General features: G+C 32.9%; 1 protein-coding gene across 2 annotated transcripts in view; it reads left to right on the plus strand.

Moving 5' to 3' along the window:
• The window catches only part of LOC110649844 (26S proteasome non-ATPase regulatory subunit 2 homolog A), a 19,083-nt gene extending 17,886 nt beyond the window's left edge, over positions 1–1,197 (plus strand). For both annotated transcript variants that reach the window (XM_021804570.2, XM_058150119.1), the window contains 3 exons: positions 158–266; positions 365–543; positions 624–1,197. In XM_021804570.2, coding sequence (XP_021660262.2) covers positions 158–266; positions 365–543; positions 624–699 — 364 coding nt within the window. In that variant the 3' untranslated portion in view covers positions 700–1,197. The remainder of the gene's footprint in view (positions 1–157; positions 267–364; positions 544–623) is intronic.
• The last annotated feature ends 70,892 nt before the right edge of the window (positions 1,198–72,089 follow it).

Consider the following 72,089-nt stretch of genomic DNA (forward strand, 5'->3'; position numbering starts at 1 on the left):
AAGTAATCTCTTATATAGGAAACTAGCTCCTTAAAGTCTCCTGGTGATAATGGTTGAGTTGTTAACATGCAAAAAACCTGAGGTTAACTTGATTATTCACTTGTGTGCTTGCATGTTACAATCACTAACTGGATCTATATCTTTTCTTTTCCTTTAGGACGGCTCTTGCTGGTTTAGTAACCATGCTTCATGCATGTCTAGATATGAAAGCTATCATCTTGGGAAAATATCATTATGTTCTTTATTTCCTTGTTTTAGCAATGCAGGTTTGTTTCCTTTTGACTCTTTAATCTGTTTCATAGGTACCTTTATCTAAAGTTGAATCAATCATATTCTCACTGCCATGTTATTTTTTGGATGACAGCCACGAATGTTGTTGACTGTGGATGAGAATCTCAAACCTTTATCTGTACCTGTTCGAGTGGGACAAGCTGTTGATGTTGTTGGTCAGGCAGGTCGACCCAAGACTATTACTGGTTTCCAGACCCACTCAACGCCAGTGCTTCTGGCTGCAGGAGATAGAGCTGAGCTGGCCACTGAGAAGTGAGATTTATCATCCCTCTATAGTTATTAGGATTTCAACTGTTGGGACAGTACATTTAACAGTCAAGCTTCTTATGCAGGTATATTCCTCTTTCACCCATTCTTGAAGGCTTTGTCATCTTGAAGGAGAACCCTGAGTACAGGGAAGGTCACTAATTATTAATCGGGGCATGAAATGGAGCTTGTTTGGTATCAGATAGGTCCTTGCCTAAAAGCATCAAGATCGGGAAATCAAAATTTGTTCGGGATTTTGGGCAAGGTTGTAATGGATGCAGGTCAGCTCTATCGATTCTTTCCCCTCCAGTTTTTCGGAGCACAGCAGAACATTGTGAAACTAGGCATCCAGTTGAGAGGGGAAAAACACACCCAAACTGATTTTTTACACTTGCTTTCTAGTTTTATAATGAATGTATATTGGACAGGGAGGCCCTTTGATCGCTTGTTTCATTAAAATAGAAAGCAGCATATGTTAGGTTAGTGCTGCGTCAGGGAGGAAGTGATTTATTTTTATTTATTTATTTTTGCAGTTCTGTTTAATTTATTTTTATTTTTTTCCATTTCCCCTGGAGCCTAAGCTGCCTTCTTATTTGGATTGATAATTATCAGTTTGAGCTTGGTGGATATAAAATTAACTTGTGCCGTAACTCGGAACTATTGTCTTGATTTTTGCCCCTTCTAATGATTTGGCATTCATAATGACAAAAAGAACTCATTTATTGTATTGAAAAGAGGGACTTGAACATTCTTAATTTGCACGTGGTGTACGTTGGGCTGTTTGAATTGTGTACCTGCTGGATTGGTTTGTTTTGCCTTGGACTTGGGCTTCAGCCCATGTCTAAACCGCATTGAACATCGATCTTTGGGGAAAATGTAGATCGGTATGTGTGATATGCAAGAATTGGCTTTTCTTTCTAATCTCTTTGCTTCTTTATCTCTGTTTTCTCTCAATTTCTTATGCTTTCGCTTGATTTAAGTTCAAAGCTTAGAGTCAGTTCTAATAATGTAAGGTTTCTTGAAGGATTAGGAATTCTCTACGAATTCTATTCAAATTATTTTATATTTTCGCCAGTCTTATCAGCGCAATTGCCCAATTAACAATAGGCTTAAACACTCATTGTCTGGTTGCTCTCTCAGCCTAGACCGTTTCCTTTTCCTTTCCTTCAAAAAACTTGCATCAAGGCCTCCTTAACAGTTCGATGCTGTCAAGCCAACAAAAAATCAATCTTGTGTAAATATGCTGATATGGTGGCGAAGGCTCTGTGGGATGCTGGAGACTACAATATCATGTTGATGATTCTTCATAAACAACTGTAGTGCCATGATGTTTCTTGTTTTAAAACGCTAGAAGACAGCGAAAACACGGTCGCCATACTCAACAACAGCATACTCCTTAATTTGATCAGCATGCTTTCTCTGTCTAATACCGTTGACATAGAAAGGAAAAATGAATTATTGCCCCCTTCATCAACTTTTTAACTTTTATCCATGGTATAAGTTTTTTTTAAAGTAATTAAATCACCTAAATTATATATATATATATATATATATATATAAAACTCCTTAATGTGACTAAATTACTATTTATCTTAAATTTCAAATAATCAAGAAAAAGGGCATGTGTTTTAGAAAATTGTACAAATAATTATTAAATTTGATAGAAATAATGGTAAAATTATATAAAAAAAAATTAATACTTCTTAACTTCTAAAAATGATAGATAAAAATAGACGATAGTGTAAAAAGTAAATGATTATATATATATATATATATAAACTTACAAATAGCTTGTACCTTTCTATGTTTTATTTTATTTATTTATTTATTTTTATGTTATTTTTTTAAAAATTATTTTATTTAAAATTATTTATTATTTTGATAAGATTAAGGAGTATTAATTTTTTTTTTTTCAAATTTTACTATTATCTCTACTAAATACAATAACTATTTCTACAATTTCTTAAAACCATCTTATCACTTCTCTTTTTTTGTCATTAGGTGAGATAAATAATAATTTAGTTAAATTAAAATTAATAGCTTGTACCTTTCTATGTTTTATTTTATTTATTTATTTATTTTTATGTCATTTTTTAAAAAATTATTTTATTTAAAATTATTTATTATTTTGATAAGATTAAGAGTATTAATTAATTTTTTTTTCAAATTTTACTATTATCTCTACTAAATACGGTAACTATTTCTACAATTTCTTAAAACCATCTTATCACTTCTCTTTTTTTGTCATTAGGTGAGATAAATAATAATTTAGTTAAATTAAATATTATTTTATTATATTTCATATTATTTAATTATTTTTATAAGTACTGTAAAAAAACTTTAAATGACATATAGAGTAGCTGAAAGGAGTAATTATTTATAATTATTATATTAAATTTAGTGAATTTCTTATTGAAATAAGTGGAAATAAATAATCTTTAAATTTAAACTCTGTCTAATAATTAGGTATCCATTGCCATTGACATAAAAAGGAAAAAAAAATTATTAATTATTCAATTATTATATATTATATAAATATAAAGTAAATGATCATTAACTCTATATCTGTAATATGTATACTTTAACTTACAGATAGTTTTTACCCTTTTATGTTCTACTTTAATTATTTATAATTATTATCTTAAATTTCTATTTTAATTATTTATAAGCATAGGTAAATTAAAAAAAAAATTACTTTGTGGTTTTCTTCACTTTTCAAGTAGATTCTAAGATTAACTTTTTGACAAAAAAATATCTTGAATTTATGTACTATTAACAGAGAGGGAAAATTATTTAGACACGATAAGAAAAAAAAATTATAATTTAGTCCTTCAGATTTAGTAAAACATCCATGTTAATCCTTATTTTTTTAAAACCAACCTAATTAGTCTTTGATATTTTAATAAAACTACATATTAGTCAATTCATCTAATTCTCCATCCAATTTGCCATTAATTATATAAAAAATAAAAAAAAATACCCTTAACTTTATTTTCAATAAGAAACAATTTAATTCTTAAAGTTTTGTTTTATTAACAAAATATTCAATTAGATTTAATTTACTAGTAAAATAATATTATAATACAAATATTATTACAAAACAGGCCTTTCTATAATATTTATTTTATTGTTATATTATACTTTTTACAATTGATAAAAAATAAAAAAGTAATTTAAACATTTTCGTCGTTTAAGTAAGGACTAGTTTATAGATTTATTAAAATATCAATAATTAAATATATATTTTAAAACATACAAGAACTAATATAAAGGTGGATTTACTTGAAAGAAAGTCGAGATAATTTTTTTTTTTTTTTTTTTTTTAAGGAAGTGAGATCAATTGATTCACTAAGTTTATATATATATATAGAGAGAATATCACCCAAAAATTACTAATACCTCCACTAAAAATTAATTAATAATAAAAAATAACGATTCATTCAATTTTTTTTATTTTTAAAAACTAATTATATAAAGATTGAAGTACCATCAAATAAAAAAATAAATTAAAATTTTTTTCCTATATTTGCATGGAAGTTTAAGTCAATTGATAGAAAAAAAAATAAATATTTTTAATATTATATTCTAAAAAAGCTTTAAACCTATTGTAATCGTTAATGTTGAAAGAGTATTTTTTGCAATTAAAATTTGGTAAATTTAACTAGAGGATCAATTATTCAATAATTATTTGATTATATATATTAAAAAAGACATTCTTAATTGCATTGATAATGAAGAGATTGTGCGACACTTTTAGAAAATGAAATTCATTAGGAATAATAATAGATATTTAAGATTATAGAGAATTTGTTATTTTATAAAATTATTTTCCTTTAATTTTTACTATTCTTGCTACATAAAAAAAAAAATTATATGCATTCTTTTTTCTCATTAGATATTTTATTAATTTATACAATATTTTTTTATTCAAATTGAGTAAATAATACTTGTTGACCTACTGACTCAAATTTCTAACTTTGCTTTTGAACTAATATATAAATTTTATTAAATTTTAAAAATTAACTTATAATTTATCCAAACGATAAAAAAAAGTAATTCAGATATCTGTTAATTATTTGTTTAGGACTCTCTCACATGACCAATCAATAATTTATAACATTAATGGTTAGATTTATTTGTCATATATAAAGAGCATTGATTTTTTTTTTTAATTTTATAAATTGCAATATTAACTCATTTGCGATGTACGAATGCAACTCAACACTTGAAGTTGAAAACGGCCAATTCACCACACGAGTGGTATATAGGGATTTCAATTTTTTTTTTTTAAATTTTCTTTATTACGAAAGTAAGGGAAGGGTCAAATCAGAGTCTCTCAAATTCGATATATATAAAATCACCACTGAAGTATAGTAGAATTTTAAAGAATTTTAATCTCATTAAGGCTCTTTTTCATCTTAATTAGTTGATGCTAACGTTGTCTATTATTTTGATTTATAGTTGTTCAATTACTTAGCTATGTAGAGAATGCAAGCTTCCTTTGAAGAAGGTTTCGTATACTTTTTGTTTTTATTTTTGGTCAAAGGGACAAAAAGGATTAATATTGGGAGACTCGAGTTTGATACTTATTAGATTTGCGTTATGCCAATAAATGAAACTAACATAATTAGACTTATTTGATTTAATTGTTGGACACGACTGACAGCTGATAATTAATTATAGTTGATATATTTTAAGAATTTAATAAAATTATGTCTAATTATTATTATTGATATGTAAAAATGACTAATAAAAATATATATTATCATTACAAGAAATTAAAAAAAAATAGCTACGAATATTACCGACCAAATATACTTAAATTTCATTGTTAATCAGTGATTACAAATGAATTACCGACAAAATTTTTTTGTCCACAAATACTAACGTTGGTAATTTTTACCGATGAAAAAAATATTGTCTCTAAATTTATGGACAAATTATTTCATAGGTAAATTTAAATTTTTTTGTAGGTAATTTTGTGAAAGATTTTACTCTTATAAATTACTGACTATTTACCGATAAAATTTTTCGTACAAAAACAAATTTTTGTAGCTAATTTTTATTTAATATTTTTTAATTTAGTCTTTCACTTTTTAATTTATTTTAATTTTTTAATTTAATTTTAATTTAAATTAACTTTTAAATTCAATTTAATTTAAAATTTTATTTAATATTTTCAAATTAATTTTTTAATTAATTTTTAATTTTATTTTTTTAATTTTTAAATTAAATATTAAACATTAATCATTTTAATTTAAATGCAAAATTAATTTATAATTTTTTAAGATTTAATTGACTTCAAAAAAAATTACTAGTGGGGCCCAAAGTAGGCCCCACATAGTGGCTATGCCACAATTGCCCTGTGTTGGGGAGTGATTTTTCTTTTATAGACAAACTCACTCCCCTCCAATTTATTCACAAATGATGTGAAAATTTCACATTTTTTGTGATTTATCGATGAATTAATGACTAAATATATTTCATTGGTAATTATAGACGAAAAAAATTTTTGCAGGTATTTTTTTTAAATTTTATGTTCTATTTTCTCCTTAATATTATCTACAAAAAGAGTTTCATTGGTAATTATCGACTAAAAAAATTCATAGGTTTTTTTTTTTAAATTTTCTTCTCTATTTTCTCCTTAATATTACCTACGAAAAGCGTTTTGTTAGTAATTACCAACGAAAATAATTCATAGGTAAAATTTTTTGAAATGTTTAGAAATTTTCTTCTCTATTTTTTCTTTAATATTACCTACAAAAACCGTTTCGTTGGTAATTACTGACGAAAACAATTCATAGGTAAAATCTTTTGACCTGTTTAGAAATTTTCTTTTCTATTTTCTCTTTAATATTACCTACAAAAATCATTTCGTTGGTAATTACAGACAAAAACTTTTCATAGGTAAAATATTTTGAGCTTTTTAATTTTTTTTTTATATTCTTCTTAATATTATCTATGAAAAGTTTTTCGTTAGTAATTACCGACGAAAAAGTTTTTATATGTAAAATTTTTTGACTTTTTTAGAATTTTTCTTCTCTATTTTCTGCTTAATATTACCTATGAAAAGTTTTTTTGTTAGTAATTACCGATGAAAAAATTTTCGTAGGTAAAATTTTTTAAGCTTTTTAAAATTTTTCTTCTCTATTTTCTTCTTAATATTACCTACGAAAAGTTTTTCGTTGGTAACTACCAACGAAAATGTTTTCGTAGGTAAAATTTTTTTAGCTTTTTATAATTTTTCTTCTTTATTTTCTTCTTAATATTATTTACGAAAAGTTTTTCGTTGGCCATTAACTATAAAAATGTTTTCATAGGTATTTTTTTTTTAATTTTATTTTCTATTTTCTCTTTAATATTACCTACGAAAAGCGTTTTGTTAGTAATTATTGACGAAAACAATTTGTAGGTAAAATTTTTTGACCTGTTTAGAAATTTTTTTCTCTATTTTCTCTTTAATATTACCTACAAAAACTGTTTTGTTGGTAATTAACGATGAAAATAATTCGTAGGTAAAATCTTTTGACCTGTTTAGAAATTTTCTTATTTATTTTCTCTTTAATATTACCTACAAAAACTGTTTCGTTGGTAATTACCAACGAAAATTTTTCGTAGGTAAAATTTTTTAAGCTTTTTAACATTTTTCTTCTCTATTTTCTTCTTGATATTATCTACGAAAAGTTTTTCGTTGGTAATTACAAACGAAAAAGTTTTTGTAGGTAAAATCTTTTGAATTTTTTAGAATTTTTCTTTTCTACTTTCTGCTTAATATTACCTATGAAAAACTTTTTGTTAGTAATTACCGATAAAAAAATTTCATAGTTAAAATTTTTTAGGCTTTTAAAAATTTTTTTTCTCTATTTTCTTCTTAATATTACCTACGAAAAGCTTTTCGTTGGTAATTACCGACGAAAATGTTTTCGTAGGTACCTAAGAAAATGTTTTCGTAGGTACCTACAAAAATGTTTTCATAGGTAAAATTTTTTTAGTTTTTTATAATTTTTCTTCTTTATTTTCTTCTTAATATTACCTACGAAAAGCTATTCGTTAGTAATTATCGAAAAAAAAATATTTTCATAGGTATTTTTTTAATTTTATTTTCTATTTTCTCTTTAATATTACCTAATAAAAGCGTTTCATTAGTAATTACCTAAGAAAAGTGTTTCGTTGGTAATTACCTAAGAAAAGCGTTTCGTTGGTAATTACCTAAGAAAAAAATTCGTAGGTAAAATTTTTTGTACTATTTAGAATTTTTCTTCTCTATTTTTTCCTTAATATTACCTACGAAAAGCGTTTCGTTGGTAATTACAGATGAAAAAATTTATAAGTATTTTTTTTAAATTTTATTTTCTATTTTCTCCTTAATATTACCTACGAAAAACATTTCATTGGTAATTACCGACAAAATATTTGATTAGTATTTTTTTTATTTGGTCACTAATTTTTGCCACCAATATTAAGCACTACTTTTTCTTACTAAATTGCATCGTCGGTAAAGCGTTCGTCGGTAATTAGTCAGTAATTTCGTAGGTACATCGTCGGTAATTGTAATTGTTCGTCAATAAAACGTCGATAAATCGTCAGTAAATTACTAATGAAATTTTATGATCGGTAATTTTTATAGTTATTTTTAACATTTCTTGTAGTGTATATTATTTATTTTATTATTAAAATAGAAATATAATTATTAATTTATTATATAATATAAAAGAATAAAATATATAATTATTCTAAGTGTATATAAGAATTATCATTATAAATTATAATTGTTATTTAGAATATTTTCATACTTATTATAATTTTAAATAACTTGTTGATATAAAAAAATTAATTTAAAACAAAAAAATTTTGTAATTAATAAATTTTAAAAAAAATAATGTAGTCTAAAAAAAATAAAAGCAAATAAATTACCAACTGATGAGAAATGATTTTAAAAATAGAGTTGATACAAATTACAACTAGTAGAAGGTCTATAAGTCATCAATTACAGTTTGGATAAGCTTACTAAATACATTAGTCCATCAGCTACAATTTGGATAAGCTTACTAAATACATTGGTTCACTTATTTGGGTGTGTATTTAGAGATAATAACGGGTAAAATACCCACAAAAATTATCCTAATCGAATTTGAATCCAATTAATTTTCTCAATACCTAAACCCGTACTAAACCCGATTAAAATTTATCCTCAACAACCTGAACCTATCTCAAAACCCAAAAAATACTCAAATTTGTTTAATTTTATATATTTAATGAATAATTTATATAATTTTTTTATTAATAATTTATATTTTAAAAAATTTAATAATTCTATAAAATATTAAATTATATTTATTTAAAAAAAGTATATAAAAATTAACTATAAAGTTTAAGTTGTGATTCCTCTAGGATAGATTAAGACACACCAAGAGAAAATTTGTTCTAACCATCTCCAAAATAAGAAACCAAACCCAAAAGGCTAAGAAGAACCAAAAAGAAGCAAAGGGAACATCCAAGAACAAGAATGAAATTCCAAGATGGAAGAATAACCTTGAACATGTAATGAAATTTAACAAACTAGGCTAAATTTGATAAGAGTTGGATTAAGTTTTAAGAAGAATTAAGATTATAAGAATATTTGTAAAGCTCTCCAATGAGAGAAAATTATATTCTGAACTTCAAAATTATTGCAAAATGAAGGAGAAATCTCCTTTTAATGAAGGCAATCCAAACAACAAACATGGTAATGACCAATGTGTCTTCCTATGCTTGGATATTATACTTAAGCAAAAATGGATAAGTTCAAACATAAATAATATGGGTATAATAAGATATAATCAGATTGAAAAGGCCTCTATTAATATAATTCAGCCTTCAAAAGCGTACAAAACAGGTGCCAAATTAGGCAGCTAGTGTATCCCAAAAATAGAGTTGATCCTTTTTCCTTATTTGGCATGTACGTGTACAAACTATTCTCCAATAATTGGGTGGCAATGGGACAGGTATGGACAAGATTAAAACACACATTTGGAGCATGTGGAGTGTGAAATGGTGCATGAATGGACAGCCTAGACCTTGGCCCCATGTAGTTGAACCGATTCCTCTCTATGGTACACCAATGGTTTGGCTAACATACCAACCACCATGAAATTGATGTCCTTGAGTGCTCCCTCTTCTGAGCCAAATTCTTCCATCATGTTAAGCTTGTTAATGTGTTTGGACACCATGCCTTGAAACTTCTTTTCTATGGACCTTATAATTGGACCTTGGTGTGGCAATAGTGTAACCGGTTTCTCATCAGTATATATTTTATATTTAATTAATTATTTATATAGATGACTTTTGTAATACTATTATACAAAATTCAAACCCGACCCAAACTTATCATAAATATTATTTTTTAAATTCGAATTCGTCTCAAATTCGATTATATAGACCTAAGCCTATCGAATTGGGTACCGCAAATACCCATCGTATTGACATCTCTATGTATTTCAGTTATTAACTAAATAAAAAAAAAAGTTAATGTAAACACCCACTTAAGAGTTAGTTAAATATATATAATTTTAATCAATTATAATACTTTTAATAATAATGATTTTGTCTTTATGATGAGGACAACTAAATTATCAAAAGGACGTTTGCATCCTAACCTTATTTGAATTTTACCAAATTACTAATTAAATTAGTCATATTTATTGGGATTGGCTAATTATATGTCAAATTCTCTTCTATAAAAGTTATGCAGACTATATATAATTATATCCAACTTCACTATCGGTTGTTAATTTCTTTATTTGTTTTCAAGGTATACACATTGAATTTTTTTTTAGGAGTAAATATGGATATTTAAAATATTAAATTGTATAGTTGTTATAGTTTCATTGTTAAATTTAAAATTTTAATTATGAAATTTGATATTCACACACTTATCAATCTATTTTTAACTTAACCATATATTTTGAAATTATCCAAATTTTAGAATAACAAGGAATAATAAAATTCTGAAAAGGGATACTCTAGGTTCACGTATTATTAATTTGAAATACAAAATCTGCAAATATATTAATTAAACAAACAAGGAAACCACACCAATGCTATCAATAAAAAATAATAAAAAAAAGCTAAAGTTAAATCCAACGTCAAGAACCTTTGTTTCTAAGACTATATAATTTAGAATTCGAGCATATACCAACAGGAATCTACAGACTTGAAGAAATCATCAACTCCATGAACGAGTAGTTGGCCATCATTGTAAATATCCCAGTGAGTAATTCTAACGTTATTCATCTCAACTGGATTGCTCACAAGAAGTTTACGACACTTGTCTTTTGGATTCAAGTACGCCAATTCAGGGGCTTTTTACCGTATAAGTGCATTAAAAAAATAATTAACCAAAGAAGGGTGAGGTTGAAGAAAATTACAAAAAATAGGGTGAAAATCAGTATAACATTAATCAAATTAACGTTTTGTATTTAATTTACAAATTTTATGTTGAGACGCTATTTATAATAGCGTTTTGAGATAAAGTCAATGTTGGAACGCTAATAAAAATAGCGTTTTGTCAAAACATATTAACTTTTCAAGTAAATATTGCTTGGACGCCATTTATAATTGCGACGAAGCTTAGCTAATTTTTTTTAATATTATTTTAATTTTAAAAATTATTTATTTAAATCTTATATATTATTATTATTATTATTATTATTATTATTATATATTTATTCTATAATTTTTTTATTGTATAGGCTCTTTTATTATATTTTACTATTATAATATGTGAATATTTTTTTATTATATATTATATATTTTTTATTGTTATATCACTTCAAAAATATAAATGAATTGCATACATTGTTTGTGAAAATATTAATTTACTCAATCATCAATTCAGTAAAATATTAACGGATACGATTGAGTAAGTTGGAGAAAATTAGATTAAAAGGTGGTTCATAAGTGACCAAACGAAAACTAGACATTCCTAATAAAAACCTAGCATCTTAGTCACTTATAAACCACTTTTTGATCTAATTTTCTCCGGCTTGCTTTATCGTATCTCTCTTGGCTGTTAATATTTTACTAAATTGGTGATTAAGTACATTAATATTTTGACAAACAATGTATGCAATTCATTTATATTTTTGATGTGATATAACAATAAATAATATATAATAAATAATAAAAAAATATTCACATATTATAATAGTAAAATATAATAAAATAATATATAATAAAATAATCTATATAATAAACAAATTTTATAGAATAAATATATAATGATAATAATATATAATATATAAGATTTAAATAAATAATTTTTAAAATTAAAATTAAAATAATATTAAAAAAATTGGCCAAGCTTGGACGCCATTTATAATGGGTCCAAGCAACATTACTTTGAAAGTTGATATGTGGAGCCAAATTTAACAAAACGCTATAGCGTCTTAACATTAACTTTATATAAAAACGCTATTATAATTTCAATATAAAAATTATAAATTAAATACAAAAAGCTAATTTGATTAACGTTTTACTGATTTTCATCTTGTTTTTGTATTTTTCAGCCTCACCCTTCTTTGGTTAATTATTTTTTTTAATGCACTTATGCGGTAAAAAACCCCCAATTCAGAGCCAATGGAGAGAGACCCAGAATCAAATGCCTTCTTGTCAACCTTGGATGTTACAATTTGGGAGTTGAATGAAAGCCGTCGATCATTATTCATTCTAAAATGTACTTGATCGTCCTTGGGTATGAACATGGTGATTGCGCTGTGATTGAATATTGTGAATGTATTATTGTCGTTGGCGTCGAAGCCATCTGGTGCGATCAGGCGTAGATTTCTGTACATCATCAGTGACATGATTTTGAAACCTGAATCCCATAAAGCTCTTTTGATTTTATCAACTTCTATCACAACTTGTTGCTTTGGCTTTCTTATGAAGGTTCCTAAGTTTTCTAGAAACAAGGCTTCTGAGAGAGAGTGAGAAGAGAATTGCAAGGAGGCAATAAGACTTGAAAGCCATTGTATCAGAAACTTTCGAGAAACCCAAATCATTGATTAATTGTTTATCATATTAATGTTTATTAAAGGTACTACTAGACTCCTAACAATATATGATTTCTATACGGTTTTCAACTCTATTAGCTTAGGATTCAACCCAGCCAATCCTTTATTCATGACACGTTTGTGCATTAATAACATATTATATTAGGTCATAAATGTTTAATTTTTCATTGCAATTTTTTTTATAATATAAGATATATCAGACATGATTAATATTTGATATTAAATTATAATTAATTTTTACCTAAATTGAGCATTAAATATTTTGTTTTATATATATGTGAGGATATATAAATTTAGTAAACCATATATATATATATATATATATAATCCTAAATCTTTTAATTAATTTTTACTTTTTTATACACTAGCATGCATCAAATAATTTATAATACCTAATTATTTTATTTATATATGTAATAACAAAATATTAATTTAATTACTTAATTAAAATTTTTGCAGTAATTAGCATTATAATTCAATTAGTGGAATATAATCTATAGATTTTGAAATATTCCATTTTTATTGTTGTTAGAAAAATTTATATATCTACTACAAAATTGTAAAATAAAAATTTTCAAAATATGGCAATTTCTCTTTTTTAAAATAGCAATTTTTTTCTTCGATAATGTTATATTGTGTGAGTATTAATTTAAATTTGTATGCATATTAATATATTTAGTATTGAATAATTAATGGTGGAATATTTTCATTACTGATTAGCTTTAATTAATTAATAAGTATTAAGATTTAATTTCATTATAAAACAAAATTGTGGTAAATCTTTCATACTCATTAAAAATTATAAAAAAATAAAAAATATGAAAATTAATTGTGTGAGCATAAAAAATATAATAATATTTATATGTATAAGAATATATTTATTAGTTGGAGTTTACAAGGATTTTCTTAAATTATTTTTTATTTTAAAAGTTTAGTAATTGATATTGTGATTATGGATAAATTTTATAGGGAATTATAAATAATGATTTTAATACTATTTGAATTAATCTTTTCAGTATGAATATCTAATAAAAAGTAACCTATATTAGGAAGTAGTAATTCAATTATTTAAGATTATATAGTCTTTAAGTATCATGATTATTTATTTTTTAAATAAATTTTCTTACATAGGATATTATACCTTTAATTAGTATATAAATTTATGTTTATATATTTAAGAAAAGTATAATGGAGAAGTTTTAAATCAGGCAAGTATAGAATTTTATAAATTTTAATAGGAATAACTAATTGTGGAATACAATATCAATATTATATCTATTTAATTCATAATTAAGAAATCTTCAGAATAAAATGATAGTAAAAAGTTTTTCTATTAATAATTATAAATTATTTTCTTTAATTGGATAAAAAAAAATATAATGATTGTGATTATGTGATCAGATTTCTTAAGGGATTGAATGACCAATATAGTGCTGTTAATTCTCAAATCATGTTATTAAATCCATTTCCTTCGATGAATAGGGCTTTTTCTTTAGTCGTTCAAAAAGAAAGGCAATTGTATCCTTTGTGAGAATTGTATTGAATCTAAGCCTTTGGCTTACTGAACCAATAGAACTGATACACCATATTCTCGAGCTAAGCCATTTTTTGCCTAATCTACTGCTGCTTCAAAGCCTTTTTGTTCATCTGGAGGAGATACTAGGTTTTGCACCTACTATGGAAAACCTAGATATACTATAGAGACTTGTGACAAAAAGAATGGTTATCCACCTAGTTATAAATCAAGATTTTATTCTGCAAATGTCAACAGTGTTTCCAACACTGATGATTCCTTTTTTCACCCACAGCAGACTGATTTTGTTTCTTCTCCACAAGGCAATATGGCAATCTTGGTTTTGCTTTAACTCAAGAGCAATATTACTCTGTTAGCTTGGCTTCAAGCATCTCAAATTAACACAACCACTTCATCAATACATCCTCCCACCTCATCTGTTCCCACTTCTAGTCATGTCAGCAACCTTGTTTCTTCATTAACTCCACAAGCAAGTAACGATTCACTTCATCTTGTTTTGCGAAGTCAAATAAGTGGATAATTGATACTGGAGCCATAAATCACATTACTCATTCTATGCATTTTTTTTTAGTTCATTTGATTCTTTTTCACCCTTATCTGTTTCCTTTCCAAATGGTACCAAAGTCACAACTCAAATTTCTGGCACTGTTACAATCTTAGATTTTTTTTAATTCTTGACAATGTTCTTTACATTCCAGAATTTCATTTCAATTTGATTTCAGTGACTAAGCTTACATCCTTTACTAATTACTGTCTGATATTCCATAAAAAAATTCCTGTTTTCTTCAGAATCAGAACGCTTGGAGGATGACTGGTATAGCTGAAGTTCAAGATGGACTCTATGTGATTCATTAAGCTGCAAATTCTCCCTCATCTCATACATCCTTGACTGCCACTTCTTCATTTGATTCTTGGCATTACAGATTTGGACACCCTTTTAATTCATGGCTTTATTAAACTTCTACAGCAACATCTTTCTGATTTTTCTTTTACCAATAATTCTTCTTGTGAAATCTGTCATTTTGCAAAACAAAGAAAGTTTCCATTTCATGTAAGTCAATCACAAACAATTAAAGCATTTTAGCTAATCCATGTTGATATTTAAGGACAATTCTCTATTCCTTTTTTGCACGATCATAGATACTTCATAACTATTGTCGATGACTACCCTAGACGTACTTGGGTGTTTCTTTTATAATCAAAATCTCAAACAAGACAATCTCTTCAATCTTTCTTTTTCATGGTTGAGACACAATTCTCTACTAAAATTCAAATCATAAGAAGTGATAATGGAAGTGAATTCAATATGCCAATCTTTAATGTAGCAAAAGGCATTATTCACCAAACATCTTGTGTTTTAAACCCCTCAACAAAATGGTTTAGTTGAATACAAACATCAACCTTTTCTCAATGTTGCTAGGTTCTTACTTTTTCAATCTCATTTACCTTATCAATACCGGCCTTATACTATTCAGCATGTTGTTTATCTAATCAACAGAGTTCCCATCTCCTTTATTACATAATAAATATCCTTATGAAATGCTTATCTTCCTAATTTAAGTCATTCAAAGGTTTTTAGGTCTCTATGTTTTGCTTCCACCCTTACAGCTAACAGAACTAAATTTGATTCCAGAGCCAACAAGTGCGTCTTTCTTGATTATAAACTAGGCACCAAAGGCTATATCTTTCTGGATTTTAAAAGCCAAAACATTTTTGTCTCTAGAAATTTTGTTTTTCATGAACACTTGTTTCCTTTCAAAGATGAAACTTCTACCTTTCCATCTCTCTCTTCCACAAGATTCCACACTCCATTTCAGCAAATCTTCCCCTTAGGCATTCCACTAGAATCAGAAAACCTCCACATTACTTGTGGGATTATTATTGCAATTTATTATCAGTCGCAGCTCCAATTATACATTCTACTCTAGGTAATCCGCATCCGTTATCTTCTGTTCTTTCATACTCTCATCTGTCTGACACACAAACACTTTACATTATCCATTTCTGTTACTTTTGAACTCAAGACCTATAATCAAGCTATTAAACATGAGAACTAGAAGCAAGCTATGTAGGCAGAGATTGATACTCTTGAGAAAAATAAGATCTAGATTGTTTTGATTTGCCACCTAGAAAGAGCCCTATTGGCTACAAATGGCTTTTAATGATCAAATATAGAGTTGATGGCACAATTGAGAGGTATAAGGCTCGTTTGGTAGCAAAGGGCTACACTCAAACTGAAGGCGTTGACTATTTTGATACCTTTTCTCTAGTTGCCAAGATGACAACTATCAGATTGTTATTATCACTTGCTGCAAGACACAACTAGCACTTGTGGCAACTTGATGTGAATAATGCATTCCTTCATGAGGAATTAAATGAAGAAATTTACATGGTTTTACCAGGTTTCCCTGCTTCGAAACCAAATCAAGTGTGTCACTTGCAAAAGTCCCTTTATGGTCTTAAACAAACTATTTGACTGTGGTTTTTCAAATTGTCCACTACTCTGCTTTCGTTGGGGTACATGAAATCATAGGCAGATCATTCCTTATTTGTCAAATAAATTATACAGGACATCATCATTCTACTTGTATATGTTAATGATCTTATTCTTCCAGGCACAAATATCTTGGAAATTTTTGAAGTCAAATCCTTTCTTGACAATCAATTCAAGATTAAGGATTTGGGGGATCTTTTTATTTTCTTTTGGGTCTAGAAGCTGCTGCTAGAAACTCTGATAGCAATTCTCTCAATCAAAGAAAATAGGCCTTAGACATTTTGTCAGATGCTGGGTTTCTAGACTCTAAACCAGCTAAAACCCCAATGGACTATAAAGTGAAACTCAATAAAGACCAAGGAAACTTTCTGCCTGATACAATGCAGTATAGAAAGCTTGTTGGGAGACTTCTTTATCTCACCTCAACCAAGCCTGACATCTCATTTACTGTGCAACAATCAGTCAATTCATGGATAAACTAACTCATGTCCATTTGCAGGCAGCTCATAAAATTCAAAGGTACATCAAAGGTGCACCTGGAGCTGGTCACTTTTTCCTAGCCTAATCTGATCTCCAATTGAAAGCTTTCAATGATTCAGATTGGGCAGGTTGTGTTAACTCTAGAATATCCATCACAGGCATAGTGAACCAGCGCTTCTCATTTGTGACAATAAATATGCTTTTCAAATAGCTGCTACCTTTTCATGAACGTACAAAATGCATAGAAATTGACAATCATATAGTCAGAGAGAAGCTTCATTCTGGTCTCATCAAGCTATTGGCAGTCTCTTATTCAGCTCAATTAGCTGATATCTATAACAAACCACTTGTTATTCAACCTTTTCAAGATATTTTCACCAAGCTAGGAATGATTAATATATATTCTCCAACTTGCAGGGCCGGGGCGGGAGCCGCGGGGGGAATTTAACGTGGTTCACATAGTATTATAACAAGCACGGGGATTAAACCAAATAAGAAAGGGTGCTAAAGTTAGTTAGTGTTATAATAAGCACGCAAATCTAAAGCGCACGCACAAATTGTACAATTACAAAGTGTTGAAAATAGAAGAAGAATAACACAGGATTTGGTTCAACCGTAAGGTCTACATCTATGGGCAAGACAAGAGAAAAAGTTTCACTATAATGAAAAGAGCAAGATACAATCAATCAAAACTCTCAAACTCTAACTCTAGTGTGTTTTCCCAAATATCTCACAACTCTACCGCAAAGGGTAGAATATTACAATATTTATAATGGTCCATACAGCGGGGCATTGCCCCCTCACCCCCAAGGAGATCAGTGGTAGGTTTCGGGCTCGGGCCTATCGGCCCATGCCCTCAGCTACCACCACAGATCTCACTTTTTATTCCAATCGGGTCGCAACACAAAACTTTAGGGTCGGGTCACAATTCGGGTCCATGAAAAATATATCCAAAATTTAAGCTACAAAAAAATAACAATTCTTCCTCTTGGCTTGAATTACCTTTATCATCAACAAAATAACCACAAAAACTCTCTGTCTTGCCATATGCCTTCGCAAGGGCATTACTAAGCATTACAAACACCAACCAAGTCTAGGCAATGCCTAAACTTGCTGATTGGGACTCTCTTGGTCATCATATCTGCTGAATTATTATGTGTAGAGACTTTTTGCATAACTACAGTCCCCTGAGATACAATGTCCCGAATGAAGTTGTCGACACCATATTTTGGCCGGTCCCCCGAAATTAATAAACTTTGAAGCCGATCCCCAACACAGTCCCCTTTACCAACCGACCACACTTCCGATCTCCCCACAAAAAATTTAATTAATACCAAGTCTCCAGGTCATTTAAAGCCTCACCGATCCCTCAAACCAATTCTCGAGTCCCCCGATCATTTAGTTGTATTTCCGATCTTTCTTGTCAAATAAGATTGAACCAACATAAGGCCTTCGTATCACCAGTCTTATTGCCGATCTCTCATTTAAAAATTTGAGAATGATAAAGGTTTCGACTCAGTTTAAAGATGATCCCGATCTTAAGTGTTCAAAGCCAAATTTTTAATTTTAATTAAGTCCCGTTTCGTAACTGATCTCATGCATATTGTGTTTTCCGATCTCTTATACTTAGATTAATAATCACTTTCAGTTGTCATTCTAATATGTTCAAAAAATCAAGTGCTTATGCAATTTAGAAACTTTCTGATCACAATCAATCATTGAACAAAAAGGGAACTTTCATTTCATTTCAAAATTTATACAAGTCATTCGGCTGGGGGATCGCCCCCAGCCTGAACTACATGTTGTTCATTTTCTCTCTCACCTTCAGCCTCCTCTTCGCTATCCTCACCTTCGTCTTCGGGAGCCAGGTTGGCCATCCAGGAGAAGTTCTCCTTAGGATAACGCTTCTTGAGCTCAGCCAGGAGATCTCTATGAGCATTCACATAAGCGCCGGCCACTCTGGTCACCATTTCTTCTTCTTTCGCCTTGAGCTCCTCAGCAAGATGAGGGAGTTGAGCAGCTTCATCAGCTCGGAGCGGCTGAACTCCCTCGAGAACACGATCTCGCTCGGCCAGAACATGAGCTTGCTCGGCCAGCTTGTCCTCATAGAACTTCATTCGTTCCTCAATTTGAGATATGTAGTCCTGAGCGGACGAAAGTTGGGATCGGAGAGAAGACATCTCATGACTCATCCTCTCGACTTCCTTACCCAGGCGATGAGCCTTCTCCCGGACCATGTGCTGGTTCACCAAATACTCCACGTTCAGGCTCATAGATCTGGTCAAGATATCATCAAGGTTATCCGGAGACAGCCTATCCCGATCTTCTCGAAGACAGATGGAGGACGCTAAGACCTTGGCGAAACCAGGGTTCTCTCGAACCGTGCGGTTTTTCTCCAACGAGTGGATCAGCACTTGGGCACCGCGGGAAAGGGACCTTACAGGAGGTTGGGAAGGACCCCCTTCCGCACTCGGAGCGACTGGAGGAGGTGGAGGCGGCTCTTCTCGGCCAGGAGGAGATCGGACCACTTCTATGACCGGAGGCCCAGAAGGTTGAGACGAGCCTTCTGTATTTCCCTGCTCATGACCAGTGTTTGAAGGCTGGAATGCTTCATCTCCGTACTTCCGAGATCTCTCTTCCGCTTCCGGCTCTCCTTAGAGGCTTCGCCGCTTGCCATACCTGCACAAAGAAGAGGTCAGTGAGATCGCTAAGGTCCAAAGATCTGAGATATAGAAAATACCGATGCCGAGATCAGAGAGCTGAAGCCCGCGATCTTGACCGGTGACCAGCTGCATAGTCCAATGGTGTAGCTCGGCCGTCACTGCATCCAAACAAGAGAACTTCTCTCTGGACGCTTGTTCCTTCAACTCCATCACCATTGCACCCTCTTCCCTATTTAGGGTGATGTGTTTCGTCAGCAAGGGACCCTGATGCAGCCAGCTCCGAGGGAAGCCCTCAAAACCGTTCGGAATTTTGCTCCTCAAGATAAAGAAGCGGTTCTTCCAATTCTTCAAGGAGGAAGGCAGGTCTGTAAAAAGCCCACAATGGGGTTTCACCTGGAAGAACCAATACTCGTCGTCCTTACGACGAGTTAGCGGCATCTGATTCAAATGAACACCTTAGCTGTAGGTCGGAGCCCCTTAGCTCGGCATAGGCCTCGGAAGGCTACTAAGATCCGCCACGAGTTCGAGTGAACTTGGGCGATGCACACTTGGTGATATTTTAAAACTTCTTTAAAGAAGTCGTCAAGAGGGAACCACAGCCCAGCTTTTAACTGTTCTTCATACACCATGATCATATCGTCCCTCTCAAAGAAGTGATCTGCTCGAAGGTCGCCATGACACCGGATAAGTTCGTACGAATCAGGCTGGATGTTGTACTCCTGGCTAAACGACTGCAGGTCGGTTTCTTGCAAGATTGATGGCAGCTCCTCCATGGGAAGATTTTCCCTCCCAGAAGAAGGCACATGCCTTGATGGTGCTGGTTGTCCTCGAGCTGGAACGGAGACCCTAGGAAGTTCAGGCTGCGCGCTTGGTCCGACCACCTCTACCTCATCGGACGACCACGAGAACTGAATGGAAGGGTGGCTTACTGCTCTCTGACCCTCGGCACCGCTAATTTTCAAGGGAAACAGAAAATTTAAACTAAAAGAAAGATCAAAACCCTTACCGGAGCTTGATCGGTGTCGGAGGAACTTGAGAAAACGAGAGAATTTGGAAGTTGTTCGCGAGAGACTGAAAATGACATAAAGGAGCAACTGGCTAACCCCACCCCTATTTATACTCGTCCGAGCATTTAATGCTCACGATGTTCCAGGTAGTGCATCGGATAGTGGGACTCGCCAGTTGTTCTGACACGTCTCATGAATATTCTGGAGATTCCATAAAGAGATCGGTTAACTATAGAGCGGCAGATTAAGGTGTTTTGAATTACGGATCAGATAAGTGTCATTCAAATTAAGAGTCGGATCGGATAAATACTTCAGAGATCGAAAAATAATCAATGCAATAATAATAAAACAACAGTTGTCAAAATAAATTTTATTTCCGAAAAGATCTGATTACATCATTTGGGCGATCTTTGGAGATCGGATTACATTAAAAAGTCTAATTACATCATAAGGGCGATCTTTAGAGATCGGTGGAACATCCTATCGAAAAGGCCTATGTCAAAGCCTAGTCTCGTGGCTGAGTCAAAAGATGTGTTTGACCAGGAGACCGGCTGGGGGGACTATGACTCTCATGAGAATGTGAGAGATCGTCATCAAAGTTACCGCTCGAAATCGAGCCGCTGTCGGAACACCCAGTGTGGAGAGGAGCCAGATGAACGCCAAAGCGATCACCGGTGTTGAGGAATATTAGCGATCTTCGCCGAAACGATTCGCGATTATATCGGGCGAACGATTCGAGATCGGCACGATCGAGGTCCTCGATCGGTCGGTGAATTAGTCGATTCTCACTGTCATCAGATAAGGTCATCATGATTTTTCGATCACCGGGATCGTAAATTTTCAGGCAAGGAACAAAGAGGACAACCGGAAAAGATTAAAAGCGGTCATTTTGTCCGGAATTGTTGCCGGAACAGCTAGAACAAGGAAAATGAGGAGAATAGGGGAGAAAGTCAAGTGAGGTAGGGCTTCCCGGTTGAAGGTATATATATAGACAAATTTGAGCATTTATTGCAAGCAGAAAACGAAGCGGACGCCTCGAGAATTGAGGGAAATAAATGCTTTGACTGGACCGAACCTAATAAAAAGGAAGACTGGTGTGGTAAAGATTGGTAGAAGGGAGGAGAGAGCGTGTCAGGAGAGATCGGAAGAGAGGAACCTGGTATGAGAGATCGGAAAAGGATCACGTTAAAAAGATCGGAAAGGAGGGGTGGTCGGAAGACAAAGAGAATGAAACAGCTCCTGCCGATTATCGTCATAATCAGAGCCGAGGTAGTTAAAGCGTTGCAGGTGAAATCTCAACCGCACGCCCCAGAATCGCCCGCACTACTGACATATGTCAGAGTACGTCAGGACAGCGCTGTACATCCTAATCTCCACCGTTGATCTTACTTGTAAGGACGAGCTCGGAGCCCTCAGATCGAAGAAGAAAAACGACAAGATCAGCGCCTTTCACTCCTAGCCCTCAGATCGCTCTTGACAAGAAATTTTGGGCCATCAGATTAGAAGAGAGAAAAGGACAAATACTCCGAAAGGGATCCCAGTCGTCCGTTCTGATTCTCTTTAATTCCTGAGCCCTTAGATCATGTCCTTTAAAATCTTAACCCTCCATCTCCCCCAAAACAGATCCTGACCCTTCATGGGGAGCACCTAGTTCTTATAAATACCTGCATGAAAAACTATTCAAGGAGGACGAAAGAAAGAGGGCAGTGACTATAGTGGAAGAACTCTGAAACTTAATTCAGTTCGTTACTCTGCTTTTTTTTAGCGTTCATAAGAAAAACTTTTGAAACCAGTTTTCTAAAGTGTTTTCTTGCAAAAGGGATTCTTGAATACTGAAACTCTCTATTTTCAGTTCATTCATTATCCTGTGGTGCTCTCATTTTTAGCTCTTTGTTTTATTTAGTTCCACTCCCATTATCCAGGCTCAACCTCATTTAAACTCGGGTATTATTTCGACCCGATTGCATTTTAGCGAAGCATCCTTCGTTTCAAGGCGGACCTTAACCTTCCGGTTACCAAACCTGCAGTTCTATTAAGCTTTGTGATTCAATACTTAGTTTAATAGATTTGGCTCCCTACAGGTGAGTGCTCGTATTGCCATTTTATTGAGTGCTCATTTTCATTTTTTTTGCATTTCCTTTGTTCTTTTATGTACGTAGTTTTTTTTTTAAAGTTTATATTGCGCTAAAGAATACCAAAAGGTTACTCTTGGGTTTACTCCTTTGTTGATCAGTCCATTCTTTTCATTAATCTTTGTTATTTCTGAATGCAAGTCTTCTAGTTTCGGGTAATGTATAAGGGGTCGAGTAAAATGTAGGTAACCGTATCTAAAGGGTCTCTTTAAAAATAATAAAAGGTCTAAACAATGAGTCGGGAAAATAGTAAGGCCGAATCACTAGAATAATGCAAAAGATAATTGAGTAAAACAACACAAGGCAGAGTAAAACCGAACTTTAAGATAGATAAATGGGATAGATCGGGTATCAAAAGGTACTGGTAAGGCGACCACATAGGAAGGTCGGAAAATTCGGTTTGGTATCTCCTGACTGGATACAAGGTACCAATGAATTAAAAGAAGCCTTATTCCGAGCCCCTGCATCTTTAAATGCCCAAACCTTTAGTTCTAGGATTTCGTGACGGGTAGCTGTAATCAAGTTTCGAGAGATCGGAAAAGTCCTTATCCTATCCCTATTAAAATAAAGGAGATCGGAGGAGAGTTCTTATCCGATTTTCACTTAAAATTTTTTAATAAATACTTAAAAGGAGATCGGAGGAGAGTTCTTATCCGGTTTCCACTTAAAATTTTAATAAATATTTAAAAGGAGATCGGAGGAGAGTTCTTATCCGGTTTCCCCTTAAAAGTTTTAATAAATATTTAAAAAGGAGATCGGAGGAGAGTTCTTATCCGATTCTCAAGCTTAAATTTTTTTAATAAACATTTAAAAAGAGATCGGAGGAGAGTTCTTATCCGATTCTCAAGCTTAAAAATTTTTAATAAATATTTAAAAAGGAGATCGGAGGAGAGTTCTTATCCGATTCTCAAGCTTAAAATTTTTTTAATAAACATTTAAAAAGAGATCGGAGGAGAGTTCTTATCCGATTCTCAAGCTTAAAATTTTTTAATAAACATTTAAAAAAGAGATCGGAGGAGAGTTCTTATCCGATTCTCAAACTTAAAAAAATTAATAAATATTTAAAGGAGATCGGAGGAGAGTTCTTATCCGATTCCCAAATTAAATTTTAACAAATACGTATGATAATCCCCCCCTAAAATAAAACGAATACGCAATAGCAAGTCACTAAGGTTGTCTCATTTACTTATGTATCTGGGTAATCCGGATTAGTGAAAAATCAAATATTCCTTTTTGTTAAAAGGATTAACATTTCCATTCAAACCCTCATAACTATAAAGAACGTGAAGTTAAATCTGCTTACCCTCGTTGAGGGACGAGGTGGGGTGCCTAACACCTTCCCCGCCCGTTTACGGACCCCGAACCTAGAATCTCTGTTTTTGAAGTGGTTTCATTTTAATTTACTTTCACAAATGGTTTTCGTTAATTTCCCTCAAAATTAAAGTGGCGACTCCTCACTTTTCCCACTTCGGTGAGTGTTCGTCCAGGTGACCGCAAAACACCTTGCGACAGAAGTGATATCTGACATCAATGTGCTTAGTTCGCTCATGTACATCTGATTCTTTGTGAGATGTATTACACTCTAGCTGTCACAAAACATTGTTGCCTTATTCTGTACCAACGCAAGATCACCTACCAAATCTTGTAACCACAAAACTTTCTTTACTGCCTCTGTTAAGGCCATATATTCAGCCTTTGCGGTAGACAAAGCAACTGTAGCTTGCAATGTTACCTTCCAACTGATAGCACTTCCAGAAAGAGTAAACAAATAACTTGTCAAAGATCTCCTCTTATCTAAGTCCCCTGCAAAATTTGAATCCACATAGCCAACAACTGAATCACTCATTTTGGCCCTGTCAAATGTCAGACCAATATCTGTAGTACCCTTCAAATACCTCAAAATCCATTTCACTGCCTGCCAATGCTCTTTCCCTGGACACGCCATGTATCTACTCACAACACTAACTGCATGTGAAATGTCAGGATGGGTGCATACCATAGCATACATGATACTACCAATAGCACTCGAATAAGGAACACTGGACATGTGCTCCATCTCCTCATTTGTTTTGGTTGACATGTTTGTAGATAACTTGAAAAGGCCAGCAAATGGAACAGTCACAGGCTTAGCATTATTCATGTCGAAACACTTAAGCACTTTCTCAACATAGGCCTGTTAATGTTAGTTATGTGTGTCCTAGAGTATGCACTAATCTTATAACTTGTAAATAACATTGTAAATATTATAATGGCAATGAACATTTCATTTAAATGTTATGTGTGTTTAATACCATATTTGTTTGAAATTGTCCATTAGCAATATGTTATGTGTTCTATTCTTATGAGATAAGAATATGAGTGGCATAATATATGGGACATTTGTTATAAATCAGAGTTTGCAGCTAAAGGATATTTTGGTGGGCACATTATATCCAAAGAGCTGTCACCTCTTTTTATCTCCATTGATCAGTATGAGATACTGATGAATATGGAATGGTGGGCCTCATGCCATCTGATATAAGATATCGGGATAAATACAGTGGACACTTATGAGATAAGTAGGTCGAACTTGTGACGTTCAGATAACATGAACATGGCATTTACTCGAGTCAATAAAATGTTATCTGTGTCATATTAGTGCATATAATTCTTAGGCCTGAGATGATACGGTTGTCTCTTATATGGATAGTTTGAGTTTGATACTATTTACATATCCGTACTGTGTATGGATACTTTGGTGTGTATTGGCTCAGATTAGTCATATGTTGGGACAGGTGTTCAGTCAAGAGGGGATTTGTAGCCTTGAGTAAACAGGTTAAAAGTCCTATGCGGATTTGAGCTGGTCTTGACAAGATTAAGTTCCTGACCAGGACGGATGACTTTGTCAGGAAAGGTGTTTCCTAATGGTAAAGTCGTATATGTCAAGAATCAGATTTCAAATGAGTGCATAAGATTCCACAATAAGGGGTTTGACTCAATCATGACCTTTAATGGAATTGGGATATAATACAGAAGGATTTTAGTGCATGATGATGTATGATTAAAGGTTCATTTTAAGAAATTTCTTATTGCTGATTGGGTGGCCATGGCATGCTATGCTAGGTGTCAACTATGATCTATGATATGCCTAAAATGATTTGAGAAAATCATTTATGGGTTGGAAGAATTCTAATGATATTAAGAGTTAATATCATTTCTCATTACCGATTAGTAATGAGCCTAGTAAGTCACACACCTGCACAAGTTAACCACCAAGTTAATTATAATTTAATTAATTAATTAAAGAGTTTAATTAATTAATTAATTAAATAGATTCAGTTTGCAATAAGATTGCAAAATCTCTAGCATGACTTGAAACCAAATCTTGAATATTGGATGTATGATGAAAGTTGAATTTATATTTAAAGAGTTTAAATATGAAATCAATAGTGAGATTAATTAATGGAGATTAATTAATTAATTAATTTATATGTGATATAAATTAATTTGAGGGAGAAATTACAATTTTGAATTGAGAATTCAAAATTCATTGCAAGGGCAAAACGGTCATTTTACAAGGTGACATGTGGCACCATGAGATGTGACATGTGTCACTCATGGATGTATGCCATTTGTCTTCCATGTGATGGAAGATGATTGTTGATGATTTAATTTTGTCTTGATAGGTGTCATAATGAGATTAAGACACATAAAAAGCTAGATTAAATTGGAGCTTGACATGTGGCACTCCATTAATGGGTTTTGTCTCTTGTATATAAATACAAGATAAGAAGAATTGACTCCTTTTTCCTCCTTGAGACCTTCGATGGCAACCTCTTTCTCTCTCCTTCTTGTTTTTTTTCTCCATTGATGATAGAAAGAAAGCTTGTTTTTTTTTCTTGAATCAAAGACACTAGAAAAGGTTTCTAGCTCAAATACATCCATAGAAATCACCTAAAGTAAATACCCTAATTGTTAATGGTTGGTAAGCATCAAAGAGAGAACTTGGGCTGCCTAAGGTGATCTTGGTGGAAGCTTGTGGTGGACAAGCTAGAGGTGAAGGAGCGGAAGCATGAAAAATACAAGTTTATACGATTGAATTCAAAAATTTTCACCTAGGGTCACATACATCATGCAAGATTTATTTTTATCTATTTGATTTCAATGATAAACAACATATTAAAACTCTTTTAATATGTTTTTGGATATGTATTTTCCATTTAAGATTTTAAAATTAATCAGATTAATTTTAGAACCCTAGATTAGATTAAGAACAAATACACTAACCTCTTGATGCACTGCAGTGTATTTGCGCCTTTCGGATGCATCTTTAGGACACCAGATGTTGTCCCTCTAGCTTGTCCACACCAAGAACACCTATGGAAGCCCTTGAAAAGCTTTTAAAGCTTTTTCTATTAATTAGAAAATCAAGTTTTGTCTTTTAAGAGATTAAATATGTAAACAGGACACTAGAAACAATTTCAAGTATTTTTAATTCAAGAGATTGTTTGCTGATCTCTTGGAAATGATGAGAGATGAAGAAGAGAGGGACAGGAGCCTTTGGGTGGCGGCACAAAGAGGATAGCTGCTGGTTGTTATTTTTTCTTTTCATAACAACACTTATATAGCTAGGTCACCACTTAAAACCCTTGCCACATGTCACCTTCTGATTGGCTCTAGGTTTAATTTACCCAATCATATTGTGCCAAGTGTCAAACCTATATTCAATCTTAATTTTAATAATCTTACATGATTAAAAGACATTTGACAAGCTTATATGTAATGCCATGTGTCACCATCTCATGGTGCCACATGTCACCCTGTGAAATGACCAAAATGCCCCTGTGTCTTAATTTTGAGTTCTCAACCCAAAATAATTATTTCTCTTCTTCTAATCAATTTATATCAAATATAAATTAATTAATTAATCTCTATTAATTAATTTTTCATTAATTAAATTCATATTTAAACACTTTAAATATAAATTTAACTTATACTATACATCCAATAACCTATATTTGGTTTCAAGTCATGCTAGGGACTTTGCAATCTAATTGCAAATCAAACCTAATTAATTAATTAATTAAACTCTTTAATTAATTAATTAAATCATATTTAATTTGGTGATTACTTGTGTATGTGTGTGACTTACTAGACTCATCACTAATTGGCAATGAGACATGATATCAACTCTTAATATCATCAGAACTCTTTCTTACCATAAATGATTTCTCTAAATCATTTTATGCAACTCATAGACCATGGTTAACACCTAGCATAGCATGGCATGGCCACCCAATCAGTAATAAGGTTTACCTTAAATGAACCTATAATTATATGTTACCATGCACTAGAATCTCTCTTTTACAAAATCCCAATTCAAGCTAGAGTCATGGCTTATGTCAAACCCCATTTGTTATGAATATTATGTTCTCTTTTAATTCTAGCTCTTGATTAAAAAGATTTTCTTATCAGAAACTCTTTTCTGATTAAATTTATCTGTCCTGGCCAGGAACTTGAAACATCAAGAACAATTAAATGAACATAGGATTTTATCTCTATTTACTTAGAGGAACAGATTCCATCTTGATCAACACCTATCTCCATATAACTAGTAGGAGCCAATACATGCCCATATACCCATACACAGTACAAGTATGAAAGCAGTATCAAACTCAAACCACCTATATACAAGATAATTGTGCTATCTTAGGTCTAAAGATTATATACACTGATATGATTTATGACAATACATTGACAAGAGTAAACTCCATGTGCTTGTCATAAGTGTCACTGGTTCGGCCTACTTATCATGTATAAGTGCCTATCATGTTTGTTATATGGCATGAGACTCACCATTCCATCTTATTTATATCTCATATAAATAACTTAGAAACAAACATGAATACAATCTTTTTGGATAAGTCATGTCCTTATTATGAAGTATCCTCGATTGTGAACCTATTTATGATACTTTGTGCTAGAGATACTGTCACTCATATTCTTAACAACTTAAGAATAGAATTTCTAACAAAATATCTATGGACCTTTTCTATTACACATAAATATATTATATAAATGGAAAAGTGGAAATGGCTTTTATTAATAAAAATATGTACAAGATATATACTAAATGATATGCTTTATGGCATACTACTAACAATCTCCCACTAGCATTAGAGCCATTCATTATAATAACTTAGACCCATTTTCTCAAGATGTCGGTCTAGCTGAGTCTGTGACATAGGCTTAGTGAATGGATCAGTTGGATTTTCAGTTGATGTTATTTTCTGCATGGCTACATCGCGTCGCCCAACTATTTCTCTGATAATGTGATAGCACCTTTCTATGTGTTTGGATTTTTGGTGAGACCTTGGTTCCTTAGCCTGTATGACTGCTCCATTGTTGTCATAGTGTAGTGGAACTGTTGACTCAATGGAAGGAACTACTGCAAGTTTTGTCACGAACTTCTTTATCCAAACAGCTTCCTTTGCAGCATCTGATGCAGCAATATACTCAGCCTCGGTAGTGGAATCTGCAGTCGTGCTCTGTTTGGAACTCTTCCAACTGACTGCACCTCCATTACAAATGAACACATACCCAGAGGTAGACTTTCTATCATCGATATCTGATTGGAAATCAGAATCAGTATAACCATCCAATTGCAAGTCTAAACCTCCATAGATCAAGAATAAATCCTTAGTTCTTCTCAAGTACTTAAGGATATTCTTGACAGCTATCCAATGTTCCAACCTGGATTGGATTGATACCTGCTAGTCAAACTAACAGCATATGCGATATTCGGCCTAGTACATAACATTGTATACATTAAACTTCCAATAGCCGAAGCATATGGAATCCTGGCCATTTTATATCTTTCTTCAGGTGTCTTTGGAGACATCTCTTTAGAAAGGTGGATACCATGTCTCACTGGTAACAATCCTCTCTTGGAATCAAGCATGTTAAACCTCTTTAACACCTTTTCCAAGTATAGACTTTGGGATAAACCAATTATTCTTTTCGCTCTATCTCTATAGATGTGAATCCCAAGAATATAGGTTGCCTCCCCTAAGTCTTTCATGGAGAATGTATTTGACAACCATACCTTTACAGTTGTCAACATACTTGTGTCATTACCCATCAACAGTATATCATCCACATATAAGACAAGGAAAGTGATAGCACTGTCACTAACCTTCTTATATACACATGGCTCATCCTCATTTTTGATAAAACCAAATGATTTAATGGCTTCATCAAAATGGATGTTCCAACTCCTCGAAGCTTGCTTCAACCCATAAGTGGATCGCTTTAGCTTGCACACCTTGGAACCATCTTGGGATTCAAAACCCCTAGGTTGTTCCATGAAAATGTTTTCTTCAATGTATCCATTGAGAAAAGCTATTTTGACATCCATCTGCCAAATCTCATAATCATAGTATACAGCTATTGCTAATAGAATCTTAGTTGATTTAAGCATGGCAACAGGCGCAAAAGTCTCCTCATAGTTGATTCCTTATCTTTAGCGAAACCCTTTCGCTACTAGCCTTGCCTTATAGGTCTCTACCTTTCCATCAGAACCAATTTGCTTCTTGAAAACCCATTTGTTCCCTATAGGTACAATACCTTCAGGTGGGTCAATAAGATCCCAAACTTGATTCTTATACATGGAATCAATTCGGATTTCATAGCATCAATCCATTTTGAAGAGTCTATATCTGATATAGCTTCTTCATAGGTAAGTGGATCATCTCCATGATCTACTTCTTCATGAGTAGACAACTCTTGTTCTTCTTCACGAAAGAAACCATATCTCACTGGTGGGTGAGATACCCTGGTTGTTCTATGAGGAATAGCTATAGATGTTTCATCAATGGGTGTAGGTTGACTAGATGGATCTATATCCATCTGATTTATTGGTTGGTCAGAATTCTCCAATTCTAACTCTATTTGCCTTCCTTTGCCTCCTTCTTGAACAAATTGTTGTTCAAGAAATGTGACATCTCTACTTATCACAACCTTTTGTGAAGTGGGCAAATAAAAATAATATGCAAAACTATCTTTTGGATATCCAACAAATCGACCTTTTTCTGATCTGGTTTCTAATTTATCAGTGTTCAGCTTTTTGATATAAGCTGGACAACCCCAAATCTTAACATGCTTAAGACTTGGTTTTCTTCCATGCCATATCTCAAAAGGTGTGGAAGAAACTGATTTTGATAGAATCCTATTCAGAATATACAAAGCTGATTCTAATGCAAATCCCCAAAAGGAGATTGGCATATCAGTATAGCTCATCATACTATGTACCATATCCAATAGGGTGCGATTTCTCCTTTTAGATACACCATTCAGCTGTGGTGTTCCTGGAGGAGTCAGCTGGGAAACAATGCCGTGCTCTCTCATGTATTCATCAAATTCAGTACTCAAATATTCACCTCAATGATATGATCGAAGAGCTTTAATACTCTTTTCTGTTTGATTTTCTACTTCAGATTTAAATTCTTTGAACTTTTCAAAGGATTCATGTTTGTATTTCATCAAATGCAAATACCCAAACCTTGATTTATCATCAGTAAAGGTAATAAAGTAATGAAAACTATCTCTAGCCATTTCCTTAAATGGATCACATGCATCACTATGTATTAGCTCCAAAATATTTTCAGCCCTTAGCCCTTGTCCAACAAAGGGCGATCTAGTCATTTTGTCTTGAAGGCAAGATTCACAAGTTGGAGTAGGCTTAGAGCCTAATGAGGATAGAATCCCCATTTTCTTTAGTTTTGCAATCCTATCTTCTGCAACATGACATAACCTTAAGTGCCAAACATATTTTGAACTAGAGTTGGTTTTCACCATGGCATTGCATTCTTTTAGATCACTTGCATTTATTTTGTGTTTGTCAATATTATCCAAATAATAAAGACCATCATTCATATAACCCGAACCAACATATTTATTTCCAAAATAAATATTGCAAACATCATCTGTGAACTGAAATTCATAGCCATTTCTAGTCAAACTAGGATATAGAAATGATGTTATTAAAAGCATCAGGTACATATAAAATATTATCCAAACACAAAACATGTCCAGACATGTAAAAAGATTTAGATCCTATGGCTAAAGCTTCAACAGTTGAGCCATTGCCAATCCGGAGTCTAACATCTCTAGAATGCAAGCTGCTACTATTTGCTAGTTACTGCATATCATTAGAAATGTGAGAACTAGCACCAGTATCTAAAACTCAAGCTGTAGATGAACTATGAGTATCATCAGAATCTAAATAACAAGATATGGACATATCTTCCGAAGGTTTATCCTTCTTGTCCTTCAGAAAAGCAAGATACTTTGGGCAGTTCTTTTTCCAGTGCCCATCCTTCTAGCAGTGGAAACACTTTCCTTTGCCTCCATCAGCTTTAGTATTTCCTTTATGTTTAGCTATTTTCTTGGAAGGACCAGGAATCTGAGATTTCTTTTTCTTATTGCCCTTCTTCTTGTTGGACTTTCCAGTAGAAGAAGATGTAATTAAAGCTACCTCTTTTCCTTTATTGCCTGGCATATTCTTTTGGGCAATAACCAGCATGTTGAGTAAACCAGCTAAAGTGCATTCCTGTTTAGTCATATGGAAATTTGTCATAAAATTCCCAAAAGACTCAGGAAGGGACTGAAGGATCAAATTCGTCTGTAGTTGGAAATCCATGTTGAAGTCAAGATGTTCCAGCTGCTCAATCAGCCGAATCATCTTGTGGACATGATCCCCAACATTCTGTCCCTCAGACATCCTCATGCGGAACAGCTACCTAGATATCTCATACCTAGCATTCCTGCTATGCTCACCATACAACTCTTATAGGTAAAGGAGGATCTCACTCACACTCTGCATGTTCTCATGCTGCTTCTGTAACTCATTACTCATGGAAGAAAGCATGTAACACTTAGCTCTCATATCATGCTCCTTCCACTTGTCCAAAGTTTCATGTTCCTCTTGAGTAGCCTCTAGAGGTAAGGGACCAGGAACATTTGAATCTAGAACATATCCTATATGTTCAAGGTTCAAGACAAGTTTCAAATTTCTTAGCCAATTAGACAGATTAGGTCCTGTCAACCTATTGCGATCAAGTATGCTTACAAGGATATTAGATGGTGGTGGTTGTTCTGTGCTCATTATTATCAGAAAATTAACTGCAAAAAATAACCAGATTAATTAGTAAATGTATCATGTAATTAACCAAAATGATTGTGGTTTTTTAATCAAATTGGTCCTCCCACTAACTTAGCGAATCCTACACTTCCAAAGTAGAAAATGGAAATCCTAGTTGGATGGATTTCTAGTGGGTGATTGAATTCTTATAATTCTATTGACCATCCTCAGGTACATCCATTATTGGAATTACAATAAACTATAAGTGAGCAACTCTTTGCCAATCACATCTCATATGAGGTTCAATCATTTACTTAGCCCCTAATGCTCAAAATCTCAGGTACATCCATTATTGACTTATCTTGCATTAGTTAAGTTGATCCCATTGAGCCAGTAATTATGCAAATAATTTTAATGTCTTCAGGTACATCCAATATTGGCCACCAAACCATTTACATATTTACAATATCTCATACTTAACAATTATTCTTAAGAAAATCTCTTAAATTAATTGCATCTTATGCAACTATTTAAAATTTCTTAAAATAATTGCCCCAATGGAGGGCCCATGTTATAATTACTTTAATTATAGCATTTTCAACTTAATTATTTGTTTGGAAGATTTTATGGTCATCCTAATTACTATTAAGGTCTCACTTTGTACATTATCCATTTAGCATGCATGTATCATATACTGCATATATTCACATACATCTCATGCATTCATGGATAATAAATAAATATAGTATGATCATCGACTTTCTAAGGGATTCAATTCTGAGCCACTAAGAATTGAATCAGGGCATTCCTAGGTGCATTTCATTCATTCATATTACAAGAGTTGCTGAAGGAGTACATAATCAACACTTGATCTTGAATTCCTCTCACTGGTCCCATCAATACTCTTGACCTCCTTGAACTTCTTGCAATCCAATTACATAGTAATCCTTGGCATACCAAGGCGAATTTACAAGAACTTAAATAAATGAAATTACAATCCAAAAATTATTACAAAATTAATAATACATGCCCAAAATAAATTAAAATAAATTAATTAATTTACAATCCCAAAGAAACATAAAAGAAATAAATCCAACCACATTGGTCTTTTATAGTCCATGATCATCCATCATGCATATCACTATTTAACAATTAAATAAAATATACATAATTAAATTAAATTGAATATCTCATATTCAACTTAAAAATCCAGATTTGAGTATGATTCAAATAAATTTAAAAATTCAGATTTGAATCTCATTCAAACAAATTTAAAAATTCAGATTTGAATCACATTCAAACAACCTTAAAAATTCAGATTTGAATCACATTCAAACAAATTTTAAAAAATTAGATTTGAATCACATTCAAACAATTTTTTAAAAATTCAGATCTGAATATTATTCAAATAAATTAAAAAATTTAGATTTGAATATGATTCAAACAACTTTAAAAATTCAGATTTGAATCACATTCAAACAATTTTTAAAATTCAGATTTGAATCACATTCAAACAATTTTTAAAATTCTGATTTGAATTAAAATTTAATTGTATGATTAAAACTACTAATTAAACACTTTAATTAGTCATAGGATAGGCCTTAGATCATACAATAATTGCAGAATTAAAAAGCCAAACCTTACACCACCCATGAAGCCATAAACCTTGCGCACCATGTTGGTGTTCTTCAAGCATGCCGCCACACATCCATTGCAACCATCAATGAATAAATCATCTCATGATCAAAACACACAATTAAATCATATAATCAACAATCTAAATGACAAATATAGTGGCTTTGATACCAATTGAAGGAGCAGAATCATGAAAAACACAAGTTTATACCATTGAATTTAAAAATTTTCACCTAGGGTCACATGCATCATGCAAGATTTATTTTTATCTATTTGATTTCAATGATAAACAACATATTAAAACTCTTTTAATATGTTTTTGGATCTATATTTGCCATTTAAGATTTTAAAATTAATCAAATTAATTTTAGAACCCTAGATTAGATTAAGAACAAATACACTAACCTCTTGATGCACTGCAGCGTATCTGTGCCTTTCGGATGCGTCTTCAGGACACCAGATGTTGTTCTTCTAGCTTGTCCACACCAAGAACACCTATGGCAGCCCTTGAACAGCTTCTAAAGCTTTTTCTATTAATTAGAAAATCAAGTTTTGCCCTTTAGGAGATTAAAGATGTAAACAGGACACTAGAAATAATTTCTAGTATTTTTATTTCAAGAGATTGTTTGGTAATCTCTTGGAATTGATGAGAGATGAAGAAGAAGAGAGGGAGAGGAGCCTTTGGGTGGCGGCACAAAGAGGATAGCTGCTGGTTGTTATTTTTTCTTTTCATAACAACACTTATATAGCTAGGTCACCACTTAAAACCCTTGCCATATGTCACCTTTTGATTGGCTCTAGGTTTAATTGATCCAATCACATTGTGCCAAGTGTCAAACCTATATTTAATCTTAATTTTAATAATCTTACATGATTAAAAGACATTTGGCAAGCTTATGTGTAATGTCATGTGTCATCATCTCATGGTGCCACATGTCACCCTGTGAAATGACCAAAATGCCCCTGTGTCTTAATTTTGAGTTCTCAACCCAAAATGATTATTTCTCTTCTTTTAATCAATTTATATCAAATATAAATAAATTAATTAATCTCTATTAATTAATTTCTCATTAATTAAATTTATATTTAAATACTTTAAATATAAATTTAACTTATACTATACATCCAATAACCTAGATTTGATTTCAAGTCATGCTAGGGACTTTGCAATCTAATTGCAAACCAAACCTATTTAATTAATCAATTAAATTCTTTAATTATTTAATTAAATCATATTTAATTTGGTGATTACTTGTGTATATGTGTGACTTACTAGGCTCATCACTAATTGGCAATGAGACATGATATCAACTCTTAATATCATCAGAACTCTTTCTTACCATAAATGATTTCTCTAAATCATTTTATGCACCTCATAGACCATGGTTAACACCTAGCATAGCATGGCATGGCCACCCAATCAGTAATAAGGTTTACCTTAAATGAACCTATAATCATATGTTACCATGCACTAGAATCTCTTTGTTACAAAATCCCAATTCAAGCTGGAGTCATAGTTTATGTTAAACCCCATTTGCTATAAATATTATGTTCTCTTTTAATTCCAGTTCTTGATTAAAAAGATTTTCTCATCAGAAACTCTTTTCTGATTAAATCTATCTGTCATGGCCAGAAACTTGAAACATCAAGAATAATTAAATGAACATAGGATTTTATCTCTATTTACTTAGAAGAACAGATTCCATCTTGATCAACACCTATCTTCACATATAACTAGTAGGAGCCAACACATGCCCATACACCCATACACAGTACAAGTATGAAAGCAGTATCAAACTCAAACCACCTATATACAAGATAACCGTGCTATCTCAGGTCTAAAGATTATATGCACTGATATGATTTATGACAATACATTGACAAGAGTAAACTCCATGTGCTTGTCATAAGTGTTACTGGTTCGGCCTACTTATCATGTATAAGTGCCTATCATGTTTGTTATATGGCATGAGACTCACCATTCCATCTTATTTATATCTCATATAAATAACTTGGGAACAAACATGAATACAATCTTTCTGGATAAGTCATGTCCTTATTGTGAAGTATCCTCGATTGTGAACCTATTTTTGATACTTTGTGCTAGAGATACTGTTACTCATATTCTTAATAACTTAAGAATAGAATTTTTAACAAAATATCAATGGACCTTTTCTATTACATATAAATATATTATGTAAACAGAAAAGTAGAAATGCCTTTTATTAATAAAAATATGTACAAGATACATACTAAATGATATGCTCTAGGGCATACTACTAATAAGAGGAGCAACAAGTGATGCTCTTGGAGACTACCAAAGGGAGCAAGAAGTTTGATTCTACACCCCTTCAGGTTAATTGTCTTTAAACCCTCTTTTAGTTAGGGTTTGCTAGGTTTAATTGTTAAACCTCAATCCTTAATGGCAAATGAATCACAAATGCATGTTAAAAGAGTGTTTTGACATGCTTTATGGCATTAGAGAAAGGCTAGGATCATAATACACTTGTATGTATGCATGAAACCCTAGATAAAATTTTTGAAATCCATCCTCTAAGGACCCAACCACGCTTCCCAATGCCATCAATTTGGTATTAGAGCCGCTATATTTGCCATTAGGATTGTTTATGGGACTTAATTATGTGATCGGATGACATTTGGGGTTATTTGAATGAGTTTCGGATTGAAAAACCCTAAGTATATTGTCTTTGCCGCAAGAAATACGGCCTAGGGGTGTCCCAGGCCACAGGCCGTGTTTATGGGTTTGTGGCATAAAAATGGGTAGAAGGTTACACGGGTCATGTTACTAATTAACATGGGCCATGCTTTGGCACCACACGGGCCGTGTAATTTGGTGCCTTAGGCCGTGTAACTGTTACATGGGCCGTGTTGTTTTCACACGGGGCGTGTTTTACATGGAGGGCATGTTTTGGCAAATTAAAGGGTTTTTATGCAATTTTTGTGTATTTTGAGACCCTAAATTAAGCCTAGACCTAATTAAATTGTTTAATTAGGATTTCCAATCATACAAATAATATTTTGAAAATTGTTTTCCTGAAAATTGAATTTAGGAAGGGCTCCTAAATTTGAGATTAATTTGAATGAGATTCAAATTTAGTTATAAATTGGGTACATGATATTCGATTTAATTATGCATGTATATTTATGTTTAAGTGTTAAATGTTAATATGCATGATGGATGACCATGGACAATGAAAGACCAATGTGATTGAATTTATTTCTTTTGTTCTTCTTTGGGATGTAATAATTAATTTTATTTATAGTGGCATGTAATATAAGTGTTATATTACATAGGATGTAATTTCGTTTGTTTAAGGACTATAAGGTCCATATTCTTGTAAATTCACCTTAGTATGCCAAGGGTTACTTTGTAATTGAATTGCAAGAAGCATGAAGAGATCAAAAGCATTGGTGGAACCAGTGGGAGCACATCAAGATCAAGAGTTAATTTATGTACTTCATCAGCATCTCTTGTAATAGAATAGATGAAATACACCTAGGAAATGCCTTAATTCAATTCTTAGTGACTCTGAATTGAATCCCTTAGAAAGTCCATGATCATACCATTTTATTTATTATCCATGTATGCATGAGATGTATATGAATTGATGCTTGTATGAAATATATGCATGCCAAATGGATAATGTACAAAGTGAGATCTTAATAGTAATTAAGCCAACCACAAAATCTTCCAACAAATAATTAAGTTGGTAATGATATAATTATGGTAATTATATCATGGCTCTCCACTAGGGCAATTAAATTTGGAAATTTTATATACTTAGACTGTTGGTTATGGTTACATAGGGATGGTTTTCATAGTCTAAGAGATTTTCTAAATTTTATTGTTAAAGCATGTGATATTGTGAGCATGTGGGTACTTTGGTGATCAAGAATAGATGTACCTGAGGTCATCAAGGTTCAAAATTCCATACTCACTGGTCTAGTGGGCTCAACTTAACTAATGCAAGAAAGATCAAGAATGGATGTACCTGAGGTTTTGAGCATTAGGAGCCAAAATTTATTGATTGAATTTCACATAAGATGTGATGAGCAAGTGTTGTTCATTTATATGTTGTTAAAAGTATCCAAAAAAATGTGATTTGAGGATGGTTAACAATATATAAGAATTTAATCAGCCATTAGAAATCCATCCAACTAGGATTTTCGTTTCTTACTAAAGAAGTGTAGGATTCGCCAAGTTAGTGGGAGGACCAATTTGATTAAAAGACCATAATTGTAACACCCCTCATCCATCTACAGTGTAGCCGAGCAAGGTGTGCTACATTCGGTGCCGGAGCACCCTATCTTGTCTTATCGTGTACAATAGTAATTTAATTATATTATCTTACATATAGGAAATTTTTTTATCCCATTTTATTTTTTATGGAGACTTGATTAGGGTTTCTTCATGAAAAATGGGGTATTTTGGGTATAGTTTCACCTCTAATTGGCCTCATACCAATTGGAGTCACACAATTTTAGTTATAGCTCAAACAAGACACTGGACTCATAGGTTCGAATTTCCTGCAAAGAACATGCACTCCCTATATTCATTCCTCCTTACTCCCAAACTACAATTTGTCATTCATAACACTTCAATTAAACAACAATTAGGCTCAATTTGATCAATTTTAAGCACATAACATAAAAGCCCTAATAGTTAGGTCAAACCCTAACTCAATTGTCCAACATATGCAACACACTTCATTCAACTTCTAATACACTTAATGTCGTTAATCATCATCACTAGACAAAGTAAAGTAAATCAAAATAATCAAGATCTTATGGTCACCAAGGCTGCCGAAAATTTAAATTCCCACATACTCAAAATTTTCTTTTAATTTCAAAAAAAATTATACTTAATTTGGCATGCTTCAACTAGTTAAGGAAGAAAGGAAGGATGTTTAGTGCACTAACCTTGATCAAGCAAATTCCAAACTCTCAAAACTTCAAATTTTCCACTTCGTTTTAGTACTAGTAAACTCTTCTAGGTGTGAGGATGAATTTTTGTGAAGGACAATTAGGGTTTTGGGGTGAAGAAAGGAGAGATTTCAAGCTTTGAAAAGCTTGAAAATGGGAGAGCTTCTTTCCATGGAGGTTCGGCCTCCTTAAAGAAAATGAAGAAGATGGCTTTTTAATTGTTAATTTGTCTCTTTCAACTCTCTCTTATCTCTTTATATGTATTTGTTGAATTTTCATTGGTCAAACTTTTTAATTTTTTATATTTATGACATCATAAATCTTATTTCTTTTCTTATTTCTTTCTTTTCTTTTCTTTTACTTTTTCTACCATCATTCATCATTTTAATTTATTTTATGTATTTTTTTAATTTCTCTCATTTTAATTGATATTTAGGTCAAAATTCAACTCTAGGATTGAAATGACCAAAATGCGCCTTATTATAGTTATTGAATTATAATTATCTGAACTGAATAATTAAATTTTCTTTAATTTTTCTTAGCATTTTTATTGCCTTTTAAACCTCCTAAAGCCTTCAATTTTGTCATATTATTTATCTTATAGGGTTTCCCTATGGGTCTGGGGTTAGCAACTGTCTCTACAGTCGCTTCCCGGCAAGATCACCCATCACTATGACCCCGGCTCCATTGCAATTCATTTCCTTTATTTTTTCTTAATTTTTCTTGGTATTTATTCAGTTAATTTATACCTCCTCACTGTAGTTGAAGTATAGTTCCAGACATTTTGACTGTCCAGACAGACATTAGTCGTTAGAATAGTAGAATATTCGGACTACCTAAAGTAAAGGCGTTACAATAATCATATTGGTAGTTAATTTACTTGATACAAGATAACTAATTTGAATCTTACCTTTTTCTGCAGTAATTGAATCTGATAATTATGGAACAAAGGTCCAACCCATTATCATGCATACTAGATGACAATAGGCTCACCAGACCTAACTTTTCTGATTGGCTAAGGAATTTGAGAATTATTCTCAATCTTGAGCGTAAAGGATATGTTCTTAATTCTAAGATTCCTAGTGCACTACCACCTGAAGCCACAAAAGAAGAACATGACAATTTGAGAAAGTGGCATGAAGATGACATGCAAGCTAAGTGCTATATGCTTACTTCAATGACTAATCAGTTATAGAAGTAGCACGAGAAAATGCAAACATCTTCTGAAATACTGAGTCACCTTCAAGAGTTGTTTGGTAAAAACAGTAGGTTGGCTAGATATGAGATATCTAAACAACTGTTCAGAATGAAAATGTATGAAGACCAGGATGTGGGAGAACATGTCCATACCATGATCTGGCTTATAGAGCAGCTGGAGGCATTGGATTTCTCTATGGACTTTTCTCTTCATACGGATTTGATCCTTCAATCCTTGCCGGAGTCTTTTAGAAGCTTTATCACAAACTTCCATATGACTAAACAAGAATGCACTTGGGCTGGTCTTCTGAACATTCTTGTAATTATTCAAGGCAATATGCCTGGCAGGAAGGGAAAGGAAGTGGCACTTGTTGCTTCTTCTTCTTCTCATAAGACCAAGAAGAAGAAGAAAAGCAACAAGAAGAAGCCGTCTTCTATCCCAGGTCCTTCTGGTAGAGTGGGCAAAAAGAGCTAAACTGTGAAGAAGAAGGCAGAAGCAGCTCCTACTGACAAGGGAAAGTGTTTCCACTGTCAAAAGGATAGACACTGGAAAAGAAATTGCCCAGAATACCTAGAGTTAGTAAAGAACAAGAAGGCAAGACCTTCTGAAGGTATAGCTATTTCTTGTTTCTTAGATTCTGGTATTGCTTTTCATATTAATTCTGCTTGGGTCATTGATACTAGTTCTAATTCACATATAATTTCTGATGTGCAGGAACTAGTAAATCTTAGGAGCTTGGATTATGGAGAAGTGAGGTTGAAGATTGGTGATGGATCAAGTGTTGATGCCAAAGCCATTGGATTTACTTCTCTTATTGTAAATAATCATTTTGATGATGATGTTTTGTATTTAAAGGATGTTTTGTATGTACCCAACATGTATAAAAATATCATTTTTGTATTTAGTTTGACTAGAGATGGTTATGAATTTAGATTCATAAATGATGTATGTATAGTTTATTATGGTAATAAAGTTATATGTCTAGGTTATTTGCATAATGATCTTTATCATGTTGATAATGAATGCAAAATAGTTCCATGCTCCGAATATGAAATTAATGCAACAAAAAATATCAACCTTAATCTAAAACAACTTTGGCACTTGAGATTAGGTCATGTAGCAGAAGATAGGATCAATAAGTTAGAAAGGATGGGGATTTTGTCCACTTTGGGAAATGAACCATCACCTACTTGTGAGTCCTGCCTTCAGGGCAAAATGACCAGATCTCCCTTTGTGGGACAAGGGCCAAGAGCTAAAGATATTTTGAAACTCATACATAGTGATGTGTGTGGGCCATTTAGAGAAATGGCTAGAGGTGGATATTACTACTTCATTACCTTCACCGATGATAAATCTCGGTTTGGGTATTTGTATTTAATGAAATACAAGTCTGAATCCTTTGAAAAGTTCAAAGAATTCAAGGCTGAAGTAGAAAATCAAACAGGAAAAAGTATTACAACCCTTCAATCTGATCGAGGTGGTGACTATTTAAGTACACAGTTTGATGAGTTCCTTCGAAAATAGGGCATAATTTCACAATTGACCCCTCCAAGTACACCACAGTTGAATGGTGTGTCGGAAAGAAGAAACTGTACTTTGTTAGACATGGTACGCAGCAGGATAAGCTTCACTGATTTGCCTATTTCCTTATGGGGATATGCATTAGAAACTGCACTGTATATTCTTAATAGGATTCCAACTAAATCAGTTTCTTCCACACCTTATGAGATATGGCATGAAAGATAACCATCCCTTAAACATGTTAAGATATGGGGTTATCCAACTTTTATCAAGAAGCTAAAAACTGATAAATTGGAAACAAGGTTTGAAAAAGGTAGATTTATTGGATATCCAAAAGACAGTTTTGGATATCCAAAAGACAGTTTTGGATATTATTTCTATCTTCCACAATCACAAAGATTTGTGATAAGTAGAGATGCAATTTTCTTGGAAAAAGAGTTTCTTCAAGAAAGTGGCAAAGGAAGGAAGATAGAATTGGAATTAAAGAATTTCATAAATAACCAACAACATACACCCATGGATGTTGATCCAGTGGGAGAGCCTATGCCTATAGATAATACATCCACAACACTAGCTCTTCGTAAATCTAGTAGAATATCTCATCCACTAGAGAGATATGGATTTTTTCATGAGAATGAACAAGAGTTGTTTATTCATGAAGAAGTTGATCATGGTGATGATCCTACTAGTTATGAAGAAGCTATATCAGATATAGATTCTTCAAAATGGCTAGAAGCTATGAAATCTGAAATGGATTCCATGCATAAGAACCAAGTTTGGGATCTTGTAGACCCACCTAAGGGTGTTGTACCCATAGGATGTAAATGGATTTTCAAGAGGAAGATTGGTCCTAATGGAAAGGTAGAGACCTTCAAAGCTAGGCTTATAGAGAAAGGGTTTCGCCAAAGGGAATGAATAGATTATGAAGAAACATTCTCTCACATAGCCATGCTTAAATCCATAAGGATTCTTCTAGCCATTGCAGCACACTATGATTATGAGGTTTGGCACATGGATGTCAAAACCGCTTTTCTCAATGGTGTTATTGAGGAAAACATATACATGGAACAACCCAAGGGTTTTGAATCCAAAGAAGGTTCTAAAGTGTGCAAGCTTAAGAGATCCATTTATGGTCTTAAGCAAGCTTCTAGAAGCTGGAATAAACATTTTGATGAAGCCGTTAAAACTTTCAATTTTTTTCAAAACATTGATGAGCCGTGTGTGTATAAGAAGACTAGTGAGAGTATGACTACCTTTCTAGTGTTATATGTGGATGACATATTATTGATAGGCAATGATATTGGTATGCTAACATCTGTAAAAACTTTGTTGTCAAGTACTTTCACTATGAAAGACCTTGAAGAAGCTACCTATATTCTGAGAATTCGGATCTATAGAGATAGATCGAAAAGAGTAATAGGTTTATCCCAAAGGCTTTACTTGGAAAAGATATTCAAGAGGTTCAACATGCTTGATTTCAAGAGGGGATTGTTACCTATTAGGCATGGGATTCACCTTTCTAAGGAGCAGTCTCCCAAGACTCCTGAAGAAAGGGAAAAGATGGCCAAGGTTCCTTATGCTTCAGCCATAGGAAGCCTAATGTATGCCATGCTGTGTACTAGGCCTGATATTGCCTATGCTGTTAGTGTGACTAGCAGGTTTTAATGCAATCCAGGTTTGGAACACTAGACAGCTGTCAAGAATATCCTTAAGTACTTGAGAAGGACTAAGGATTTATTCTTGATATATGGAGGAGGTGAACTTCAACTAGAAGGATTTACAGATTCTGATTTCCAATTAGATATTGATGATAAAAAGTCTGTCTCAGGGTTTGTATTTTTGTGTAATGGAGGAGTTGTCTGTTGGAAGAGTTCCAAACAGACAACTACAGCAGACTCCACGACTGAAGCTGAGTATGTTGCTGCATGTGATGCTACAAAAGAGGCTGTTTGGATCAAGAAGTTCATTTCAGAACTGGAAGTGGTTCATTCCATTTAGTCAGCAGTTCCTCTCTACTGTGACAATAATGGAGCCATTGCTCAGGCAAGGGAGCCTAGGTCTCACCAGCAATCCAAACACATAGAGCGGCAATTTCATATTATCAGAGAGATAGTTGGAAGAGGTGATATTGCCATGCAGAAAGTAGCTTTAGCTGACAATCTGGCTGATCCACTAACCAAGGCTATGACACAGCAACAGTTAGATAAACATCTGGAGAAGATGGGTCTTAGATACTGTAGTGAATGGCTCTAGGCCAAGTGGGAGATTGTTAGTTATGTGTACCCTAGAGCATGTATTAATCTTGTAACTTGTAAATAACATTGTAAATATTATAATGGCAATGAACGTTTCATTTAAATGTTATGTGTGTTTAATATCATATTTATTTGAAATTGTCCATTAGCAATATGTTATGTGTTCTGTTCTTATGAGATAAGAATATGAGTGGCAGAATACATGGGACATTTGTCATAAATCAGAGTTCACAGCTAAAGGATATTTTGGTGAGCACATTATATCCAAAGAGCTGTCACCTCTTTTTATCTCCATTGATCAGTATGAGATACAGATGAATATGAAATAGTAGGCCTCATGCCATCTGATATGAGATATCAGAATAAATATAGTGGACACTTATGAGATAAGTAGGTCAAACTTGTGACGTTTAGATAACATGAACATGGCATTTACTCGAGTCAATAGAATGTTATCTGTGTCATACTAGTGCATATAATTCTTAGACCTAAGATTACGTGATTGTCTCTTATATGGGTAGTTTGAGTTTGATACCATTTACATATCTGTACTGTGTATGGATACTTCGGTGTGTGTTGGCTCAGATTAGTCATATGTTGAGACAGGTGTTCAGTCAAGAGGGGATCCGTAGCCTTGAGTAAATAGGGTTAAAAGTCCTATGCGAATTTAAACTGTTCTTGACAAGATTAAGTTCCTGGCCAGGACGAATGACTTTGTCAGGAAAGGTGTTTCCTAATGGTAAAGTCTTATATGTCAAGAATCAAATCTCAAATGAGTGCATAAGATTCCACAATAAGGGGTTTGACTCAACCATGACCCTTAATGGGATTAGGATATAATACGAAAGGATTTTAGTGAATGGTGATATATGATTAAAGGTTCATTTTAAGATATTTCTTATTGCTGATTAGGTGGCCATGGCATGCCATTCTAGGTGTCAACCATGGTCTATGAGATGCCTTAAATGATTTAGGGAAATCATTTGTGGGTTGGAAGAGTTCTAATGATATTAAGAGTTAATATCATTTCTCATTACCAATTAGTAATGAGCCTAGTGAGTCACACACCTACACAAGTTAACCATCAAGTTAATTATGATTTAATTAATCAATTAAATAGATTCGATTTGCAATAAGATTGTAAAGTCCCTGGCATGATTTGAAACCAAATCTTGAATATTAGATGTATGATGAAAATTGAATTTATATTTAAAGAGTTTAAATATGAATTCAATAGTGAGATTAATTAATTAATTAATTTATATTTGATATAAATTAATTTGAGGGAGAAATTACAGTTTTGGATTGAGAATTCAAAGTTCATTGCAAGGGCAAAATGATAATTTTATAAAGTGATACGTGGCACCATGAGATGGTGACATGTGTCATTCAAGGATATATGCCATTTGTCTTCCATGTGATGGAAGATGATTATTGATGATTTAATCTTGTCTTGACAAGTGTCATAATGAGATTAAGACACATAAAAAGCTAGACTAAATTGGAGCTTGACATGTGGCACTCCATTAATGGGTTTTGTCTCTTGTATATAAAAACAAGATAAGAAGAATTGACTCCTTCTTTTTCCTCATTGAGACCTTAGACGGCAACCTCTCTCTCTCTCCTTCTTGAGTTTTTTCTCCATTGATGATATAAAGAAAACTTGTTTCTTTCTTGAATCAAAGACACTAAAAAAGGTTTCTAGCTTAAATACATCCATAGAAATCACCTAAAGCAAATACCCTAATTGTTAATGGTTGGCAAGCATCAAAGAGAGAACTTGGGCTGCCTAAGGTGATCTTGGTGGAAGCTTGTGGTGGACAGGCAAGAGGAGCAACAAGTGGAGCTCTTGGAGACTACCAAAGGAGCAAAAAGTTTGATTCTACGCCCCTTTAGGTTAGTTGTCTTTAAACCCTCTTTTAGTTAGGGTTTGCTAGGTTTAATTGTTAAACCTTAATACTTAATGGCAAATGAATCACAAATGCATGTTAAAAGAGTGTTTTGACATGCTTTAGGGTATTAGAGAAAGGCTAGGATTATAATACACTTGTATGTATGGATGAAACCCTAGATAAAATTTTTGAAATCCATCCTCTAAGGCCCTAACCACACTTCCCAACGCTATCAGTTGAGACAAGAAAAGCTTCTCAACACTTCTATCTCTGGTAATTTCCATTTCCAATATCTTCTTTGCAGCACCCAAATCTTTCATCTCAAAGTCATCACTCAACTGCTTTTTCAGAATGTTAATTTGTGACATGCTTTTAGCTGCAATAAGCATGTCATCTACATAAAACAGCAAATAAATAAAGGAATCATCTGAAAGCTTCTTATGATACACACAACTATCATATGAACTATGATTAAAGCCATTACGAACCATGAATGTATCAAATCTTTTGTACCACTGCCTAGGAGACTGTTTCAGACCATATAAAGATGTCTTAAGAAAGCAAACACTGTTTTCTATACCTGGAATGAGAAATCCCTCAGGCTAACTCATATAAATTTGCTCCTCCAACTCACCATGAAAAAATGTTGTCTTCACATCTAGTTGCTCAAGCTCTAGATCATGAAGAGCAACCATAGTAAGTAAGACTCTGATAGAACTGTGCTTCACAACTGGAGAAAACACTTCATTAAAGTCAATCCCCTCCCTCTGAGTAAATCCTTTTGCTACCAATCATGCCTTATATCGAGGTGCTTTAACTCGTGGAGTGCCTTCCTTTTTCTTGAACACCCATTTGCAGCCTACCACTTTTTATCCCTTAGGCAATGTTACAAGCTCCCAAGTCTAATTCTTGTGAAGAGATTCAATTTTTTCACTCATAGCATCGACCCACTGATCTGCATCTAAACAAGAAATAACTTCTTTATAATTGCTAGGTTCATGCACATCAACTGTCTCAGCAACTGACAAGGCAAATGCAACTAGATTCACATATGCATATCTCTGCAATGGTCTAATATGTCTTCTCTCTCTACTAGTTACAATGCTATATGGTTCCTGTTGCTGTTGTTCAGGTGCATCCTCTTGTTGATCAGGATCTTGCACCTCATCCTCTAAATTACTAGATTGAACTGCTGAAGTATCAATATCAAACTCCACCTGTTCTCTGACACCGTGATCTGATTCAGCTATTGACTTCTCTCTCTGACTATCCAATGAAGCAGACTCATTAAATGTCAAATCCCTGCTGATAATTAATCCTGGAGACTTTGGATCATCGCACCACAACCTGTAGCCTTTTACTCCAGATGCATATCCTAGAAATATGCATTTTCTTGCTCTTGGCTCAAGCTTACCATCTCTCACATAAGCATAAGCAGGGCAACCAAATACTCTTAGCTGAGAGTAATCAGCAGGTGAACTGGACTAGATCTCAAAAGGAGTTTTACACTCAATAGCTATAGATGGAGATCTATTAACAAAGAAATAGGCTATGTTAATTGCTTCAGCCCAGAAATCCTTTCCCAATTTTGAATGTGAGAGCATGCTTCATGCTTTGTCACAAAGCATTATGTTCATGCATTTTGCAATACCATTTTGTTGTGGTGTCCTTGTACAAGTGCGATGTCTCACTATACCTTCATTGCTGCATAATGCATCGAACTCACGATTGCAAAATTCCAACCCGTTATCAATTCCAAGATGCTTGACCTTCTTTTCTGTTTGCTTCTCAATCATTGTCTTCCACTTTACAAAGGTTGAAAATGCCTCATCTTTTGTTTTCAGAAAATACACCCACACCATCCGAAAGTAATCATTAATCAAAGTCATGAAGTACCTGGCACCACTCTTGGAAGGGATTCTGTTAGGACCCCATAGATCTGAGTGGATATAATCCACCGTTCCTCTGGTCTTACGCACTGCCTTTTTATCGATCTTGAACCTGGTCTATTTGCCAAACACAGAGTGTTCACAAAAGTCCATAGATTCTATTTTTTGCTCGTCCAACAAATCCCGCTTGCTTAACACAGATAATCCTCTTTCACTCACATGACCAAGATGCATATGCCACAATTGAGTCTGATTCTGATTATTGCTTCCGGATGCTATTGCAGCTTCCCCTGAAATTGTACTGCCCTAAAGAAAATACAATCCTGAAATCAAACTGCTCTTCATGAGTACCATAAAGCCCTTGCACACTTTGAGAACTCTATTCTCTACATGGTATCTGAATCCATGAGAGTCAAGTGTCCCAAGAGAAATGAAGTTCCTCTTTAGTCCTGGAACATGCCAACACTCTATAGTTCTGATAATGCCATCAAACATCCTCAATCTGATGTTACCAATTCCTTCAACAGATAATGCACGATCATTGCCTAGAAACACCTTGCCACTCATCTGTTTGTAAATGACAAACTAGTTTCTGTGTAGACACATGTTATAAGTAGCACCAATATCAAGAATCCAGTAATTTTATCCATGATCTGAACTCACGGATAAAATTTCTCCAGCACTATCATCACCATCAGAATCAATAAAATTATCAACCACATTCGCAGAACTTTCTAGTTGCTTTCCCTTTTTATTTTTCAACTTGGGACAATCTCTCCTATAGTTATCTTGCTCTCCACACTCAAACAGTTGGCCTTTTTCATTCTTAACTTAGATCTAGCCTTAGATTTCTTCCTGTTGGAAGAACCCTCCCTTGAATGTGTTCTTCCCCTGCTCACTAAACCTTCCCCCTCAAATCTTTCTCTATTATCTAGAAATTTCTTTTTCAACTCCTTTGATTTTAGAGAATTACTAATATCATCTAGTGAAATACTATCTTTTCCATACAACAGAGTATCAATAAAAGTTTCATAGGAGGGTGGCAAAGAACATAATACAATAAGGGCCTAATCCTCACTATCAATCTCAATATCAATATTCTTCAGATTCATAATGATTGAATTGAATTCATCCAGATGTTCTTTAATGGGTGTACCTTCGCTCATTCTCAGATTGTAAAGTCTTTTCTTCATATACAGGTGGTTAGTCAGTGATTTGGTAGAGTATAACTCCTTTAATTTCTTCCATGCCGTAGATGCTGAGCTTTCACTAGCAATCTCATGTAGGACATTATCAGTTACGCTCATGAAAATCGCACTCAAGGCTCTCTCCTTTAGATCAGCCTTCTCAGCCTCTTTCATACCTTCTGGAAAGTTGTCCTCGATTGCCTTCTATAGACCTTGTAGGATCAAGGAAGATTTAGTTTTAATCTTCTACAGACTGAAACTCGATCCACCATCAAACTTCTCCATCTCATACTTCGTTGAAGATGATGCCATCTGTAAACCCTAGGTTTTGTGCACAAAGCTCTGACACCAGTTTGTTATAAAAGCACGCAAATCTAAGGCACATACACAAATCACACAATCACACAGTATTGAAAATAGAAGAAGAATAACACAGGATTTAACGTAGTTCAACCATAAGGTCTACGTCCACGGCCAAGACAAGAGAAAAAGTTCCACTATAATGAAAAGAGCAAGATACAATCAATCAAAACTCTCAAACTCTAACCCCAGTGTGTTTTCCTAAATATCTCACAACTCTACCGCAAAGGGTAGAATATTACAATATTTTTAATGGTCCATACCACGGGGCGTTGCCCCCGCACCCCCAAGGAGATCAGTGGTGGGCTTTGGGCCCAGGCCTATCAACCCGTGCCCTCTGCTACCACCATAGATCTCACTCTTTATCCCAATCGAGTCACAGCACAAAAATTCAAGTCGAGTTACAATTTTGGTCCATGAAAAATATATCCAAAATTCAAGCCACAAAAAATAACGGTTAGAGAGCTAGTTTACATGTTCTTCTCTTGTTAAATAAAGCTACTCTATTCTTGTGTATATATATATATAATCTGCAGTTGTAATGTAACACTCTCCCGGTAGCACTCCGTACATTCTACTGTTCCGGTACCGGTGTCGGTCCGGACAGCTAGAACGTCCGGAAAAATATTTAAGCTAAAGTCAGGAATCATAATTAACTCAAATATTAACAAGAAAAATTTAGTGAAAATTTTAGAAGTAAAATACAACCAAGTTAAATGAGCCGGTGCCCTAGCGAGGGGTAACCCAGAGGGAAGTTGCGGTTCTCGTAACGAGGAGCCCTAGACCCGGGAAAAAATTCATAAAATAATTTTTGAGACTCCAAAGAAGGGTCATTGAGGTTCCTATGGTATTAGAATGCCAAGAAAATATTTAGAAAAATTTTACAATCGGTACAGACAATTTTGACCCGTTAAGCCAAACGGAGGACATTTTGATCATTTCGCCTTCAGAGACGATTTTTGGCCGACTTGTCCAGTTGAGTAAATAATTACTATGACATAAAATATGAATTAATATTGATGAAAAATTAATTGAAAGTTAGTAGAAAAGAAAAGAAAAGAAAATGCAATAAAATGCCAAATATGACATATTGTGATGCCATTTAAAAAGCTTCCTCCAATCACAATTAAACAACCCTTTAATTAACTAATAAAAGAGACCAAAGGAGACAAAAAATTCTGGTCATCTTCTTCTTCTTCTTCAGCCAAAACGTGACCTCCCCTTTTCCATAACCCTCCATGAAAGTTTCCTTTAATTTCTTCCATTTCCCATGAAATTCCACTACTAAACCCTAAGTCACCTTCACTAAAACTTGTCCCCACATCACAAGGCAACTCTAGGCAGCCACAAAGAGGAGAAATTCTAAAGTTTTCACAAGCTCAATAAGTTGAGCAAAGAGGTTAGTGCTTAATTATGCATGTATATCTCTTGTTCCATGTTAAGGACTTAAAAATGAGTATGAAATTGTGGATTAAATGAATGAAACTTATGGGTATGTATGCCATGGATTTCGGCTGCCCTAAGGAAGGAATAGGATTGAGTGTTTGTGATGGACTTGGAGTGAACTAGAAACCATGTTTAAAGTGTATAAATATAAGGATAATGAACTAGTAGTTAATTAAGGTAAGTTGTGAAAATTCATAATGGGAATTAGGGTTTTAAGGGTGAAAATTGGACTTGGCATTTGAATTGATTAATGGACATTCTAGTGGTCAATTAGTGACCGTTTAAGGCAAGGTAATCATAATTTGAAGTGAGTTAATGCATGGCAAAGTGAATGTGTAGGCTGCCTAAAGACAGCAGCAGGGTGACTGAAATTTCAGTCCACTTAGACTGCCATATCTTTGGCTGTGTAGGTCCAATTGGTGTTTGGCCAATTGGACATGAAACTAGGCTTATAATGGCACATTTTTTCTGAAGAAACCATGCCCAAAAGACCAAAGTAAGAGGACCAAAAGTTGGCCCCAATCCGGATACCCTGCAACAGCACCTGCAGAAATGACCAAATGAACAGTAACTGTTCATTTGGCCATAACTCACTGTAGATATGGTCAATTGACCTTAAATTTTTACAGCAACAAGTTAAGACATAGACAAACAACTTTCATGAAGAAACCTACCCCAAATTATGACCAGAACCTAACCCAAATGGTAGTGGCAGTCACTGTTCATGTTACTGTAGATATGGTCAATTCTGTAGTTTGGCAATCCGGCCAGTTGTGGTTTTTGGACCATATCTGGAGCTAAAAAACTCCAAATGGAGTGATTCAAAAAATGAAATTCAACTAGACAAAATAATGAACAACTTTCATGTTTACCATTTCCTCAAATTCCTACTACAACAGGGCTTAATGGAACAGTAAATTTGGGTCACAAAAATTGAAAATTCTGCCCCCTTGGTTTTAAGTTTGGAAATGGTATTTGTGACTTATTCCAACAAGTTTTAAATGCAAAATGTGGTATCTTTGAGAACTTAGGTTCAATAAATTTATTGTGTATGAAAAAGTCAACATTTTGGTTGACTAGTAAGGTGAATAGTAAACAAAATGACACATATTACATAAGTAATACAACTTGAAATATAAAATGTAATTAACACAAATGGATTGTTTAGAGTATAAATGAGATAAAGTTATCATTAGGATTTACGTCTTTGTTTCAAATAGGATTATAATACCTTGTACAAAAATTGGTACATGAGAGGTAATAATGTGAATACTAATTCATATAAATATTGTAACGATTAGATGAATCACATGGATGGGTAAATGGGTTAATTGCTCTCATCATGAGAGAAATGGAAATATTTCGAAGTACAAATGGTACATGAAAATCGATTGATGTAAATTGCAATTAATGTGAATGGTATGATGAATGCATAAATTATATAAAAATGAGATTTGAAGATTTATGCTTCTACTATAAATAAAATTAAAATACTATGAACGATAATTGGAACATAAAATGAAATAATAAAACTTATGAACATTTAATGATATTATGTGCCCTTGTATTGCCTAGACATGTGTGTCGGATTGGATAGTTTGGCATGCCAATAGGGTATTGTTTTAGCGATCTGCGAAGGCTTTATGCCTGTATTCATGGCTTTATGCCCGTATTCATGGCTTTTATGCCCGTATTCATGGCTTTTATGCCGATTATGTGATATCATGGCTTTTTAGCCATACTGACTGCATACGTGGTTGACGTTCTGCGTCCCATGGTATGACGGCCCGAGGCACCGCGGTGTCCGGTGCCAACGACCCGTTATCGATCCGATCGTCCAGTATAGGTTACTTGGGCAACCAAATGAATGAAAGTGGACAAAGTTAACGAAAAGAAAAAAATAAAAAAAAGGGATATACAAATGCAAACCAAATAAGGCATATACATTAAATACACATTTATTTTCTGCTATTTTCTTTTATTTTATTATTGCACCACTAAGCTTTATGTTTAGAGCGTCTCTTTTGCAATGCGTAGGTACTGAAGATTTGGACAGAGGGCCCAGTAGACCACATATTCGGTAAGGCAGTTCACAGTTCTGCATAGTGTCCGTGTCACCTCACCATCTACAGTGCATTGGTAGGACACTAGGCTTCATTTTGGTATTTTGTAATTGATTTTTATTTTCCTTTGAGTAAATAAAACTTATGTAATGTATTTTGATTTTCATGTAAATAATGCAAAATTGTGTTTGTAAATGGAAAAGTGAATATTGATCTGTGACTGTTACATGACTATCAAATGTGATGAATGATTGAGAAACGAATGGTTGAAAAATATTGAGATTTTGATATTGGAGTTTGTGAATAGATGAATATGATTATTAGAAGTGTTTTTCACAGGTTCCGAAGAACTGTTTTCTCCATTTTTAGCTGGTACTCCGCCGGATTTTCTTTAAAATTTTCGGAACCTCAAATAAATTACAATTTCAATAAATGAATTATATTTCACAAGTTATATTCAAAACTACGATAAAAAAATGAATTAAGATAAAATAGAGTGCTCCGGCACACTGAGTGGCATAACTTGCTCGGCTACACTGTAGTCGGGTAAGGGGTGTCACATGTAACCAAGTCTATTTCATTCTTTGATAAATAAAGGTTTCCCTCTCATTTTCAATACATATCTAAATATTTAGTTTTATAATATCCAAAAAAGTCCTAGATAAGTGGCATAGGTTGTGTTTAATTTTAATAGAAGTTTAGTGGTAGGAACTGAGCTTTGGGTTGTATTTATAGTTCTTCAATTTATTTAGAATAATGGATATCACAATGTTTATTTTGAGTGTGATAATATTTAAGTGGTAAATTTTAATTTTTGTTTGCTAGATGATCTTTTTAATAGTTTGAGATCACTAGTAACTTTCATTTGATCTCCTTTTATGGAGTTCTTGATGCATATACTTTATAACTTGGCACTTGAATGAAATAATGGGTTGATGTGTCACAAATGTGCTAATGAATGAGTGCTATAAAATCGTATATTGAGTCCATATTGACTGTTTATGACAACAATGGTTTCGAGATGATAAAATGCCTCAAATTGGCTTGGCATAGTCATAAGCAATGCAAATCTTCAGTGGAGGAATGCCTTAAATTGGCTTGGAGTAGCTAGACATAGGTGGTTGGTGAAAACCTATGATAGCCTTCATGAGGGTCTTCATCAGCCTATGGAAAACCAATAAATCCCATAGAAAGACTCAATAAGGGTCTTCACCTAACCTTATGAAGCTAGGACATGCTTGCAAGAGTTCTCTAGGAATCCTTATAAGGATCTTCATTAATGTTAGGAAGACATAAAATGCTCAAGTCCTTTGAAAAGGAGCTAAAGGTCTTCAACAACCTTAAAAAGCTGATGAATCTTGTAGAACTTCTCTAGGAACCTTTATGAGAGTTTTTTATTTTTTTTATTTTTTTTATAACCTTTGGAAGTCAAAGAATGATTATTAGGAATCATTATAAGGTTCTTCCCCTAACCTTAGAAACTAATGAATGGGGTCATCATTGGGATCACAAAGGAAAAAGAAAAGATAAAAGATAATGTCACACCCTACCCCTCCGTAAGGCATAACATGATCTCGTAGTACACCTAATGAATTACCGTATTTCGCCTATCGATAACTCATTAAATACACTACAAGAGATTTTAAAACACTTTTCGTTCATTTTGAAAGTGGTGGGTAAATTTTTCACAAATATTAAAAACCTTTATTTATCACTAAATCATAAATCAAATTTTTGGATATTTAAAATCTCTGTAATTTTTACAAAAATTCCGGTAGAGTGCCGGCTGTATTTTGAGAAAATAAATCTTTAAAACCTACAAAGAAAAACACTCCCAATGTTTTTACTCAACCACCACTCCAATACAAATCATTTTCATATCCCCATTCAACACAATTAACTCAATCCAAATTTTCAGCCATACTTAGCATAATGAAAACCATACATGGATTTCAAAACTCAGGAAGAAATTTGGATATTACATTTATTACAAAACTCAGAAATAAATTTGAACATTACAATAATTTGCATTTTAATTACATACCCAAAATAATATTACAAAAGTTCTTGTACAACTGCTCAAATAAATTACATACATATAATTACATACATACATAAAAACCTATGTACAAGGATATACCTATGATATACTTGGAGCTAATCTGAATGTGTCTTCAAGGAGCAACTATAGAAAATCTCACTCAGTTGCTCTATCTTTACTTTCACCTGCGACAGCATACAAAGCTATCGCTGAGTGGTGAACTCAGTGGTGCACAACTATAATTTAAAATATAGTACAATATACCTTAGCAAAATTACAGTAAAGAATTTGAAAATTTGGATATTCATCAAATTCCAAAAATCAAACTATTCATTGCCAATAATATAAATCATTTGTTGAAATGACTTTCATCAAGAAATTCAATTTATCAAATCACAACTGGACATTTAAAGTAATTCCAACAATTATGAAAATAAAGATTAATTTCAATAAAATCAATTATGCATAAATCCCATTTGAAATCGAAATTCTTTACTATTTAAAAACCATTCTTTATCTCACTAACTATGCATGACGAATCCGTAAGGGCTATTTTCAGGGCGATTCTAACTCCCTATGGTCGGGGAAATCGAATTGGGATTCTAACTCCCTATGGTCGGGGAGATCGAATCATCGTGCACATTACACACCACAATAATGCAACTTCCGAAAGGGCCAATGAAAAACTTAGATCTAACCTCTAATAAGAGGAGAATCTAAGCATGTGCACGTACCATGGTAATCAAAACAAAACAAAGCTAACTTCATTGTCTCCTCAACAAATGAGAGAGACGGGTAATAACCTAGTCAAGCATCTATAGTGAGATATAAAACAATATTATGAATCTCTTTGTCCTTTTTATGAGCATAAATCACAACACAATTCAATTCTATATCAATTCCAATATCCAATAATTTTTATGCTCATCATAATTCAAAATATATTTTATCACAATTTTTTCAAAACTAATTTATTCAATCCACAACAATACTCAATAATTGTTGAAATATCATTTCACAAAGCTAAATTCATGCATACTATAACAATTTCAATAATCTTTGAATTAAATCCAATACTTGATAAATATAATATATAAGGAAAATAATGTCATTTAAACAAATGAAATATTCAGAACAAAATCAATTAAAAACTAGTTGTGCACAAACCTCTTTGTCTACTAGTTTACTCAAATTTTCGTTTCTCCTTTGAAGATCTATTTCAAGTTTCTTTTTCAACTGAAAGACACAATTTAAAGTGTTTCAGTATCATATCTCATAATTAATTCATTAATTTATTTCATGCCTACTTAATTGTAGCCTTAAATTTGCTTGAAATAGTATCCTTTGAATTTTTCATTTTGGGTCACTATTCATTGCACTATTCAAGTCAAAATGTTATCTTTTTCCTACTAAATAGGTTTATTAATTCTAATTGCACTCATATACCACATTTTGGATGTCAATTTTATTGGCATTGATTGCCAATTCAATTTCTAATTTCCCTAGGTGCAAATCAAAAAATTCAGTTTTAAGTCACTATTTTCTACTAATCCATTGGTCTGGTTTCTGTGGGAAATTTGGCTAAATATCCTTCATCAAAGTTGTTCCCTATTGTCTTAGCTTTAATTCCCTTTTTGAATCACTCCATTTGGAGTTTTTTAGCTCAAGTTATGCTTAAAAGACTATTCTAGACTCAATGGTTACTTATGCAAATTTCTAGATTTTGGATGTTGATTTGATCTAGCTAAATGTCCTGTTTGCTTTGGTTTTTAGGTTCTGGTTAAAAGAGAAATTTTATAGTTCTATGTCTTATTGAATTTTTGGCACTAATTTCATATCATTCTGGGTTATATACACCAAGATATGGTCATTTTACTAAGGCTGGATAGATTGCATTCTCAATGCACATTTAGGTCATTTTTAGGTCAATTTCAATTCTGGCAGATTTTGTAACCCAACTTGGGCAAGCAAATTGACTTGCTTAATGGAATTTCTGGGCTTGGTGGTCTGTACCAAAGTTGTAGCTCTATGTCTAAGCTTTCCAACGGCATAAATTTCAGGTCATTTGTACTTGTCTACAAGGAGTTATGGTCAATTACGTGATTACTGTTCATATGGTCAGATTTTAGGTTTGCAAGGTTGCAATTCCGGATTAGGTCAATTTTAATGTTACTTTCCAGATAGAATTTTGGTAAGTTTCCAACATGAAAGTTGGCACATTTTATGCCTAGTTTCACCTCCAATTGGCCTCATGCCAATTGAGGTCACACATTTAGGGATATAGGCTCAAATGCATACCGCCCTTAACACATTTCTCAAACACCAACCAAATATACATTCAACTTGCTATAATTTCACTTCTCACACCTAATTCTGAATTTGTAACATACCCTAACCATTCATCACATCACATTATGGTCAATTTGGGCAGAATATACAAATCCTCAATACACCAAATACAACTCTAAATCACAAAGTCAACATTGATATAATTTTTTACATGATATCACCTAACCAATACATGGAATTCCATCAACAATTTGCATACACTTCTATTAATCCTTAGTACCATAATTCATTAAACAAATTCATGAAAGTTAGCACTCTTCATTACATCACAAGCCTGCTGAATTTCCCAATTTGCAAAAGTCTTCACCCTTCTTTTCAAACCCCTAAAATTCAATTATTCAAATACACATACACATGGAATTCACTCACCAACACATCAAATTACTTTAATCAAACTTAATTCACATTAAATATAATTAATTATATGCAAGAATATTTCACTTACCCTTCCCTTTCCATGGCTACCGAATTACACCCTTCACATAATTCATCAAATCCTCAAATTTTCTTCACCAAATTACTGATCTCGAGCTTAATATAAACTTTACTTAAGAAAGGAAGGAGTTTGGACACTTACCTCTTTTTGGAGCTTGCTCAAACTTCACCAAAACTCCTTCTTTTTGCTCCCAATATCTTTCCCATGTGGTGTAGACCAACTTTAATGAAGAAAAAGTGAAGGAATTATGGCTTCATGATGGAGGTCTTGAGCTCCATGCAAGGTGCGGCCATGGAGGAAAAATGGGGACTTCAATTCGGCAAGATGAGAAATGAGGAAGAAGATAAAGGTATTAGTGGTTGATTCTTGTCCTTAGTGGCCTTATATATGTCCACTAATTCCTCCACTAAGTCCCACTAATTATGATTAACATTATAATAATCCAAAGTTATCATAATTGCTATAATGCCCTTATAATTCTTTTAATTACATTATGTATAATATTTCTTGTTTTCATGACATTTTCAAAATTTAATACTATTTATTTTTAATGGACATTTAGGTCAAAAATCAACTCTAGGTGTCAAATAACCAAAATGCCCCTCTTTGGGTTGTATTTCAAAATTTTCGATAACACCAATTTAATCCTGAATTTGTCGGTTTCTTAATTTTTTGTTTTTATTTGTACTAATTAACTAAATTTTCTTTGACATTTCAAATGTCAATTATACCTCAATAGGCTTTTAATTATGTCTCAAAAATTATTTCCGAGGGTTCCCCGCGATCCTAGGGTCGGCAACTGCCTTGGCTGTAACTTCCTGGTGTGGTCACCCATCGCTACGTTTTCTGGCTCATTTAACCTAATTGCACTTCATCTCTTTTATTTTCTCTTAAATTTTCTTGTATTTTCTTGCCTTATATTTCATCATTTTATGTATTCTCAATATCATTTAAGTGTAGTTCCAGACATCCCAGTTGTCCAGACAGACACTGGTCACCGAAACAGTGATTTGCACAGGTCTATGCATATAGGGGTGTTACAATTCTCTCCCTCCCCCCTTAAAAGAAATTTCGACCTTGAAATTTTGCCCACTATCAGTCCTTAATCATCCGTATGTGTTGTTTCCTCATGTCTCTCTCACATTTCCATATAGCCTCATAATCTGAATGATGGTCCGTAGCACTTTAGCCAATAATATTACAGATCGATTGCTCACCTTGTGTGACTAGTTCCTTATGAGCTTCTATCATAAGTTAAATTTGAATTCTTTTCAATTCTAGAGGTAAGCAATTCTGTGTGCTGACGAATCCACTCTTTCTCAAACCTCGTATAATCCTAAGAAGTGAGAACTTAGTTTTTCTCTCTTATAATCTTCTTATCTTAGAGTCTATGTAAGACTTCTAACAATCTAATATAACGTTTAATTTGTGTGTACAACACTAATCTTCTCCTATTATTGTTCTATTTAATATTTTGATTCATATTTCCTTATTGAATGACCATTGTGGTCGTATTAGAATTACTTATCTAACATTTGCCATAGATTCATAACTGTTATCTTATCTTGCCACTTATTTTGAATCTAGGCCTATATGCCATTTTACACTATCTTGTTTGCTTTTGTTTAACATATTTCGATATTTGCACTTTTATACCATAAATATTTTTCCTGATTTCATTCCTTTTTACTATCTTTATCCTTCCTTGACTCGACTGTCAAGTCAAAGTTTAGCGCCTTATATTATCCCTAATAAATCCGCTATACTTCAATATTACTTTGATTTGATCCTCTGACCATTCTAGTCCGTATTCTCACTGATATTCGTAACATTTCTTTGTTACCTTTGAACCAACTATTCAATTTTTCACTTTCACAACTCTTTTATCTATCGATTTTCTATAGCTTATTTTTCACTGATTTGCAATCATTACTTCCTCTTGTACTAGACTATAACGTATTCTTTAATATCTTAAGAAGAGAGTCTACAAAATTGTCCTTTTTCTCTTGTCATGTACTAATCATAATCTAGTCATTATGGTTCGCACAATAGAATTGTGCTCTTTCTAGGAAATACCTGGCCAATTATTTCTTATCTCATCATTGTCTTAATTAGAACATCATTTTATAATTTATTTCATTGGTGACATCTCCCAGTGTCTCACGAGAAAATATTGTTATGTTCCTATACTTTACCGCATGATACTACTGATCCTCTTTTCCTATAATAAACTCCTTGAAACATCATTTTATAATGGATAATTATCATCCGTAGCATCCTATCTCCTTCAAGGGAACAAAATTTTTCTTTGTGCCCTGCTGTCACACTAATATAATATTGTTTTTGGCTAGACTTTAGGCGAAAAATCCATGACAATATCAAATAATTATAACCTCATATCTGAGACTGGATGACCTTACCCTATCAATGTTATCTTTAATTTATGACCATACCGAAATCTTTAGTCTTATAGCAATTTTTTACGTATCATAGTTCGGGTTAGATAACTGAGTCAATGACTCTAGTTATCTTATAACTATAACCTTTTGATATTCTAACTTTAGAGTTTTAAACTCCTAAGTAGGATTTCTAAACTCATTTCCAACAATAAAATTCTGTCCTGGCATAACTATACCAAAACAGATGCTGTTGGCAACTATTCTCATCTTGATGTACTATCGAGTAATATGTAGCTCTACACAATAATCTCAAGTCAGTACTGTAATCTGTAGCTTATAGTATAAACATTAAGAATATTGCATAGTTACTACGATACATTCCAATAGATCAAACTTTCCTATATTTTATCCTTTTCGAATTTACCAATATTCAAAACTTATTCTGATTACAATATCCATTAACAATTACTAACAATAATATCTTTGCCCTCATCTAGAGAAATTCTATTACTGTAACTTACTTTTAGGTCCTCTTGCCTTACGTTAAGTAGGCTCGCCAATTAGCTTTATAATTTATGGTCTGTTAGAAAATACTTTTAGCTAATAATTCTTCTAAAATTAATGTCAATCATACTTGTTATCGTAGTTTTTATCCTAAAGGACTAGTCACTAATACATCAAAATTTGTTCCCATGTAAAGGAATAACAATAAAACATATAATTATAACACTAACATACAAATAAGTAGTGCTGGGATCAAATAATAACTAATTGTTTCTTCCAAAATTAAGAACTTACTAGCAGCTACATCCGAAGTTTCTGCTCTTTCTCCTTGGTGCATAGTGGACGCTCTGACTGATGTGCTACTATGTTCGGGTTGATTTACTGTGCTAGGGTTGCTAGAAATATCGATTCTGTTTCTATCTCGGCCCTAATAGACTATTTGTGAATTTCGAAGAGTAGAGCGATGTGCTCTAGTACAATCTCTAGCAAAGTGTCCACGTTCACCACAATTATAGTAGGCTCCACTGACTTTATGACAAATGCCCCCATGTAACTTGCCACATACCTCACAGACACGTATAGGGTAGGAACTTCTAATTCTTTGCTGACTGGTTCCCGATTGCTTCTGCCCTGAAGATTCGCCTCTGTCATATCCATGAGTTTCCTCAAATCCTCTTCTCTTCCCTAAACCACTACTCGAACTCTAACCCATAGGTCTTTCACTCTTCTCTATTTCATGCTGCCCTTGTGGGGGTTGGGCTTGTGCTACAGCTTGGGCTAACAGATTATCAGTCATTTATTGAAAGAAAGTGGCCATTTACTGGGTCATTTGTGCGGTAATTTATACCGATGGAACTGGTACAGTCGGGCCTCCAACACTCTGAGAAGCTGAGGCCTCTCCTTGTGCCTCAACTGTAACTAGTTATTCTACTGGTTTATCTCCTTCTTCCATTTCTATTCATAAAATCTTCTTTTCCTGGGACAACCTACATAAGGAGATTTCTCTCCATTAGTTCATATTTATGATATAAATGTACTATATGTATCAAACATTTGATCAGTTGTATTTACTGAAAAATATTTCAAATTCATAATTCAAAATTTTCATTAAAACCATTGCTCTGATACCACTAAACATGCCACACCCTACCCCTCCGTAAGGTATAACATGATCCCGTAGTACACTTAATGAATTACCGTACTTCGCCTAACAATAACTCATTAAATATACTACAAGGGATTTTAAAACACTTTTTGTTCATTTTGAAAGTGGTGGGTAAATTTTTCACAAATATTAAAAACCTTTATTTATCACTAAATCATAAATCAAAATTTTGGATATTTAAAATCTCTGTAATTTTTACCAAAATTCCGACAGAGTGCCGGCTGTATTTTGAGAAAACAAATCTTCAAAACCTGCAAAGAAAAAAACTCCCAAAGTTTTTACTCAACCACCACTCCAATACAAATCATTTTCATATCCCCATTCAACACAATTAACTTAATCCAATTTTTCAGGCCATACTTAGCATAAAGAAAACCACACATGGATTTCAAAACTCAGGAAGAAATTTGGATATTACATTCATTACAAAACTCAAAAATAAATTTGAATATTACAATAATTTGCATTTTAATTATACACTCAAATTAATATTACAAAAGTTCTTGTACAACTGCTCAAATAAATTACATACATAATTACATGCATACATCAAAACCTATGTACAAGGGTATACCTATGATATACTTGGAGCTAATCTGAATGTGTCTTCAAGGAGCAGTTACAGAAAATCTCACTCAGTTGCTCTATCTTTACTTTCACCTGCGACAGTATACAAAGCTATTGCTAAGTGGTGAACTCAGTGGTGCACAATTATAATTTAAAACATAGTACAATATACCTTAGTAAAATTATAGCAAAGAATTTGGAAATCTGAATATTCATCAAATTCCAAAAATCAAAATATTCATTGCCAATAATATAAATCATTTGTTAAAATAACTTTGATCAATAAATTTAATTTATCAAATCACAACTGGACATTTAAAGTAATTCCAACAATTATGGAAATAAAGATTAATTTCAATAAAATCAATTATGCATAAATCCTATTTGAAATCGAAATTCTTTACTATTCAAAAACCATTCTTTATCTCACTAACTATGCAAGACTAATCCGTAAGGGCCATCTTCAGGGTGATTCTAACTCCCTATGGTCGGGGAGATCGAATCAGGATTCTAACTCCCTATTGTCGGGGAGATCGAATCATTGTGCACATTACACACCACAATAATGCAACTTCCAAAAGGGCCAATGAAAAACTTAGATCTAACCTCTAATAAGAGGAGAATCTAAGCATGTGCACGTACCATGATAATCAAAATAAAACAAAGCTAACTCCATTATCTCCTTAACAAATGAGAGAGACGGGTAATAACCTAGCCAAGCATCTATGGTGAGATATAAAACAATATCATGAATCTATTTGTCTTTTTTGTGAGCATAAATTACAACACAATTGAATTCAATGTCAATTCCAATATCCAATAATTTTTATGCTCATCACAATTCAAAACATATTTTATCACAATTTTTTCAAAACTAATTTATTCAATCTACAACAAAGCTCAATAATTGTTGAAATATCATTTCACAAAGCTAAATTCATACATACTATAACAATTTCAATAATCATTGAATTAAATCCAATACTTGATAAACATAATACATAAGGAAAATAATGTCACTTAATCATATGAAATATTCAAAACAAAATCAATTGAAAACTAGTTGTGCACAAACCTCTTTGTCGACTAGTTTACTCAAATTTTCGTTTCTCCTTCGAAGATCCCTTTCAAGTCTCTTTTTCAATTGAAACACACAATTTACAGTGTTTCAGTACCATATCTCATAATTAATTCATTAATTTATTTCATACCTACTTAATTGTAGCCTTAAATTTACTTAAAATGGTATCCTTTAAATTTTGCATTTTGGGTCACTATTTATTGCACTATTCAAGTTAAAATGTTGACTTTTTCCTACTAAATAGGTTTATTAATTCTAATTGCACTCATATACCACATTTTGGGTGTCAATTTTACTAGCATTGATTGCCAATTCAATTTCTAATTTCCCTAAGTGCAAATCAAAAAATTCAGTTTGGGTCACTATTTTCTACTGTCTCATTGTTCTAGTTACAGTGGGAATTTAACTAAGTGTCCTTCATCAAAGTTGTTCCCTATTTTCTTAGCTTTAATTCCCTTTTTGAATCACTCCATTTGGAGTTTTGTAGCTCAAGTTATGCCTAAAAGACTATTCTAGACTCAATGGTTACTTATGCAAATTTCCAGATTTTGGATGTTGATTTGATCTAGCTAAATGTCCTGTTTCCTTTGGTGTTTATGTTCTGGTCAAAAGAGAAATTTTATAGGTCTATGTCTTATTGAATTTTTAGCTCTGATTTCATGTCATTCTGAGTTATATACACCAAGATATGGTCATTTTACTAAGGCTGGACAGATTGCATTCTCAATGCACATTTAGGTCATTTTTAGGTCAATTTCAATTCTGGCAGATTTTGTAACCCAACTTGGGCAAGCAAATTGACTTGCTTAATGGCATTTCTGGGTTTGGTGGTCTTTACCAAAGTTGTAGCTCTATATCTAAGCTTTCCAACTGTATAAATTTCGGGCCATTTGTACCTGTCTGCAGGGAGTTATGGTCAATTACGTGATTACTGTTCATATGGTCAGATTTTAGGTTTGCAAGGTTGCAATTCCGGATTAGGTCAATTTTAATGTCACTTTTCGGACAAAATTTTGGTAAGTTTCCAACATGAAAGTTGGCACATTTTATGCCTAGTTTCACTTTCAATTAGCCTCATACCAATTGGGATCACACATTTAGGGTTATAGGCTCAAATGCATACTACCCTTAACACATTTCTCAAAGACCAACCAAATATAAATTCAACTTGCTATAATTTCAATTCCCATACCTAATTCTGAATTTGTATCACACCATTCATCAGATCACATTATGGTCAATTTGGGCAGAATATACAAATCCTCAATACACCAAATACAACTCTAAATCACAAAGTCAACATTGATATAATTTTTTACATGATATCACCTAACCAATAAATAGAATTCCATCAACAATTTACATACACTTCCATTAATCCTTAGTACCATAATTCATCAAACAAATCCATAAAAGCAAGCACTCTTCACTGCACCACAAGGTTGCTGAATTTCCCAATTTGCAAAAGTTTTCACACTTCCTTTCAAACCCCCAAAATTCAATTGTTCAAATACACATACACATGGAATTCACTCACCAACACATCAAATTACTTTAATCAAACTTAATTCCCATTAAATGCAATCAATTATATGCAAGAATATTTCACTTACCCTTCCCTTTCCATGGCTGCCGAATTTACACCCTTCACGTAATTCATCAAATCCTCAAATTTTTTTACCAAATTACTCATATCAAGCTTAATATAAACTTTACTTAAGAAAGAAAGGAGTTTGGACACTTACCTCTTTTTGGAGCTTGCTCAAACTTCACCAAAACTCTTTCTCTTTGCTTCCAATATCTTTCCTATGTGGTGTAGACCAACTTTAATGAAGAACAAGTGAAGGAATTATGGCTTGATGATGGAGGTCTTGAGCTCCATACAAGGTGCGGCCATGGAGGAAAAATGGGGACTTCAATTCGGCAAGGTGAGAAATGAGGAAAAAGATGAAGGTATTAGTAGTTGATTCTTGTCCTTAGTGGCCTTATATATGTCCACTAATTCCTCCACTAAGTCCTGCTAATTATGATTAACATTATAATAATCTAAAGTTATCATAATTATTATAATGCCCTCATAATTCTTTTAGTTACATTATGTATAATATTTCTTGTTTTTATGGCATTTTCAAAATTTAATACTACTTATTTTTAATGGACATTTAGGTCAAAATTCAACTCTAGGTGTCAAAATGACCAAAATACCCCTCTTCGGGTTGTATTTTGATTTTTTCGCTAGCACCGATTTAATCCTAAATTTGTCGGTTTCTTAATTTTTCGTTTTTATTTGTACTAATTAACTAAAATTTCTTTGACATTTCCAATGTCAATTACACCTCAATAGGCTTTTAATTATGTCTTGAAAATTATTTTCGAGGTTTCCCCGCAGTCCTAGGGTCGGCAATTGCCTTCGCCGTAACTTCCCGGTGCGATCACCCATCGCTACGGTTTCTAGCTCGTTTAACCTAATTGCACTTCATCTCTTTTATTTTCTCTTAATTTTTCTTGTATTTTCTTACCTTATATTTCATTATTTTATGTATTCTCAATATCATTTAAATGTAGTTCCAAACATCCTAGCTATCCGGACAGACACTGGTCACTGGAACAGTGATTTGCACAGAACTATGCATATAGGGGTGTTACAGATAATGTGTCTATGGTGTATATTAGGGATGTTTATCATTAAAATGTCTAAACTCTTATATAGGCTTTGAGTTTACAAGATACATACAATTAAGTGTATATGCCATAAAATTAATTTAGAAATAAATTAGTATTTTTAAAATTTTATAGAAATTTTGCGTGGTAACGGCTAAAACTATATAAAAACAGTTCTTCAAACTTGTTGAAAATCAATTTATAAAAATATATCATGCATAATTTGAACTCAATCAAACTCAAATCATCTCCTTTCATTCAATCAACATAAAGCAAATTTACTCATCTCATATACAAATCAAAATAAATGTTCTTATACAAATTTACAACCAAAAGATAACAAATACAGTACAAATCCATTTATACAATTGCTCATTGGTCTTTTATATACATATAGACTAATTTACATCAAAATGAATTTACAATGGATATACCTATTATACCCAAGGATAATCCAAACACAGCTCCTAAAAAACAGTTACAAGTAACTTACTCTGCTGACTTGCCTTTCTCTTTACCTGCGGCAGCATAAAGAAGCTATCGCTAAGTATTCACTTAGTGGTGCACAACTAAATTTTAAAACACAATATAAGACATATTTTATCAAATCATAACAAGGAAATTGAAATATATTCAAATTTACCATAATTCATGAAATTGAAATAACAAATTTCAATAATTGTAAATCATTATTTCAATCACATTTTATCTAAAATATTCACACTTTAAGGGTGTTGCCAACAATTCATACAGTTAGAGCCATGACACAAAATTTTTAATCAATGCCATGTTGTACACCACGATAAAGCCATCTCACCCAAATAACCGAGGCTAAAGGGGGACACAAAGGCTAGCTAGCTATATTAGTACTCATTCGAATTAGCCTCAACTAGCAAGCCACAGAGGGAAACTCAATCCCACAAGTGGAGGAGATCACATCAAATATCATCTCACTTGACAAGCTAATGAGAAACACAAATCACATTGCCATGCTAACTATGATTTCAAAACAAATTCATATAATTTCCATTCAAAGAATCACATTGCAAATTAAATAAATATATTTCATTCATCAAATTCCCCTTATAGGGTTGGCAACACACAATTTCTCAAAACATTTCTAAAGACATTCAAAACCGGCTCACCCCTTGCTATAATAAAATTGATAGCCAACATCCGCCTTTTCCATAATCATAAATTCATTCCACAATTCAAAGTTTTCAAAACAAAATACAAAAATATCATTTGTAGCAAGGGAAAACATAATTGACACATTCAAAGTTCATTCAATTCAATTTCAAATTTTAAAACAAAAGAGTAGTGTAGTTGTGCACAAATCTTCAATGAATCTCTTTCTTTGTATTTTAAGCCTTCCCTTTCTTGGAAGTCTCTTTGTCTACTGAAATTACACAATTACCAAGCTTTAATACTCATTCTAAGTTCCATTCATAGTTAACTAAATAAAATTCTAATGAATTCCTAAGTTCTAGTTGATTTTGAACTCAGGGTAAATTTGAAACCTAACCTTGCAACCCAAATTCAACCTAATTCTAATCATAATTTGATGAAGTGTTCTTCATGAAAATTGTTCCTCTATGTCTTAGTTTTATTTTCCTTTTTGAATCACTCAATTTGAAGTTCTAAATCTCAAGTTATGACCAAAATATTAGACACTATTTCGGGTGCCATCAGATTTGTATCTTAACTTTTTATTCTTTATCCGGGTATTTTAAGTTCATAAATTGGCCCTGATCCCTAAAACAATATTTTAGGTCTTTGTCTTAGGTATCTAAATTAATTTGAATCACTTCAATTAGAATTTTGTAGAGGAAGTTATGGCCTAATAACTATTCGGAAGTCACAGGGCAATTTGGCTAAAGTGCAGGAATTCCAGATTTGGGATTCTTGAATTATCCTAACATATCCCCTACTTTGTCCTAAGAACTGGGCTCTGGTCAAAACATGACATTTTTAGCTCTATGTCTTATGAGAATTTTGGCTTCAAAATCACCTAATTTACATTTATATAACTCCAATTATGGCCATTTTTCCAAAACTGGTCGAATAGCTAATAGTTCAGGATTTTCAGGTTAGTCCAGAATTAGGGCAGATTTGCTAGACCAACTTTGTCTAGCAATTTGATCAACTTAGGGTCATAATTTGACTTCATGATTTCCATAAGAGTTGTTATCCTATGTTAATAGAATCCCAAAATCACCTAAATTAGAGTTTTTTAGAGTGAGTTATGTATAATTTACTAAGTACTGTTCATTTAGTTATTTCTGCTGTCACACCCTACTCCTCGTAAGATGTAATATGCTCCCATAGTATACCTAATGAATTACGTACTTCGCCTACCGGTAACCCATTAAATATACTACAAGGAATTTTAAAACAATTTTCGTTCATTTTTAAATTGGTGGGTAAATTTTTTTTTTTTCAGATTTTAAAAACCTTTATTTAAAGTCCAAACATAAATTAAATTTTTAGATATTTAAAATCTTCGCAATTTTTACAAAAATTTCGGCAGAATGCCGTCTGTATTTTGAGAAAACAGTTCTTCAAAACCTGAAAATAAAGATACTCCCAATATTTTTCTCAATCACAACTCCATTATTCAATCTCTTTTCACAAATCAACACAAGCAACTCAAAACACAGTTTAAATTAAATCAAACATTGAAACCTCTCATTAAGGTAACAAAATTAATATTTACATTCATGGGATCATAAAAAATTTATTAGTGAAAAACTTTATAAATACATAAAATCTCAAGATAACCTTATAATAATTTGTATTTCATTACAATCCAAAAATATATTACAAAAGAGTTGGTATAACTGCTCAAAGTAAATTTCATACATACAATTACAGAATTACATCAAAATCTAAAGTACAAGGGTAAACCTATGATATACCCGAAGATAGTCTCACTATGCCTTTTAGTAATCTTGCTTAGCTACTTTATATTTTCTTTCACCTGCGACAGTATACAAAGCTATCGCTGAGTGGTGAACTCAGTGGTGCACAAACTAATAATTTAAAACTTAATACAAGTTATGCTTGATAATTCATAAGAAATAAAAATTTAAAATTTCTAAATTCTTCAAAATTCATAGCATTCAGAAGTCAATATTTTCATTCATGTAAATTATTCATTTGAATAACATTTTGATCAAATAGTAACTATTTATCTATATTTCTTTTAAATCCTGAAACAATACAAAAATATTTTGAATCACTGATAAATTATTTATTTCAACCACAATTTATGAAACTATGCATAATTTAAAGGGCGTTGCCAACAATTCACACAGTTGAATGCATGACCCAAAATTCAAATAGATGCCGTGTTATACACAATGACATTTCACACTCTCCTAATAACCGAGGCTAAAAGGGAGGAACAAAGACTAGCTAGTACATATGAGTACTCATTCAAACTCTTCCCCAACTGGCAAGCCAGAGAGGAAGGAACTCGTTCCATCTAGTGGAGGAGATATCTCACTAGACAAGCTAATGAGAATTCACAACATATTTTGTCATGTCAACTGTGGTTTTAAATCATATTCAAAACAATTTCTATTTACAAAGTCTTTACAAATCATCAACATATTTAATCATCATAAATTTATGCTCAAGGTTGGCAACACATCAAACTTAAAATTTACAATCCTCAAAACCATGCAATAAATCCTTAAATGCATAAGAAAATTTATATTTAATTTATACAATCTCATTCAACAAATTAAAATCCTCAACACAACAAAATTATAAATCATAAAATAAACTTGTTCAAATCAATTTAGAAGTGAAAAGTAACAAAATAGTTAGTTGTGCACAAACCTTAAGCGAGTTGCCTCTTGGCCTTGACTCGATTCCTCGGGTTCTTTCCCGGTGTTCTTTTCAACTGAAACACACAGTTTCACAGTGTTTCAGTATCATAACTCATCGTAAATCCAAAAATAAATTTAAATTCACTTATACCTAGCTTTAATATGCTAAACTTAGCGTTCTATAAATTTTGTATTTCGAGGTTACTATTCATAACACTATTCAAGTCAATTTATTGACTTTTTAAGGCTTAATAGGTATGGGAATTCCAACTTCACCCACATACCACATTTTGGTTACTAAATTTGTTAGTTTTGGTTGTTTACTCAAATTCTAAGTCTTTTAGGCAAATTTATAAATTTTTAGTTTTGGGTGTCTTATGTTGCACTGTTCCATTGGTCATTTTACTGTTAGAATTTGGCTAAGCTTTCTTCATAGAAAATGTTTCCTATTGTCTTAACTTTATTCTCCTTTTTGAATCACTCCAATTGGAGTTTTTTAGCTCAAGTTATAGCCATTTGAATCATTGCTGCCGGATTGGACTTAACCAAGATTTCTAGGCACCAAACTGCTTCTGGTAATTTTAAGTCACCAAATTTGGGTGGCCAAATGACTTGGTTAAGGGCATAATTTATGTGACACCCCTTACCTGTCTACAGTGTAGCCGAGCAAGTTATGCCACTCAGTGTGTCAGAACACCAATTCATGTTTCAATTTCAATTAATCCCTTTTTATTCATTTATTTATAATTTTTGATAAATCTAAATTTTTTCGCAAATTTTATAGAAAATCCGGCAGAGTGCCGGCTATAAATTGGAAAATAGTTCTTCTGAACCTGTTTAAAAGCACTTCCAATATAATTATAATCTCAATCTCAGTCAACCACCAACATTTTTCAACAATTTCTCAAATCAATTCGGTATCTCAAAATTCACATTCATCTCATATCACACCCAATTCAATGAGAAATACTCATATTTATTTCTGAACACAGCTAATAGGTAATTACAGCAAAAACATGATTACATGAGTTTATAATATACATAACAAAAGTTTACAAATACAAAAGACTTAGGTAGCCCAATGTCCTACCAATGCACTGCAATTTGTGAGGTGACTTTGAACTCTGAGTGCAGATCTGAAAACTCACCCTGTATGAGGTCTGCTGGACTCCCCAGCTATGTCTCCAGTACCTGCGCGTGGCAAAAGCGACGCGCTAAGTAATTCTGCTTAGTGGTGACAAAATAAAATAAAATAATAACATGTATGCAGAATGTATGTTTACATTTTTGGTAGACTTAATTTCAAATATTTATTGCAATATTATTCGATTAAAGTTTGGTAAGATTTATTAATATTGCCCGAGTAACCTATACTAGTTGACTGGACTGGATAAACGGGTAAACTGGTACTGGGTACTAAGTACCTCGGACCATCACACCATCGGTCACATAGTGTCTCCCGGTGTGCAACAGAACAGCTAATAAGCTGTAATAATTATCGGGGATTAAACCCGAGCATAACAACTCAATATCATAACCAAAGGCTATTATGTCACAGAATGGCATGGAAAGCCATGAAATACAGAATGGCATGAAGCCATATGCAGTACTGCTAACAGAACCCTATTGGCATGCCAACCTAT

This window comes from Hevea brasiliensis, chromosome 7 (assembly GCF_030052815.1).
Source record: "Hevea brasiliensis isolate MT/VB/25A 57/8 chromosome 7, ASM3005281v1, whole genome shotgun sequence".
In the NCBI taxonomy this organism is placed as follows: domain Eukaryota; kingdom Viridiplantae; phylum Streptophyta; class Magnoliopsida; order Malpighiales; family Euphorbiaceae; genus Hevea; species Hevea brasiliensis.